The sequence below is a fragment of the Pinus tabuliformis genome, chromosome 8, assembly GCF_031772625.1.
Source record: "Pinus tabuliformis cultivar Carrire ecotype Pingquan chromosome 8, CPIR1, whole genome shotgun sequence".
NCBI classification, from domain to species: Eukaryota; Viridiplantae; Streptophyta; class Pinopsida; order Pinales; family Pinaceae; genus Pinus; species Pinus tabuliformis.
In genome coordinates this window covers 1,007,390,897-1,007,462,985 of record NC_142294.1, presented here as the reverse complement: position 1 = coordinate 1,007,462,985, position 72,089 = coordinate 1,007,390,897, and the positions used below count along the sequence as shown (strand labels likewise).

At 40.8% G+C, this 72,089-nt stretch overlaps 2 non-coding genes across 2 annotated transcripts; both read left to right on the top strand.

The window, feature by feature from the left end:
• Positions 1 to 45,784: 45,784 nt before the first annotated feature.
• Positions 45,785 to 45,938, top strand: LOC149238781 (5.8S ribosomal RNA). The gene has a single exon (XR_016246903.1). It is a non-coding gene; the product is annotated as a 5.8S ribosomal RNA (ribosomal RNA).
• Positions 45,939 to 46,149: 211 nt separating this feature from the next.
• LOC149238780 (25S ribosomal RNA) lies at positions 46,150 to 49,560 on the top strand. Its single transcript, XR_016246909.1, has one exon. It is a non-coding gene; the product is annotated as a 25S ribosomal RNA (ribosomal RNA).
• The last annotated feature ends 22,529 nt before the right edge of the window (positions 49,561 to 72,089 follow it).

Here is a 72,089-nt window from a genome sequence, read left to right as displayed (position 1 = left end):
AATGAACCGAATTTGGGGGGAATGTTCAGATTTGAATTCAAAATGCCTTATAAATCACAAGTGGTTGTCTAGCAAGAAACACTTGGCATTTTGAGAATTGAGTTGTTGAGCTGTCAAGCACATATGAATCACGAGAAATATGAGCTTCTAATAGCTACTAGGGTATTTGAGACTTTGCCGATGGAAACATAGGAATTCTTGCATAAAATCATGTCAGCACCCCAGAAATTATATATACCAAACAAGTAATAAAGGAGCCGACACAAGAAATGGAAAGGGAGGCAAAAGTAGCTGCTTCGGAAGTGGTTGAAGTATGGGCAGAGGTCCCTAAAATGCCAATAATGTTGAGACCAAAGCCAACCCCAACCAAGGAAACCATGAAGGACAAGAAGGGCAAGCATCCTACCATACTGGTGCACGCATCACCGAGGAGAAACCCACCAAAACCCAATGCACGGGAGAAATGGAAGGTTATAAACCTAGAACCAAAGGAGGAAGATATCGAAAACATCCTGATGGACAATGAGGATGTGGGAATAGAAGTAGAGGGGGTTGAATCCTAGGGTGTGGACCCTATTACTTGGTTGTCGAAGTATGTACCTCCACGCAAGCCTAAGTCCAAGGTACCAAAGGACATCAATGAGCATAAGACTCCCTTGAAAACCCGTCTACTGCCAGACGAAATTGTTTTTGACTGTCCGTGCTTGGCCCAAGTACCATTGTTGAAGCTAGAATACTGGGACTTGGAGGACCATGAGAAGTTCCCACACCTAGTGACCAAGCAGCTGATGTGCCACATCATATACACAAATATGGGAATGATCACATTGGAGCTGTGAAGGTGGCTCAAGGGAGTAGAAAAGGCAAGGTTGCTCAACTTGCTCTAGGTGTCGCACTACAACTGCACCCTGGTGATATTTTTGGTCATCAAGCAACTATCGTTCTTGGTGCATGATGGGTATCTATGGTTGGAGGAGTTGATATCCATCACAGATAGACTGATTCACAAAATAACGTGCTTGTTGTACACAGGTGAGAATCCATCCATGATCTTTGGTAGAAAGGGTGGCGAGTAGGCTCTTGCATAATCAATGAAGGAGAAATTTAAGCTGGTGAAGAAGTCACACAGGTACGCCATATCTAGCATCTACAACTGTTAGGTAGCAAAGGCCCCGTGTAGAAATTTCACCTATAGAACAAACCGATATATGCAATGTCATAAAGAATAATAATTGTTCTACTTATACAAAACATTAAGTAGAAGCATAATCAAATTCATGAGCAACATTAAGTAGAAAAATGCATAACTAATCAAGAGAAATAATCACACATGACACAAGATATAACTAGGGGAAAGCACCAGCATAAAACCCCAACCATGTATTATCAATCAAGTGGAAATCCCCTTCATAATACAAAAACAATTAGCTTTTAAGCTATTCAGTTCTCAATGAACTATGAAGAGATATGAAGATATGTCTTATGAACCAACCAAGCCCTATATATAAAGGCTTTACCTATGGTCCAATCCCTATTTCCTTGCACAGTTTGCTTAGGAAATAATGGCGAAAGCATATGCAATTAATTCCAAACATACCAAGTTAACCAATGGTCCAACTATGCAATCCTTGAGGACACTAGTTCCTCAACCATGCAAAAACTACTTACTAGAAATAGTCAAGCATTTGATAGTACACTGTCCCACATCTAATCTCAACTGGGTCTCTAACAGAACTAACATGAAACAATTATCCATGAGTGAATCCTCAGTTATCTAAAATAATAGTTGTCACATGCATGCAAGCATTAACAAACTATATTTTATTATTTTAACAACTTGTTAAAATAATCTAACTGGACTTGACTAGTTAGAACTAAGTCAACTAATTCTTTCATTATAGAACTCATACTTAATTCCTCAATCAGTGGAGAGAATAAAGGATAAATTCCTCAATCAGTGGGACAACTCATGTGCATGCTCACAAAGACTTCAAATTCGAATTTCCTTAACTAATTAACTCAACTGAATTAATTAATTAATATTTCCAACTGTTGTTAAGACCAAAATTAATTTTACTTCCTATAGATAGACTAGGTACTACTATAAATAGGAAGGGACCCAGAAATGCTATTTTTAGAACTTTCTATTTTTAGCAATTTCACCTCTCACCCAATGTGGCCAATGACCTCACTGGCCGAACTGCTATTTTTAGTAGGTCTATTTTTAGCACATTCTAAATTTAACATTTCTTGTTGCACATTTTTCAACAATCCCTCTCAACAAGAAATTCTTTCTCTCGAATCCGATCCTATAACTCTGGAATGTTCTACATGCAACACATCTACCTAGTCCACTTGCTGCAACAATACTTGGAACAAAAACACTCCCAACTGACCACTCTATTGGGCTAGGAACATACTCTGATGCTGAAGCTCTACCTGCTACTGACAAGTGCTCCCTCTCTAACATCTGCGCTACTGTAACATCTCCATGCACCTTGCACCATTTCACACCTCTTTGTGCCACCTAGCACTATGCAAAACACTTGTGCCTATGGCATTGCTGCAGCCTGCTAGCTATGTGCTATCTTGGGATTCCTTGAACTGTCGATCTCTTTGCTGCTCCATCTGCATCTGTCTCTACCCAATTAGTCAGTTCCTGCTACTCCACATCAGGGCTCCCATAGCAAGGTCTCATCGAAGAGGTTGGGTACCTCAATGATCCTGCCCCTCCTCCTTGGGATGATCACTCTATATCACCCCACCTCCTACCTAGAGGTATGGCTACATGTGATCCCTTAGCTCACCTGGCTCGAAGTTTTCCCCTACTAGAGGTCTCCAGATGAGTAGATGTCTCTACTCGATCTCCACTTAGCTTCCCCTATTGTGGCTGCTCCACAACCTCTTGAAGCTGCTGCACCATTCGTGGCTCCTTGTTATATACCTAGGGGGGATAATATGGGGTACCAAGGGAGGTACGCGAGGTAATAATGTAATAATGGGATGGGCCATAGTAATAAATAATGTGGTTAACCCATGTCATGTAAGGGACCACAAGTAGTTAATAATAATGTAATGGGCCCATGGTATTAGTTGATGGTATGAGGAAACCATGGTAATGATGCATGGTATTGTATGTATGAGGCCTATATAGAGGCTAGAGACTCCACATGGAGAAATATGAAGATGAAGAGAAGTATTATTGTATGAACAGGCATATGGCTTGTGGAGTGCTCTCCTTCCTTAAGGAGTGAATGTATGGTGTTGCCCTACCTTAAGGGTTTTGAGATTAATAAAGCATTTATCTATATTTGATCTGGTTATTCTTGGGTATATTTATATTTTGGTATTAGATCTACAAAAATTGGTATTAGAGCTATTTCATATCAGATCTATAATATTTTTGGGGTAGATCTACAACAAGTGGTATCAGAGCACTTTCTTGGGCAAACAGTGGAGATTTTTTTTTTATTTTTTGCAGGGTTTCGGGGGCGGCGAATTTGCAGGTCAGATCTGTACATTTAGGTGCAAGATCTATAAAATATAATTACATATCTAGATTCCTTGTGCAAAAATAGTCGAATTCAAAAAAAAAATCAGTTGAATCGGAGTCCGGATGAAGGAGATATCACTGATCTAAAAATCAGTGGGGTTGCAGATAATTTTCAGGGCAACGATTTTGCGGCACAGATCTAGACGTCTAGTACAAGATCTGAAAAATCTAATTGCAGATCTGGATTCTTTAGGAAAAAATACCCAACTTCAAAAAAAAAATTAGTCAAATCGGAGTTCGGATGAGGGAGATATCGCTGATTTAAAATCAGTTCTTTTTTCAAAAAATTTGGGTGACGGCGGGAGAGTAGCAGCGCAGATCTGAAATTCCAGTGTTTGAATCAGGATTTCTATCACATGGGAAGATGCAGAATGGTTGTTCCATTTCCAAAAACAAGTTATAATAGAGATTCTGAGCAATATTGACGGATTTGTGGCCATTTCAAATTTTCGCCAAGTTTTTTCAAAACCCTCTTCATGGCTTCTAGCAAGGTTCTATATTTTACAGGAACAGATGATGGTCCTACTATTGAAGAATTTATACGAAGATACAAGTCCTCACATGGGAAATATTGGAGGCTTCCAATAGTATGTAGTATGAGAGATGAGGCTAAAAAGTGGTGGTTATCACTTGACCACCAGCAGAAGATGGCCAACATTTCAGATGCAGAATTTGAAAAACTCTTTTTGGACAAATGGTCTCGGGCTAGAAAAAAGGAGAATGAGACACATAAGGGTTTAATCGCTACGGGTGTCTCCTTATTGCAGGTTCATGGATTGATTTAGAAGGTGAAAATCATTGTGTATATAAATCCGAGTTGCAATCAAAATCTCATAAATATCAACTTGACAAAGAAATTGTAAGTCCCAGCAAAACAAATTGAACATACACAGGTTGATGATAAGGATGTTCAAATCTATAAGGATTTGAAGATTTCTATGGATAAATATGTGTTGCATGGTGATTTTTATGCTTCAGAGATGGATAATATGGATGTTGTTTTGGGATATCCTTGGATGGAATCCGTGGGTACTATCAATATTAATGTGCAGAAGAAATTCCTGAAGCTATGGTATAAAAAGAAGAAAATTACATTACTGGATATTTCCATCCACAAACAGGTAGAGCACATGGAGGCTGAAGCAGAAGATGTTCAAGGGACTGACATATCAAATGATGAGCCTTTGATGATCGACAATCAAACACAAATAGAGGCTGCAGAAGAAAAGGTTACAGGTGATGATACATCAGAGGAGGGCTCAGTGGTTGAAGTCATATTGACAAAGAAGACACCACAACAGGCACCACAGCAGGGTGAAGTCAAGAAAAAGCCATCGTGGGTTAAAACTTCAACATATCATCACCCACATCACCCAGCGAGACAACCATCAAGATGGAAACCAAGTCGTCACATGACGGATCGCGAGGAGAGAAGATCCACCCACTGCACATCAACACAGAAGAGCTGCCACGGTCAACTTCCATCTCAAGCGAGCGAGGCACCAGCGAGATCGAGGGTTCACCTTTCTCTTGGATGGCTAGATGCACGTGCATAGTATCAGTGGACTACTCTTTTGAGTAGATCTTATTATTTGTGTTCTTCCCATGTTTCGGGGACGAAACATGCTTAGGGGGGTGGAATGTTATATACCTAGGGGGGATAATATGGGGTACCAAGGGAGGTACCTAAGGTAATAATGTAATAATGGGATGGGCCATAGTAATAAATAAGGTGGTTAACCCATGTCATGTAAGGGACCACAAGTAGTTAATAATAATGTGACGGGCCCATGGTATTAGTTGATGGTATGAGGAAACCATGGTAATGATGCATGGTATTGTATGTATGAAGCCTATATAGAGGCTAGAGACTCCACATGGAGAGATATGAAGATGAAGAGAAGTATTATTGTATGAACATGCATATGGCTTGTGGAGTGCTCTCCTTCCTTAAGGAGTGAATGTATGGTGTTGCCCTACCTTAAGGGTTTTGAGATTAATAAAGAATTTATCTATATTTGATCTGGTTATTCTTGGGTATATTTATATTTTGGTATTAGATCTACAACAATTGGTATCAGAGCTATTTCATATCAGATCTATAATATTTCTGGGGTAGATCTACAACACTCCTCCACAATTGTCTGATACTTCTTCTGGCTCTGCATGTTGAGAGGTAATATACCCTCCCTCTCAACCACAAAGTCTCCATCAGTTACCTTGCTGCTCAAGGCTTTACATGCATCTTGAACCTTAAGAGAATACAGGTTCTTGACCCATGAACCAATCTGCTTCACCTGTCTAGTGATGATGTGTCTAAGGAAAACCTTTCCCTTACTGAAGACTACATCATAGCCTCTGTCTTACAGCATCACGATCGACACCAAGTTTCTCTTCAGTCCTAGTACATGCTTGACATCTATCAAGGTAAGGCAAGATCCATGCTCCCTCTAAAAAATAATCGTTCCTACACTTGAGACACTATACTTTTCATCATTACCCATCACTATGAGTATCTAGAGATCTTTCTCCTCCAAAGTACTAAACAAACTCTTATTGTCGGTCATGTGGAAAGAAGCTCCACTGTCAAGAAACCAACCAATTCCCACCATGGATGAAACCATGCATGTGAAGAGTGTGAAATCCAACACAAAATGTGAAACAAGTGCCTCACCTTCAGATCCTTCCCCGGATCCCTTCTTGGATTTCATCCATGGACAATTTGTAGCATAATGGCCCACCTCATGACAACGGAAGCATCACACTTTTGATTTATCAACCTTCTTCCCATCATTGGAAGAACTAGATTCGGAAAGAGAAACCTTCTCCTTCCCCTTCATCACCTTACTCAGTAAGGCACAGTTCTCCTCACCATGCATGATGAAGAACTGTGTCTGGTGCTCCATATGATCTCCTCCTGCATCAAATTTGACCATAGTCGTACCCAATTCGGCAGTCCCTTCCATTCACTGAGTCCTAGTAGCTATGCCAGCTCTTAGGAAGGCCAAGCAGTGTTAGACTCACCATATCCTCATTTGATGTCATGACCCCTACACTTGCAAGCTCATCCCTGCATGTGATGAGCTTGGTCAGATACATAGATATCATCTCATCCCTTTCACACTTGATCTTTCGAAGTTTGTCCTTCAGTGCCAGCTTCCTTTGATCACTATTATTCTGATATAAATCTTTCAACGTTTTCCACATTGCATGCGGAGTCTCCTTCCCATAGAGGCTCGAGACAATGTGATCTCGCACTCTCTCCAAGAGAATTCTCCTAGCTCTAGCCACACACTTCCTCCATTCCACTAGCTCAGTCTTGTCAGTAGGCTTAGGGACTTCTTGATCATTGAAATCCTTAAGACCATTATCTTCCAAAATTGCCTACATGGGATCCTTCCAAGCTATATAGTTTGAGCTGCCATCAAGGGCATACTCAAGCCTCAAACCATAGAATGCCATCGATGAAATAGATGTGATAAGAACTTGAGATCTATATCCTGAATAATAAAATTCAAATTTCTCCTGCTAGTATACTATTCTTTCTTGATCACCTGTGCTCCGATACCATGTAGAAATTTCACTTTTAGAACAAATCGATATATGCAATGTCCTAAAGCATAATACTTGTTCTACTTCTACAAAACATTAAGCAGAGACATAATCAAATTCATGAGCAACATCAAGTAGAAACATCCATAACTGATCAAGATAAATAACAAAATATATATCTAGGGGAAAGTACCAGCATAAAACCCCAACCATGTATTATCAATCAAGTGGAAATCCTCTTCACAATAAAAAAGAATTAGCTCTCAAGCTATTCAGTTCTCAATGAACTATGAAGAGATATGAAGATATGTCTCATGAACCAACTAAGCCTTGTATATATAGGCTTTACCTATGGTCCAATCCCTATTTCCTTGCACAACTTGATTAGGAAATAATAGCAAAAGCATATGCAATTAATTCCAAACATACCAAGTTAACCAATGGTCCACCTAGGCAATCCTTGAGGACACTAGTTCCTCAACCATGCAAAAACTACTTACTAGAAATAGTCAAGCATCTGATAGTACACTATCCTACATCTGATCTCAACTGGGTCTCTGACAGAACTAACATGCAACAATTATCCATGACTGAATCCTCAGTTATCTAAAATAATAGTTGACACATGCATGCAAGCATTAACAAACTATATTTTATTATTTTAACAACTTGTTAAAATAATTTAACTGGACTTGACTAGTTAGAACTAAGTTAACTAATTCTCTCATTATAGAACTCATACTTAATTCTCAGTGGAGAGAATAAAGGATAAATTCCTCAATCAGTGGGACAACTCATGTGCATGCTCACAAAGACTTCGAATTCGAATTTCCTTAACTAATTAACTCAAATGAATTAATTAATTAATATTTCCAACTGCTGTTAAGACCAAAATTAATTTTAATTCCTATAGACAGACTAGGGACTTCTATAAATAGGAAGGGACCCAGAATTACTATTTTTAGAACTTTCTATTTTTGGCAGTTTCACCTCTCACCCAATGTGGCCAATGAACTTATTGGCCAAAATGTTATTTTTGCAGATGCTATTTTTAGTAGGTCTATTTTTAGCACATTCCAAATTTAACATTTCTTGTTGCACATTTTTTAACACCCCACGTAATGGTTTTGGGGCTTAAAGCCTGCAATTTTGGGTAAAGGTATGGTAAAAACTCGACGATATGTGTGGAGCACAAAGTGTAATGAGTCAATTCAAAGGGTTGTCTGCCCAAAAATAATGTAAAATGAGTCGGCCTGCCCATGGTCTGTGGACCATGAAAATGTATAAATAGAGTAAGGCTCTGTGGTTATGAGTCAATTTTTTTAGTAATTTTGGATTTGGAATGTAATGGGTTTATGAGGCAAGAAGTCTGGGAGCGTCTGTAAGTATGAGTCAAGGGTGTTGGTAGATAGAAAGAGGCTCTACAACTGTGTGCACAGAGGACTAGAAGAGTCCGTAGCTGTGTGCGGGGACCCCTGCAGTTGAGTGCACAGGGCAGACCTGGTTGTATTGAAGAGAACATTAATAAATATAATAACTTCTGAATCATTGTGTGTTTTCTTGCGGATCGGTTTATTGCTTATGCTCTAAATTTATGTACTTTCTGTTTATGATTGCACGCATCGGGTTCTATTATTAAATGTTTGCTTAAAGCCTGTAACAAAAAGCTTAGATCTATAATAATTTCATTAATAAGTAAGTACGCCTGCGTGGATCTACGCGGAAGCTTGATAATTATCCAGAGTGGTGTGAGGCCACAAAATGGTTCATGACCCCTCCAGACTACATAAAGACATCCCAAGGGTGTAGAAACCTGGTTCCAGTAGCCTCCCCTGCTACCTTGGGTGAGACCTCAGTCCACGCTCTGCGGGTTGTTGGCGAAAGGGCCGGTAGCTACAGGATTTGTTTGGCTAATAACTCTTCCAAACTTGGGTCAGGGCCTAATAAGCCAACAAATGGTTCCATTGTTGGGACTGGGATCTACCTAAGGGGTGTTTGATGTCAGGACACTGGAACCCTACGAATAAAGAACTTGAATATTTGTTGGATCAAAAGCTTCACGAGTTCGTGGTTCAAGAAAATAGAGATCCGTGGATATTAGAAGAAAGGTGGTTGATCGATACATATACATAGAGATCCACGAGATCTTCTTCGCGTCATTCTCAACAAAGGTGTATGAGTGGATCGCGAGGCTAGCTAATAGCATGGGAAGGTACAAACTAGACCAACCCATTATGTGGACTCCAAAATTGGTGCATAGGCTAGAAGAATCTGAAGATAAAATCTCATGTGCATGAGATAACTGGTTGGATCAGATAATAGGAAGGTTTATCAACAATTTCGCGATAGACACATCTGTGAGTTATAGTGAAGCCGAAAGGTGTTTTCTCCAAGGACCATGGAGTAAGTATATCAAATCATTGAATACTTGGATTAAAATGTTGTTATTTGAAAAAAGGATTATGCGCATTCATTAATATCCAGCATAATGGAGAGTGGAATAGGCTACCGAGGAACCGAAGGATTAGAGAACAGTCCTCTGATTTCTATTTCACGAGAAAGCAAGGAGGAGCTCACAGGGTTCTCTTTGAGAAGTGAAATATAGTTGATTAAGCAGCACATTCCACTGATAGAACCACCACCCACGCCATCACCTACTTCACCTACATCAAATCCATCTTCACCGACCCCACCTTTGCCACCACTGAAGGTTGGGATGGCGAATGTAGTCAAGTTTCCGGTTTTTAAAGGCGTAGGAAATGAGGAACCATGTTAGTTCTGGTTTGTGGTAAGGGCTGTATGGGAAGCCCAAGGCATAACGGATGATAACATCAAAAAGGATACTCTAGTTAGCATGCTACAGGATTGTGCATTGACATGGTATATAAAGTACTCAAATGATCATCTGAATGCAGGAATAGTGACGATCTAGGATGAATTGAATAGAGAATTTGGTCAGCCAAAATCAGAGGTGCAGTTGGTCATTGGGTTCAAAGAAATTGCGATGTTTCTTGGTGAAACCTCGTGGAATCTGGATCAGATATTGAAAATCACAATCCACGAGGCTAACATGACATTGACAGATGCGTAGCACTACGCGTTGTTTGTGGCGCCGTTGACTCTGCATTTGAGGACGGTGCTATCATAGCAAAAGATCTCAACCCAAGCTGAAGCATGAGAGAAAACAATGAGGTTGCATGAAACTCCAATATAGGATCTGGGGTTGGGAGTTCAACAAATCCATGCGCAACTACCAAAACTTAAGCTTAGAAATGCAAAGCTTGAATTAAGAAAGGGCATCTCAACTGGAGGTGCATACAGAGGTAGGATGCATTAAATGCAAAAGTCAAGGACATGACAAGGACCACTACCCCGTCTTTGAGAAGTATCTGGGGGGGTGATGCCATTAAAGTTGGAGGTGTAAGCAGGGCCAAGTGAAACACCCACGCTCTAGTGTGCAATTTTTCAAGTGGGTGGAAAGCACATAGCAGACAACTACCACCTGTTGTAGAAGTATACCCAGACCCTATAGTAGTTGTATTGAAACTTTTGTAGATCAGTGGGTCAAGACGAGTGAACATGTTGAAGTTATGATATAATGATGTAAAGGATCCCAACCTATTGAGTGTAGACTAAAGCATGAGGTTTCGACCCAACTGTAGGGCCACGTTGGGGATTTCAAGGATGCAGAAAAGGAAGAGGAATGGGGCCCGAGCGAGGATGCGGACAGTTGATCTATTATAACTACGGAGGGATGTGGCACTATGCTCATGACTGTACTAATCCAATGAGGATATATTGTCCATACTGTGAGTAGTTTGACCATGAAATGGTAGATTGTCCAACACTTATTGCCCAGATGCGTGAAAAGGGAGTATTACAGCCCGCTCTGACTCAAAATGTCCAAATGATGAGGTCAGAACCCTGCGAAGAAGAACCCAACGTAAACATGGTACTAAGGAGTAGCGCAACCACTAGAGGAGATGTGAGGAAATAGCCTGGAGAATATGGGCAAGGTCACGATGCTCCTATAAAGGGACCTAACTTGGTGACAAAATAGGCAAAAGGGATGCCTAAAGAAGCTCAGAAGAGCTTCACGGAAGTCTCTACTCTAGGTAATAGGGATCCAATGGAGCTGGGAATGGATCCCTCTATGCTTACCACCTTTTTAGAGACATGTATGAAGTTGCTATGCGACAATATAGTAGTTAAAGGACTGTAAGAGCCTATCACTAGGTGCACGGGGTCAGGGGAGTTGCGTATAGTCCAAAAACTAGGGAAACATGTCCTGCGCACTGGGCAGGAGATGCGAATGATGGAAAAAATTGGTGAATATGAGATGGAACAGGTCATTATGGATCTAGGGTTGGATGTGAATGTGTTACCTAAGCAAACGTGGGAACGTATGGGTAGGCCTACACTACAGTGGTCTCCTATTCAACTACAGATGGCCAATTAGCAAAATATCTTACCAATGGGATGACTGCAAAGGGTAACAATGGACATTGAAGGAGTAAGTATGCAAACTGACTTTGAGGTAATAGAAATTATTGATGATAGTAACCCATACCTTGCATTTCTAGGAATAGATTGGGCCACGGACATGAATGGGGTTATCAACTTAAAATGACAAAAAATGACATTGGAGAAAAAGTCACTCATTGTCATAGTTCCACTGGACCCAGCTGAAGGAGCGCACTACACTGAGCCAGTGTGCAATGAAGATAGTGACGATGAACTAGACTGCATCTACCAGATAATAGCGCAAGATCAGGATCGGGTGAATCCCTCAGTGGACAAACGACTCTCATGGGAGCATGATAGTTCCTACACATTAGATTCAGATGAGGAAATTGAACAATGGCAGAACTGCATGAAGTCACAACACTCAACTGTAATATGATGATTAGATCATTATGACACGTGATCACTGAAGTAAGACAACAACGAATAGATAATGATGCAACAAATGAGGAACAGTTAGGCAACCCTGGCACTTCAATCATAGAGCAGGAGTGACATAGTGTGATGAAAGAAATGTCGCATGCACATGTATGGCATGCACATAGGAAGATCAGGAGGAATGCGAGCGGAGGTAGAAGGTGGTTCCAAGTATGGATTAGCGGATGTGCGCGATGAATGCAACCAAGATAGAGCCAAGCGGCCCCCCATATATAATGAAGGACACAGTGTTATGCTGCACAACCATCGACCCAACTGAACCTGCACGTAACAAGGATTCGCTGGGCCGAGAAGACCGTGAACAGAGCAAGGTGTGCCAAGGAAACTCTATCCTTGGTCCGACAGGAAATATAATGAATGTGCCTGACCCCTGCCCCTGTCATTCAACCTAAAAGAACAAACGTAGACGAAGGAATCCAATGGTTGTAGGAAGCCATTCGATGGGGTAACCTGAGAATTCATGATTTGGAGGAAACAAGGGCAAGGATGAGAAGGAAAATTGCGTGGCTGGATGAAGAAATTGATAAAATAAAATATGAAGTCACACAAATGGGCTGCACGAATGAGCCATTAAGGGGACTGGACCTAGTTGGCCCTCCTACACTACTAGCACAAGCTGTTACCCTGCTATCATGGTTACGACTGCACCCTAGGGCACAAGGGAGCACAGACTGCAATACGCTACCAGACTCAGAGGAACGCGAAGGGTGCCTGTAGCCCGGGCTAGCAGGGAAGAGGAAGGCTCGCACGAAGGGTGTAACCACTTGACTATCTGTAGGAGGCCGTGCAGCTTTCCTTTAGCCTATTTTATAGTCTTGCGCCCTCTTTCAACTATGTGGAGCACGATTCGGTCATGGAGTAGAAGGCCAGTCGAACACATAAAACGCATCTTTGTACCAGTGGCTACGCTATCACGGGGAAGGGGTGGAAGGCGACTGTTGTAGTTACTGTTCATGATAAGATGTCCCATTTAAGACACCTAGCAGCAGGCGGTGGACAATTAAGGCATAGGGGTAACCGCCAAAATCTAATTAGTGAGCCACGAAGAAGGAGAAAAGCCGAGTTTAAATTTGAAATTGTATATAACAAAAAAGTGAGGGGGCACACAAAAAATCTTGCTCATTCAAAGAATCGGACACCCTGGGTTCAACCCGATAGGAGCAATATGAATGAAAAACTGCTAAAAGAATACTTGTGGTTTCAAGAAATGCCGAAGGAATTGTGAGAGTCATTGCTCAGGTCGATAGCCACCACCAAGGATGTTACATAGAATCCTATTTCATAGGCAGCCGAAGTCCCTAAATCTCCCAAGACACTGCGATCTAAGAAAAATCCCTAAGTAGCAGGACTAGTCCAGACATCTCTGCGAAATCCGTGAGTCGGTAAATTGATGATGGAGGAAAAAGTCAAAACTATTACCATTGAAAGCGATGAAGAGGTCGAGGATCCTTTGACCCATATCAAAGAAATGGAACCAGGTGAAGAAAGGGAAGAATACCCCTAGCCAATAAGACGCCTTAAGTATGTGCCTCCCAAGAAAGGGAAGGCCAAGGTACCTAACGATTTGGATGTCGTGGACAATATACTCCTCACCCCGTCTCTTCTGAAAGGGGTTCTGCTTGAAGGCACGGTGGTAGGCCGCATCTCGACGATGAAATTTGAGGATTGGGACCTTGCAGATACAGAGAAGTTTCCTCACTTGGCGACTAGCGAACTGATGGAGCACAATGCGAAAGGGACGGTTACAACACTTCAGCCAAAGGAATGGATATGAAAGGTGGAGAAAGTCAGGTTGCTCTGTCTCTTGTCCATTCCCCACTTTCTCCGACCCCATATTATAATATTAGTCATCAGACACCTGCTTTGTCTGGTACACGATGGATACTTATGGATAGGAAAACCCATCCACATCATGACAGAACTCATTCATAGGATCACGCAGCTTCCCTATGAAGGAAGAGACCCCATGGAAATTGTTGATAAGAGTGGCGATGTGACGAGGACATAAATGATGAAAAAGAAATACAAGCTGGAGAAGGGCAATGAGGGTATGCTATTGACAATCAAGGATAATTTTAGGGGCGAATGTTCGCCCTTTGGCGAAATTAAGGGGTTTTAAATTTTTAGTGGGCGAATATTTTGTATCATAGTACATTTTTACAAATCACCTCAAATAGCCCACCTTATTTTAAGGGAGAGGGTAAAAAAGGTAAATTTAGCCCTTGAAATTAGGACTTACAACCTTCCATTCGCCCATTTTCAAGAATAGGTTTTATTTAAGTGAATCCATTCGCCCATTTTCAAGAATAGGTTTTATTTAAGTGAATCCTATGGGCCAAATACCATATTTATAAAAGAGGTATGGTAAATTAATAAAAATATAAATAAATGAGAGGTATGGTAAATAAATAAAACATTTTTTATATTTACTCCATAAGTCACCTTATATACATGTAACGGTGTAAACAAATAAAAATATAAGTAAAGTGGAGGTATGGTAAATAAATAAAACGTCTTTTTATACTTACTCAAATGGTATGGTAAATAAATAAAAATATAAATAAACTAGACGATCGTAAATAAATAAAACCTCTTTTTATATTTAGTCCATAACCCTCGTTATATTTATGAAGGCTCAAGAAAGAGGTTTTATTTAAGTGAATCCTATGGGCCAAATACCATATTTGTAAAAGAGGTATGGTAAATTAATAAAAATATAAATAAATGAGAGGTATGGTAAACAAATAAAACATTTTTTTGTATTTACTCCATAAGTCACCTTATATTTACGAACACTCAAAAAATGGGTTATATTTAGGTGAAACCTATGGCCAAAATACTATGGGACAAATACCATGGACTAGATTGTTATTAATACCATGCAAAAAACCATTATTAACCCTAATATTAGAATTAATAAAAATAAAAATGGCACATGGTATTGACCCATGGTATTCACCAAAATGGCACATGGTATTGACCCATGGTATTCACCTGGAATGTAGCCTATTTAAATGGGGGAATTAAACCAGCATGTAGCCTATGCTAAGATTCACTAGGACTTTACAAAGTTTTAAGATCTTACAAGATTTTATAATTGAGTAAAATATTCGCCATGCCTGGTGAGAGATTCGCCAAAAAATTATATATACATATTATATTATTGATAAAATCGCCTTCCATTTTTCCTATATACCATGGAGATTCGCCCATTTATTATATTTATAAATTTAGGGGGGGTTCTTAAAATTTTCCCCGTTGACAATATTCCGGACAAAGAGGTCCGCATTTCTACCCAGCTGCTGGCAAGGAAAGTGATGCCGAAATGTCATGGAAACAAGGTTCCAACAATAGTCATTGCGCTAGCTAAGGAATGCACAGCTGGGGAACAGTTCAATCAGGCGCAGTTCCTTTGTGATGAGTTCTTGACAAACTTTAGGGAGATCCAAGAGGAGGGAAAGACCTTCCAATATGTGTGGCTATTGTTGTCCATTATGCTGGTTACCACTAAATTACCCGAAGACAACCAGTTTCCCTCCTTGGACTAGGATTGGGCAGAAGCCGCCAAATATGCGTCACTCTAGGTGACCAAGGACACTGCCAGAATTTGGGACATCAAGATTTTATAGATACTCATGGACGCAAACGTCCACCAATGGAGCAACCAGCAACCCCATTTGACCACCGAGGTATATGATAGTGTAAAGAACATAGCCAAATTTATGGCCGATCACCACTTTGTCTACATCCAGGTATGCAAAGACCCTGACTAGATGTGGACCACACTTCCTTTCATTGCCATTGACGAAGATATCAATGTGGTATTGGATACTTGGCCACCAGAATAGTGGGTACCAGATGTGGTGGGGCACAATGAGGCTGCTATTCAAAAATAGAAGGTTGAAGTGAAGTGCACAACACAACAAAAGAGGAATGAACAACACGTTGCAGAAGTACAGGCGGCCCGGGAGGCGGTGTAGACTTCACAAGGAAAGGCACCAATAGGAGGGGCTACGATGACAAAGGATGAAAGCAGCCCGAAGGTGCCCACAGAGATGGATGTGGATAGAGGGGCGGAAGGAATGCCGCCAACCACCATGGGTGCTCCCTTAAAATGGTCACAGTTGACAGAACGAACAAAGCCACGGAAGAAGGCAAAGGCATCTAAATGGGATGGAGACCTGACCACACTGACTGAGGGTGACCTAGGTGACATAGAGGACACAATTCATGAAGTCACCTAGTAAGCAATTGATGAGGCCATGTCGAAGCAATAGATTGTGTTGGGGGCACTCCGTGCACAAATACAAGAACTTGAGACATGGGCCTCGCAGTTGGGAGCCATCGCTACTCGTGGAGTTACAGGTATGTCAGCTACTGAGTAGCTTCTAAAGGCCCACATGGCTAATACTATCGTGATCCCAATAGGAGCATTGATAACAAAAAATGTGGTGGACAGAGCTATAGTAGGCCGGCTTACAAAGCTCATATTAAATTTAGTTGTCGTCTCGTGCGAAAGCTTGTACTAGCTCCAGGACAATGGAACGATGGAGCTCCGAGCTACGGAAGGATGTCTGAATAGGTACTCAATGAACAGAGAATTAATATAGAACAATTGAGCCTCCAACGAGATGAAGCAGTTGCACAGAGTCAGCAATTGGAGCAACTAGTAGGGGAACCATGTTCGCGTGCCCCTAAGCTAGAAATTGCAGCTGAGTTTCTTGTTCGCATATGAATCCACAAGCTGGCTAGTGGTTTCTGCGAAGCAAAGGAGGAGGCCGTGAGGATTCAGTTGGCTCTCAGCTTGCAAATTGTAGAGGTGAAACTACAAGTACAGCCTTCGACACCACCAGAGGTCACCGAGTAGCGCAAAGGCATCATTCAATCTGGGTGGGAAACGATCACACATGCCATGAAGGAGTGCGTCGACTTGTTGGATCAGTCGCTTATTACGCTCACCTCACTCCAACAAGATCCAACCTTACAGCGACTGGAAATGGAGGCAAGGGAGCTCCAACAAGCATATGATAATTTCCAAGGGACTGTGTAGACGATTGCTATTACCCAGCACTTGGCCAAGATGAGGGAGGCCCAGGCCCTGAAGATACAAGCTAATGCGGCTTGATAGAAGGAAGAAGTGATTAAAGAACGTCTCTAGCCATGGATTGAGGAGGAATTTGTGTTTTCCACCATCGTTGAGTGCAAGTTGGCACACATGTAGGAAGAATATGCACCCGGCGAAGCAACTGCAACAGAGACTGATGTGTCGGTGGCCCACGTCAAACAGGTACAACAGATGGCAAAAGAGCTTGTTGCGAGTACAAGTGAAGCACAGAAGTTGCTAACCGACCTCCACGTGAAGTTTGTCACACCAGCTGAGTGACTCAAGACGAGTCACGATGATTGTGTTGGGGGTCTGTTGGGTAGCAAAGGCCCCATTTAATGGTTTTGGATCTTAAAGCCTGTAACTTTGGGTAAAGGTATGGTAAAGACTATACGAGATGCGAAGAGTGCGAAGTGTAATGAGTCAAGTCAAAGGGTTGTCAACCCAAAAATAATGTTAAATGAGTCAGCTTGCCCATGGTCCACGGACCATGGAAATGTATAAATAGAGCAAGGCTCTATGGTTAGGAGTCAGTTTTTTTGGTATGTAATTTTGGATCTGGAATGTAATGGGTTTATGAGGCAAGAAGTCTGAGAGCATATGTAAGTCTGAGTCAAGGGTGTTGCTAGATAGAAAGAGGCTCTACAGCTGTGTGTGCAGAGGCCTGGAAGAGTCTGAAACTGTGTGTGGAGCCCTGCAGCTGAGTGTGCAAGGCGGATTTGGTTGTACTGAAGAGAAGATTATTAAGGATAAGAACTTCTAAATCATTGTGTGTTTTATTGTGGATCTTTTTATTGCTTATGCTCTGAATTTATGTATTATCTATTTATGATTTCATGCATAGGGTTATATTATTAAATGTTTTCTTAAATATTGTAATAAAAAGCTCAGATATATAATAATTTCATTAATAAGCAAGTACACCTGCATGGATCTACGCGGAAGCCCGATAATTATCCAGAGTGGCGTGAGGCCACAGAACGGTTCGCGACCCCTATAGACCACATCAAGACATCCCAAGGGTGCAGAAACCTAGTTCCAACACCCTCCCCTGCTACTTCGGGTGAGACCTCAGTCTGCGCTCCATGGGCTGTTGCCAAAAGAGCCGGTAGTTGTGGGATTTGTTTGGCTAATAACTCTTCCAAACTTGGGTCAAGGCCCAATAAGCCAACAACAACCCCATTGTGAAGGTAGGCACACAGATCGTCACAGGGAAGGTAATGAGGAAATGTCGTGCCAATGAGGTGTCGGCATCTGTCGTCGTGCGCACATAGCAGTGCGTTGAAGGAGTCTAGTTCTACCGGTCAGACTACCTTCGCAGAGAGTTCTTGGCGAACTTCTGTGAAGTACAATATCTCAGCAATACATTCCACTACATGTCACTCTTGTTGTCAATTGTGATGGTAGCATGGGAGCTACCAGAGGATAGCAGTTCCCTTCAATAACACCAAACCTCCCTGAAGAAGTGCTATGGGGTAAAATTCACGGTGTATGAAGAATGAAAACTACCCTTAAAGGTCTTCCTGGTACCTTTGCCAGACTGTAAGATTATTTGTAGATGCTACCAAATTATACACATGTTCGCAGACAAATATCAATTAACAAAGTATGGAAAGAGTATTACCTCAAGTCTCCTTCTAGATTTGTTTGGAGATCACAATGCAACCAAGAGGAACTCCATCAAAGCTGGCTCCAAATCAATTCCTACACAAAGGAAAGGCAAACAAAGTCATTAACCTTGAAAACCTATATATGAATACACAATGAACATATATTTGCATACAACTAAACTACTTATATAAACAAGTATCAAATGAACAACTTAATGAACAATGTTACCAACACCATGGAGTAGGGAACACAATTACAGTTCTGTATTAATAACAGAAGAGTGATTACAACCATTCGTTGTGTCAGTCTTCTTTTTCCCCTTCCACTTCTCTCTCTCTCCCTTCTAGCTCACTTCTTCAGATATGAGACAGATCTCAATAGCTTAGTAGGCTATCCTTTCAAATGCTCTGACCCCTTTCACAATGACCTTCCCATTGATTATGTAGCAATCAAGTTAGGGTTTCCAAGCTCCTCATAAAGTTCACTAGGGGAAAAGAAATGAACTTGCTCTTCTTTTCAGCTCTTTCCCATTTGCCTCGTTTCTTTAGATTATTTTAGATATTTTCTTTCTTTTCTTAAGTGTTTTTAGGAACAAATATCTAGATATTTGTGAGTCAATTTGTTCCTTTGACCCTTGGAACTGCTCCTAGTTTCACTAACGCTACCCCTAGACTAACAAATTGAGTTAGTAGGGTCACTAATGCACCCTTAGGCTTGGTAACAAGCTTTATAAAGCAGGTTTTCAGTGTACAACCAACGTTAGTGTGGAGTCAAGGCTTGTAATTGTGATCTTTGCTTCAGTCATCATGTCTTTCCCCTTTGAGTTGATGAGGAGGTCATTTTGTTGTATAATAGATGCCCCCTAAAGTATGAGATCAGAGGCTGTGATGATGGATGAAATACTTTACTTAAACTATAATTTTTCTGTCGAAATGAGAGAGGGAGAAGCTTCAGGTGGCAAGGGAAACCTGATACAACACATATATGTATAACTGCTAAAATCATGTCCTGAGTCGGGTATTCCCATGCTTAGTAGCTATGTCAGAGTTATTTTCTCTACAGAGATATGACAATACTATCTGCCGATAAGCATAATGCAGGTCCAGTGTCATAATAGGATCATTCTGAAACATATGTCTCCAAAAAAAAATATCTGCAGCTTGGGAGAGGAAACAAGGTTGAATGATGCAAGCCTCTACCCAAGGACTTGATCTCTGCTTCACCGAACAACATAGATTGATACATCTGAAAAATATGCGTTGATGTTGAACATGCACGAAATCATCTAAATACTAGTTAATAATGGAGACTGTTAATAGACGTGAGGAAGGCCACCGATAATGGTGATGGTCTCGAAGATGCACAGTGCAATCTAATGAATGTGAAAGATGTCTTTATCGTCGAACACCCATAGAATTGCTTAACCAGGGGCCAATAATGAGAACCCCTGATCAAACACAAGGTAACCTGCCACTAATGTCTACAAGAACCAAGGTACTGAATGTGTTTCTGGGTTATCTTCTTAGATAGAGTGTTGAAGTCGATAGGAAGAAACCTGTCCAAAGGTAGGCAATAAAGTGTCCTATATTAATCGACACGAAACACAACAAGAATTATTTTGTTTTTTGAGGAATATTTTGAGCATTTGGGTCTAAACAATGGAGTTTATAATGAAATGATATGTGTGATGGGTTGATGGAGGAAACAAATGGGTAACCCTTGAACAATAGAAGGCATGACAATGGTTTTAACCAGACAACACTAGACTCATGAACACTACAGAGTGTTAGGATATAGAGATGCAATTACATCAGGGTATATAGGCTAAACTCATAGGATGGTAGGGCTCATATTGAGAGGCTGTAAAAGGGAGGTTTATCTGAGGGAGTGCCATGTTCAAGGGAACAACTGCTGCCAAACCACGCTTTCTAATACAGAATACAGTTGTATTTTCCACTTTGCCGGTCTGATTAGTTTAATGAGTCTAGATGGGTAAACTCATCGATCTTTTCATATTTAAAGAGTCTGAAAAGGATTGCAAAAATAACGACTCTTTGCCCTATCTACTTAGTTTAATGTGTCCAAACAGGCAAACTTGTCGATTTTTTCATGTTTTAAGAGTTTAAAAAGTATCGTAAAAAGAGTAACTCTATATCTTGTATATGTAATTTAAAGAGTCTAGACTAGACAACTCAATGGTCTTTTCATATTTAGAGTCTGAAAAGATCGTAAAGTGCAACTCCATGGTGGTCCCTTTGTCATAGTTGTTAACCGTGTGTGACAAAAGGTTAATAGTATACCCGTATTAGTTTCTTTTCCGTTAGATAATCTATTGAATCCAGATAAAGAGAAACCTATTTTCAATAGATGTCGACCTCATTTTGTTACGAGTATGAGGCGATGGACTAAAATCGTTTTTTTTCGTGAATTTTTAATGAGTCATGCAACGACAAACTCAATACCTTCACCAAAAATTTTAATGAGTCAGATGAAGAAAACTCAAGGTATATTTTTCAATTTAGTGAGCGAGAAAAAGAGGGAAAATAGCGACTCATCCCTTCTTCATAGATTTAACAAGTTCGAAGGAGGGGAAAAACTCGGGGATTTTTCAATTTAAGAGCGAGAAACAATCCCAAAAAACAAAGTGCTCTTGCTACTGCCGTATATTTTTAGCGGGCCCGGTAACAAAAACTCGAGATTTTTCACTTTAACGAGCGATAAAAGTACCTGAGAGAATGCTCATGTCATATTTGTAAATTTTTAATGAGCCTAAAGACAAAGCTCAGGATTTTTTCAGTTTAAAGAGCGAGGAAAAAGAGCCTAAAAAGAATGCTCCCTTGGCCTTTTTCAGTTTAATGAGCTGGAAAAAGATAAAAAAAGATTTGCTCAGAGCATCGTCGTACGGATATAAGTGCAATGATGAAAACTCAGAGATGTTTCTATTTTGTAAAGGGCAATAAAATATCTCAAAAAGTTCTCTATTGAGAATTGCATGCAGCTTTTACTGCTTTTCATTCCTGAAAGTACTTTCATCAAAAGCTGTAAAAAGTATAAAAAAGGCAGCCACTCCTATCATATGGGTTCATGCATGATAAAATTCAGGGAGAATGGACTACTTCCTCTTTAATGATTTCAGAAAATCATATCTCCAAAATAAATATAAAGAAATTCTTTGAGCTTTCACATGCATCATTTTCACTATTTTGAAATTTGTGAGAGCATTCTGGAGCTAAAGAGGAGCAAATTTTCTGCAGACCATTGCAGGAGATCTGGGCGACCATTCGACGTGTCGTCAGTCCTAGGTGAAGGCTAAAACCTTTCTCTATGCATTTCTTAACCTTATTTGACAGTTTTATGGGTGGAATTTTGCATATATGAGGTGCAGGGAAAATTTTAAGAACCCCCCCTAGATTTATAAATATAATAAATGGGTGAATCTCCATGGTATATAGGAAAAATGGAAGGCGATTTTATCAATAATATAATATGTATATATAATTTTTTGGCGAATCTATCACCAGGCATAGCGAATATTTTACTCAATTATAAAATCTTGTAAAGGAAAAATGGAAGGCGATTTTATCAATAATATAATATGTATATATAATTTTTTGGCGAATCTCTCACCAGGCATGGCGAATATTTTACTCAATTATAAAATCTTGTAAGATCTTGGCAAGTCTTTCACTAAATAATAAAACTTTGTAAAGTCCTAGTGAATCTTAGCATAGGCTACATGCTGGTTTAATTCCCCCATTTAAATAGGCTACATTCCAAATGAATACCATGGGTCAATACCATGTGCCATTTTTATTTTTATTAATTCTAATATTAGGGTTAATAATGGTTTTTTGCATGGTATTAATAACAATCTAGTCCATGGTATTTGTCCCATAGTATTTTGGCCATAGGTTTCACCTAAATATAACCCATTTTTTGAGTGTTCGTAAATATAAGGTGACTTATGGAGTAAATATAAAAAAATGTTTTATTTGTTTACCATACCTCTCGTTTATTTATATTTTTATTAATTTACCATACCTCTTTTACAAATATGGTATTTGGCCCATAGGATTCACTTAAATAAAACCTCTTTCTTGAGCCTTCATAAATAGAACGAGGGTTATGGACTAAATATAAAAAGAGGTTTTATTTATTTACGATACGTCTAGTTTATTTATATTTTTATTTATTTACCATACCTTTTGAGTAAGTATAAAAAAACGTTTTATTTATTTATCATACCTCCACTTATATTTTTATTTGTTTACACCCTTACATGTATATAAGGTGACTTATGGAGTAAATATAAAAAATGTTTTATTTATTTACCATACCTCTCATTTATTTATATTTTTATTAATTTACCATACCTCTTTTATAAATATGGTATTTGGCCCATAGGATTCACTTAAATAAAACCTATTCTTGAAAATGGGCGAATGGAAGGTTGTAAGTCCTAATTTCAAGGGCTAAATTTACCTTTTTTACCCTCTCCCTTAAAATAAGGTGGGCTATTTGAGGTGATTTGTAAAAATGTACTATAATACAAAATATTCGCCCACTAAAAATTTAAAACCCCTTAATTTCGCCAAAGGGCGAACATTCGCCCCTAAAATTATCCTTAATGAGGTGCCCTAAAGCTCTGTTTGCACACTAACGCCCTCCAGATGGCTTGTAGGGAGCGTTCAACGCTTTGTACGACTAGTGGAGGGCATTAATCCTCCCTGTATAGCACTGAAGGTAGAATTAAAGCTAAAGGGAATAGTTAAAACCCTCATGCATTGATTCCTAAAGTGTTTTTGCCCCATTTTAACTATTTTTAGGGTTATTTTGTGTAGGTTTCAGGCCGAAATGACTCACCCACGGAGAGAACGGGCCCATGATAGCTAGGAATTGATCCAACATGCATACTTTCATTGTGCCACTACGGTTTACTAAAGTATGCAAATCTGGAGTTGATGAAAGGGTAGGAGGATTTATTGAGATGGATTATCCAGCCCTAGGATGAACACGAGAAAGTGTTCAGGATTGGATATCAGGAGCTAGATATCGACCGTGATGACATATATTTTTTGACTGGTTTTTCGTGCTGTGGGGCATAGGAAAAGCTCACCAGTGGTAGGCCAGATCCATGATATACCTCAGAGTTGGTGCAATCCTACTACATCCCTGAGAGTGGACTAGTCAGCAATGGAGTCCCAATAGAGAGAATAAGGTCCAAGTCTATGTGGGAAGTTTTATGGCTGATTGTGTGGCTGGCAGGGTCAAAGAGTCCCTACATTGTGACAAAGGCCCAACTGCTTGTAGTTGACTGTGTCCACCCACAAATGTTCAACTGGTGTGAAGCAGTGCTTCACTAGTTGAAGGAAAAATTAACAGCATGCAAGACTCGTACCCAACACAGTTTTGGGTACGGTACTATCATAGTCTCATTTTTCCTTGAGAGGGTACCTATCATGCACCCAAGGAGGAGCTTAGGTCCCCTTGATCTGAGGGAGCCAAGGCAGGGTCACTGGTCATCACTCGATCCTCGCACAGGAGGAGGACCGATCCGGCATTTCTTTGACGAAGATTTCTTCTAGTGGCTTCATAGCTAGATTGTGATTATTGATGACTATGCTTATGAGGGCATGGACTTTATCGGCGACCCAAACTTGATTTTATCACCTGGGACTAACTGGGGTCCTCAAGGTGAGAATAATTTTTTATAGCACTTTAAGTATTTTTTAGCTTTTGAATGTTTATGTAATGTTTTTATAGGTGAAATAAGTATTGACATGAAACTTTTATGCTTAACACAGATGTGGCGCCATTACAACCTGCAAGCAAACCTCACCATATGCGACAGGGAGGCCAACTACCTACTGGAGGGGGCAATGTCGACAGTCTCCATGAGGTTCTGAGGAACCTAGAGAGTTTGACCATGGGTGTCCCCCCTTCCTATGAGGGAGATTTCCAATCATATGCAGTAGCAAACAGTTAGTGTACCTGAGCAGTTTCTTGTTCCTCTTCAGAGGGTAGCTAGAACAGTTTTAGCTTTTCAGGAGCAATAGGCTCTTTTTAGTAGGTGTTCTAGTGTAGCCAAATGGGTGTTTATAGCTGGGCGTTTTAGCCATTTTATACTTAAAACATCCAAGTTTTGGAATATTTTGATGTAAACACTGGATTTCTATATATATATATAGATAGAAAGTTTTGTAAAAAAATTTTAACTCAGTAATTTTTACTTTTCATGCATGCTTCTATATAGAATGAGACAAATGCCAATCTAATACATAGTTAGCTAATGAATCAGCAACCATATTTAATTCTTGAGGAACATGTTCATATGTGATTATTTCGAATCGATGTTCTAGGAGTCGTACCCTTAGATAGTGAAGTAACAAGGTTGGATTACGAATGTGATAATGGTTTGTCAATTGCATGATGACTAGCTGGGAGTCTAACCTAACCACTAGATTGGAGATGTTCCTTGATGACGCTTCTATGAGAAGTGAAACAACAGACATGTGCTCAGCAATATTGTTGGTGACAGTACCAAGAAAGACCCCCCTGGATCAAAATAGTTCCGATTCGGGTGTGTAAATGACCCAAGAAGCTGATGCAATGTGCCGTGTGTGACAACTAGCACCATCCGCGTATCCTATGTATGCTAAAGGTAATGACAACATCTGCATTGCAAGAAGAATGCATGAGACAAGTACTCCACTAAATAACAAAACAATCCAATCACACCAAAAATGGAAGCAAAACTTATGAATACATAAAATTACAAAGCACATGCCTAGTGCAATACTAGGCATAATACTTTTTCAGATAGAGCCCATATCTGGGCTCTTTGAGTGGGATTCCTTCCCGATCTTGTAGTTCATATGCCCCTATGGGGAGGACTTTCTTTATGACATAGGGACCTAGCCAGATGGGTTGAAGTGTGCATGCCTTCAAGAGGTCATCTTTTGGATGAAAGAGAAACACAAGTTCACCCTCTTGGAAAGAAAAAAACTTAACTTGTTTCGCAAATTGGGATCATACCCGCTGCTTGTGAGCCTTGAGTACCAAATTAGCATCTTGACAGGTTTTATCCAGATTTTTAAGGTATAGTAAGCATTCTTATTTGGCAATAGTGTCGGGTATATGTTCAACGACTATTTCTAGGGAAAATATCTGACACTTAATTAGTTTTTCATTGTCGTAAAGCTGGATCTCATGTGTGACAATGGATAGATTAATGTCGGGCATTTCCTCATGATACCCACTAAATACATTGTGGAGTTCCATATATAGGTAGGTGGAGCTCGCAATTTCCTCAGGATTGCAATCTACTCTCATATGGATATTTTCCACGATGCCTATCTTGACAGAAATGTCAATGGGCAATGATTTGGAAGTGTCGCCCATGTTTCCTTATGCATCCATAGTTTTGATGATCATACAGGGTGAGGAAACAATTTCTAGTATGTGAGGGGACAAGATTTGAATAGGAATCATGTCCAAATCAAATATCAGAACATGATGGTGCCACTCCTCCCAATGTCACTCTCTAAAAGTCATGATTTCTCTAACAACTTTGTTCATAGGTAGGAGTTTATTGAGTGGATCTAAAGGAGGAGTGATGATGGGAAGTGCGGTGGTACCGTCGGCAATAACCAACATGACCGAAGATGTGGATGCAGATTGAATGGATTGGTAGGCCAATTCAGCTGGTGACAACAACATCTGTTCTTTGAATGTGTCAAGGTTTGAAGGAGCCAGTAGGATATAAGAATCAGTCAGTTCATGAGGAATAGAAGAAAGCATGTTGAACAAGTGTGAAACCTTGGGTGGCTGAAGAGGAAAGAAACCAATGAGGGAAGAAGCCTTCAGTAGACCGATACCTAAACTGACATAACAGTTAGTTCCACCTCCTACTAGGGGTACGGAGCCACTTGGTAATGGTGAACAATCAGGGGTGCAAAAATACAACTAATCTACCGTAATTATCTATCCATCCAATGGAAATAGGATGGTGAAATAAACAGTAGATACGATGGCCGTCATGGAATATGTACAACTGCAACCCAGCAAGAGATTATAGTTGAGTTTTTTGTCTACTACTTCTATGTCCACCATTACGGTTTTCCCTGACAAAGTGATGGGGAAACTGGCTAGGTATGCCTTTGGGATAAAGATGTGGCCATCAAAAGCTTTCAGGGAGTTCGATGGTGGGGATAAGGTTGGAGAACCCAGGGCGAGCCAACATGAAGCTGACATGATGCAGGTTGAAGCTCCTTCGTCCATGACAGTTCTGTGTATACCTTTACCTTTCAAAGTTATATGCACTTGGAATGCAAGCTGGTGAGAAAGGGGAGGTTTACACTTGTCCATGTTGAAAATAGGAAGCATGGAATCTTTTGGGTCAATACCACCAATAGCTAAAAGAAAATATTTCCATTGTGTTGGGCATGTTTGTAATACTTCGAGCGCCAACATAGTCAATGGCGCTTGCGCCAAATCCTTTACAATGTTGTAGTGTTGGGAGAAATGTGTAGATGTATTGTGTGTTGTGCATCGAAGTGCCCCTTTTTAGGGTCGAATTACAAGGTCCTCAACCAGCCTTTCGATATGCAAATCGTTGGGCGGTTGTTGGTTTTGACCTGAGGATGGTTCTACTGCATGAGCGACAAGAGCTCCATAAGGTTTGGCTCTTGTGTCAAGTTCTACCATTTCAAATGTGTAAACGGTGTTAGTCTCAATATTTGAAGCCTTCCACCAGTGACCAAACATGCTCTTACAAAGTGGTCTTAGGGTGTCAAGGTCAAATTTTGTCATTTTAGTGAGTCTTCAAGTAAAATTTGGTCATTAGGTATTAGGTTTAGGATTTGTTTTCAATTCTTTCAAAATTGTCCAAATGTCGGTCCATGTCACCATTCTGCTAAGTGTACCATCATGTAGAGAGTTGTCATCATCATTTCAGGTTCCAATGGGTCATTTTTACACCTTGTTTTTGCTTGAGTTGTACTTGGGTAAGGCCCATTTCCCTCTCCTAGGGTTTTGAAGGTAATTTTTCTTTGATGGCTAAATAATCAAAAAAACTTGTGTCTTGATGTACATACACCTTCCCCTATCCTTAATATATGTTCTTAAACGCTTCCCATCACTCATATCCCTCAAATTCATCATTTACCTTTGGACAATTAGCTTTAAACAATAAATATTAAATTAATACACATTTTTAAAAAACGTATACTTTAATTATGTATTTACCTAATATAACTAAATATTAAATATTTAACAAGAATACTAAATTAAAAAACATTGGGATTATATATTATATAGATCTTTTAATAAACATAGATTATTTTTGGGCCAAATTGATATAATTAATTAAAATAGTATGATAAGGGTTACCTTTGGACCTTAGCTTTAAACAATTAATATTGAATTAATACACAATTTAACTATATTCTATTATTAATAAACTTATTCTTTAATTATGTATTTACCTAGTGTAACTAAATATTAAAGATTTAACAAGAATACTAATTTAATAATACTGGAATTATCAATTATATAGATGATTTTATACAAAATAACATTATTATATTATTCATACTCAAATATAACAAAGGAACTCCCTTAATATATAAACTATTATAAATAAATTATATGTTTTAGCGGTTCTAAGAATATTAATAATATAATTGTGGTTTGACTAAGACCTTTGGTCAAAATTAGCCGTTGGCATTATAACCGTTGGAATCTCTGCATACTATATTTAAACCAGCTTAACCAGATTAGTCTTCAACTTGTCCTGACGATGAACCACACTGGTTGGTTCGAAACGCGTCGACAAAAGATTGATTATGTGATTTTGCCGAAGATTATCTAACAAACCCTAGTTTATTGCTACAATTTGACAATCTTCTAGGCTAGGCCTATGTTTTTCCCTTTTGGACCTCGCCCCTCACTCAATATTTTAAATTCCACTCTCCCCTGCTTCCTAACATCCCTACCTACTTCCCAAATTTTTCTCAAGAATTTAGAAGCCCCTCATCCCCTTCATTTCCTTCATTTCTACAAATCCCTTGTTCCACATATCAGGATAGGTTTACTTCAAACTATGTTTTTGAACAAGAAAATATGAATTTGACAAAAGTGAGAGAGGTTTCTTTCCAAAATTTACCCAAGAAGAAAAACCTCTTTCATTTTTTACACAGGTTTCATGGTTTTGGAGAAATGTCGAACCCATCATTGGCCTCAGGAAGATTGATGCACTTCTAGGGTGACCTTGGGAAAATCAAGATTTCACCTAGCTGGGATGTTCAAATGAATTTCTTGATGATTTAAATGATATCCAAATAGAGAGAGATTTTCAATGAGCTATCATGAGCTAAATTTGGAGTTGAGGAAGACCTTCAAAAGTTGACTGCAACAACACTCTGCATTTAGACAGCCTCATTTTGTACATTTTGACTAGTCTTGGGAGATTTGACTTTTGATAGGGAAAATGAACTCCAAATTGAGAAATTAAATATGTTTTGGAAAGTAGACTTAGTAAGCTTTCCAACAAGCTATCCTGAATCCAATTTGGACACCATGAAGGCCTTAAAATGACATCTTCAAAAAGGCATTGCGCATTATGGAGGCACTGCGCATTAGAGGGTCAGCGTTGTGCATCAGAGAGGCACTGTGCATCAGGCAGTTTTCTCCAGTGTAAATTTATACTGGCACTGCACATTAGAGAGGCACTGTGCATTGGGCTCAGTGCACTACACATTGGCTAGTAACGCCTCAAAACTCTCAAACTTCACCTCGAATCACTCTCGTTGCTGCATTTCTCCTCCAAGCAAGAAAACTCTCTTTTGATTTCACATAGGGTTTTTTATGCTTTGATGGTGGTTTTAGCATCCTAAAATTCGAAACCCTAGTTTCTTATACTTGATTTCTCACCATTGCAAGATATTGTCACTTTTCGCCATTTTCCCATTATTATTTCCCCTAAATTTACCTTTAAATCCCATCTCACTTAACCCATATCATCTTCCCCTACTTCCCTATAAAAATTAATCCCTTCACCAAACCCTAAACCCCTTCCCATCAAACCCTAGCTCCTTGTACACCCACCTACCCTCTCATTTCATCTCACCACTATTTTCCTTCTTATAAAATCTCTTCATACTCATCTTTTACATAACTGTCCATCATTCACTAAATCATCCCAAAAGACAAAAATGGAGCGAGATAGTGAGTTTGAATATGAAGAAGACACCCTAGGTGACAGTTTTAGAGAGAGGAATTTGCAGCCAAGGAAACCTCATAAAGGTGGCAGAATCATCGGGGAAGAACCTATCAGCATGAGTGAACTTCTTTCTTGCCCTCTAGCCACCACATGTTTCAGATATCAGTCCTGTTTTGAGTTTTGTGAAATGGTTGAGAGGGTAAAATTTCACCATGAGTTATCAAGGCAGTTTGTGATAAACATGGATAACAATATGGTACATCTTGTTGGGATGAAATTCACTCCTTCACCCACTATCATTGTAGAGGCCACAGGAATTCCGGATATAGGGGAAAAATGGAACAAAAGGAAAAAAGAAGGATGAAAAGCTCAACATTTTGGCTGATGTTATTTTAGCCTAAAAAAGTAACCCATGATGCAGATTTGAGCCAAAATTGGGCAAATTTTGAAACAATTTTTGTCATTTTCCAATTTTTGAATTAGGCAACATAGGAAATTCTGGCTGATGCGCAACGCCACCGACGCTGCACATTGAATTGGCTCACTCTCTTGTCAAATGGCTTGTAGTTTTGGATTCAAAATGGAAAAAAATGAAACCTAGAAGGTTTCATAAATTTTGGAGGAGATCTGGGTCACCTAAAGGGCAAAAAACACCTAAAAAATGCCCTCTCTACCACTTTTTGGACCCACTGGAACCATTCTTGGGAGAATCCACTTTTGAGGGGGAAAATGACCTCCAACTCAGAAAATTAAAAATGTTCTAGAAACTAGACAGGTAGGGCTTTCCAACAAGCTATCTTGGGCATGATTTTGATGAGTGGAAGGCTTCTAAAATTAGCCTTGATGTGGCGCTACGCATCAGGCTCAGGGTGCTGCGCATCAGGCAAAGTTTTGCCAATTTTTCCTAAAAACTCATAATTTTGCCCAGTTTGACTGTAAGTTGGTGTTTTTTTCCTCCTTGGTAAATTAATGATGTAATATGATGTAATATGATGTAAATATGATGAAAAATGACTTGAGGAGGTAGATACATCAGTTAGAGGTGGTTTGAGTTTAAATGAATCAGTTTCCATAGTTTTAGAGGCAAGCTGTTCCACTGCTTATTTTCTAGTTCCTAGTTTAGATGTTGTTGAAACAGCTCCTTGACTCATGGATTCAACCCTTGATGGCTAGCATAGGTGGTTTTATGCCTATATTATGTACTTTCTTAGTCATTTGTAAAGGTTGGACTCTTGTGGATGCATTGAATTACTTTGTAAATCACTTCTGCAGTTTGGCAAGGAAATGAACCAGGGTTTTGCAGCATTTTGTGGGATTCTTGTGGTAAGGTGAATTAGCATTGTTTTATCCTATATTATTTAGTGTTTCTCTTATGTGTGTGTGTGCCATCATCTATATTTTTCTGCATAACTAAATGACTCAAGATTAAAGGGTGGAATCCATTGGTGTTCAGTGCTCTACCTTGGGGTTTATTTAGTTTTTAATGTTTTATGCTATTTGAAGAGGAGTCATGAAACTTGCATGCCCCCTCCAACTCCTCACCAGTCTTTAGACTCACCATCACATTCATTTCAAAGTGCTAAAACACTTGCCTACCTCGCCCCATAGAAAAATCTGCAAATCTGAGTTGATTTCCCGGAGCCAAAGCTGCCTTCCTCATCTGATCCAGCAAACGACCATTAAAATCAATCAAAATCCTCTAAGCATATACCTAGCCTAAAATTAGTATTAATTTTAGTCATATCAAGCCTTACTTGCCATATTTTCTTTGAGATTGACAAGGAGAGAGCCCTCTCCCGACTTGGTAGGGCTAGCTATCAGGTTAAGCATGGTTTGATGTTACTCTAGACCGGCCTTTCTTCAGCTTAAGGTAGATTTAAGAACTAACATAGTGGCAACCATACTGGGGAACGTAGTTTTATGTTCCTCAACAAAATGTAATCAAGTTCATATCTAATTGTTGATGGTGAACAACGATCAGACATAGCAAGGCTGAAATCATTCACCTGGCGACTCTAAATCAGTATCGAGATCAGATCCAAGGACTCCACTGGAGGATGAACCTGACCAGAAGAAACATGAAAGGACTGTATCTAAAGATTAGGTATTCATGTTGGAATTTCATCCAAGACATTATGTTCTCTATTATAAATTATTTTTTCTCTTTTCCCGAGAATGTTAAGAAGGTTTTACAAAGTATAGTTTGTTCGAGAAAAGATCCAAGACTTGCATTTGATTCCTTCCCTTTGAAGATTGTAAATCCAAATATGTGCATGCCTTTGATCTTGATCAATACCCTTCTTCTGAAGCTTGTGATGACCATCTTCAAATTGATGAGCCTCAAGAGACCAAGATTGATTCTACACGTTCTATACATACCCTTATACCTTGTAAAATTCTAGATCGATATAAGCCTCTGATTTTACCTCTTATATCACATGCTTTCCCAAAAAATCATTACCTATATCTACCAAGATTTGATGGTGAACGCGACAACATCACTGCTGAGAGACATGTATTGAATTTTGAGTCTTTTCTCGACCTTTTTGAAGTTGATGAAGAAGATGTTAGTATTAGGCTTTTTGCTCTTTCTTTGCAAGGCAAATTCAAGAGTTGGTTCAAAACCCTGATGGATGCGAGCATTTCAGATTTCTAGCAGTTCGTCAAAGTTTTCCTCGACAAGTGGGTGGTCAGACAAAACCCTTTCTTTATTATAGAAGAGTATAACCAGCTGAAAAGACAGCAAAGGGAGATAGTACAACAATTTTCTTCCAGATTTAACCAAGTCTATTTTTTGATGCCAGTTAATATAATACCTCCTCCTAGATCTTCTCTCTTGCACTACTCGAAAGCCTTTGATCCAGAAATGGAGTTTCAGCTAATAGAAAGGAATCTTGCAACACTTGAAGAGATGCAAAACAGTGCAGTAGATGTAGAGGCTAATTTGCTTATTAGAAGGGCAAATTTGAAGGAAGAAGAGATGAAAAACATAGATCCAGAGGAATCGACATCTTTAGAGTAAAGCTCAACATTTTGGTAAGTGCAGTGGAAGAGATTATGCAAAGGATCACCACAAGGAATGAGTATAATGTTCAAGCCCATGGCTTGCTGATTGAAGAAGAACAAGTTGCTGATCCAAAACATTTTGTTTCTTATCCCAGTTGTCATAGACCTGATAATGATTGTTTTATAGATCATCTTGGAGAAGAGAGATTTGTTGATATGACATGCATGCTTGATGATGTATTTTTTTACTGATAATTTGCCTTAGTTTGATCAGTATGATGATGATGATGTTCTCCAAACAGAAGCTAATCTTGTAGACAAATCAGCAGCTAATTTGTGGGAGGAGGAAGTTCACTTTCAGCAGCTCGAATACAGTGATCAACCAATGCATATCAGCTATGGAAGTGAGGAGGAAAATGCAAAAAATTTTGAAGTAAGTGAAGGATCTTTGCCTTTTTGTTTTGCTTCATTTTAGTTCATCAGAGACAACTTGCATGCAATCAAAAATCAACTTTTGACAACTCTTGATCTGGACCATCTTCAGGGTAATGAAATCCTTGTGCAAGATTTCTCATATCTAGATTTGCAGCCCTCGAATGCCATTGATTGTCAAGCTGCAAATGAAGATTTGGAAGATAGACCATATGATCAAATGATGCAACATGATTCCGTACCATTTTGTTTTGAATCATTTCAGTTTTTGAAGGGAAAATTGCATAGTATATCTTCAAATGAGCAGCCTATAAAAAATCATGCAATCTCATTAGAACCAATAGAAAATGGGTTGCAACAGTGTTTTCAAGTTTTTCGTGATCCAATAGCTGATGTGTTGGATGATGTCTGCGGTAAAATTCCTTCTCCACTAGCTAACTGTGAGATTGAAACAAGTATTGATACAAACTTGATTCGGCAACTAGTTTCTCTATCATTTTTAGTAGGAGTCTCATCACAGTGCTTAGATGAAAGTTTGCATTCATGGTACGAGGAGAAGAAAAGTAATCCATTGGATGAGATAAGTCCCAGTGTGCATGAATTTCAAGATCCTTATGCAATGTTTTTGGAGGTGGATAGAGAATCTATATTATTCAATTTGGGAAAATTTTGATCTATTTACAAGTTTTCATGGGAGTTTCCTTTCAATAGTTCTCTCTTGTTGTTCATAAACAAGCACTTGCAAAGAATGCAAATAGCAGCCAAAATGCTTACTTGGTTGCATTGGTTGTTTCATTTCACTTGATCAGGTGATGAATGGAAAAGCTAGAGTAGTTTTTATTGAATAAGCTCCATTTTGAGCATATTTTCCTGTTTGTCAGTTGTGATTTAGTATTGAGTCAGTTTCAAGTTAGTTTGTGTCGTCAAGTTGCAGTTTTTAGTCATGCATTTTAGTTTGAGTTTTTGACTTCAAGCGACCTAGATAAGGCATTGGTCTGCTTTCCCAAATATCTATGGTTCTTTTCACCTCCAACGAGCTACCATCCCCATTGGAGCCAATGTTAGTGTCAATCTTTGAAGCCTTCCACCAGTGATCAAACATGCTCTTACAAAGTGGTCTTAGGGCGTCAAGGTCAAATTTTGTCATTTCAGTGAGTCTTCTAGTAAAAATTGGTCATTAGGTATTAGGTTTAGGATTTGTTTTCACTTCTTTCAAAATTGTCCAAATGTCGGTCCATGTCACCATTCAGCTGAGTGTACCATCATGCGGAGAGTTGTCATCATCATTTCAGGTTCCAATGGGTCATTTTTACACCTTGTTTGTGCTTGAGTTGTACTTGGATGAGGCCCATTTCCCTCTCCTAGGGTTTTGAAGGTAATTTTTCTTGGATGGATAGATGATCAAAAAGACTTGTGTCTTGATGTTCATACACCTTCCCATATCCTTAATATACCTTCTTAAATGCTTCCCATCACTCATATCCCTCAAACTCATCATTTCCCCACAAACCCTAGTTTATTGCTACAATTTGACATTTTTCTAGGCTAGGCCTGTGTTTTCCCTTTTGGACCCCTTCCCCTCACTCAATATTTGAAATTCCACTTTTCCCTACTTTCTAGCATCCCTCCCTACTTCCCAAAATTTTCTCAATAATTTAGAAGCCCCTCATCCCCTTCATTTCCCTTCATTTCTACAAATCCCATGTTCCACATATCGGGATAGGTTTTCTTCAAACTATGTTTCTGAGCAAGAAAAGATGAATTTGACAGAAGCGAGAGATTTTTTTGTCCATCATTGATCCAAGAAGAAAAACCTCTTTCAGTTTTTACATAGTTTCATGGTTTGGGAGAAATGTTGAAACCATCATTGGCCTTAGAAGGATTGATGCACTTTTGGAGTGACCCTAGGAAAAATCAAGATTTCACTTAGCTGGGATGTTCAAATGACTTGCTTGATGATTTAAATGATATCTAGATAGAGAGAGATTTTCAATGAGATATCATGAGTTCAATTTGGAGTTGAGGAAGACCTTCAAAAGTTGACTGCAACAACACTCTGCATTTAGGCAGCCTCATTTTGCACATTTTGACCAATCTTGGGAGATTTGACTTTTGACAGGCAAATGAACTCCAAATTATGAAATTCAAGATGTTTTGGAAAGTAGAATCAGTAAGATTTCCAAGGAGATATCCTGCACCCAATTTGGACATTAGTAAGGCCTTCAAAGGTTGTCTACAAAAAGGCACTGTGCATCAAGGACGCACTACGCATCAGAGGGTCGGTGCTGTGCATCAGGCGGTTTTCTCCAGTGTAAATTTACACTGGCGTTGTGCATCAGAAAGGCACTATGCATTGGGATCAGTGCACTGTGTATTGGCCAATAACACCTCAAAACCCTCAAACTTCACCTCTAATCAGTCTCATTTCTGCATTTCTCCTCCAGGCAAGTAAACTCTCTTTTGATCTCACATAGGGTTTTTTATGCTTTGATGGTGGTTTTAGCATCCTAAAATTCAAAACCCTAGTTGCTTCTACTTGATTTCTCACCATTTCAAGCTCTTGTCACTTGTCTCCATTTTCCCATTATTATTTCCCCTAAATTTACCTTTAAATCCCATCTCACTTAACCCATATCATCTTCCCCTACTTCCCTATAAAAATTAATCCCTTCACCAAACCCTAAACCCCTTCCCATCAAACCCTAGCTCCTTGTACACCCACCTACCCTCTCATTTCATCTCACCACTATTTTCCTTCTTATAAAATCTCTTCATACTCATCTTTTACATTACTATCCATCATTCACTAAATCATCCCAAAAGACAAAAATGGAGCGAGACAATGAATTTGAATATGAAGAAGACACCCTAAGTGATAGTTTTAGAGAGAGGAATTTGTAGCCAAGGAAACCTCATAAAGGTGGCAGAATCATCAGGGAGGAACCTATCAGCATGAGTGAACTTCTTGCCTACCCTCTAGCCAGAACATGTTTCAGATATCAGTCATGTTTTGAGTTTTGTGAAATGGTTGAGAGGGTAAAATTTCACCATGATTTAGCAAGGCAGTTTGTGATAAACATGGATAACAATATGGTATATCTTGCTGGGATAAACTTCACTCTTTCACCCACTATCATTATAGAGGCCACAGGAATTCCGGATGTAGGGGAAAAATGGAACAAAAGGCAAAAAGAAGGATGAAAAGCTCAACATTTTGGTTGATGTTACTTTAGCCCAACAAAGTAACCCATGATGCAGCTTTGAGCCAAAATTGGGAAAATTTTGAAACAATTTTTGTAATTTTCCAATTTTTGAATTAGGCAACATAGAAAATTCTGGCTAATGCGCAGCACCACCAGCCCTGCGCTTTGAATTGGCTCACTCTTTTGCCAATTGGATTGAAGTTTTAGATTCATCATGAAAAAACAATGAAACCTAGAAAGTTTCATAAATGTTTGAGGAGATTTGGGTAACCTAAAGGGAAAAAAACACCTAAAAAACGCCCTCTCATCCACTTTTGGACCCACAGGAACCAGTCTTGGGAGAATCCACTTTGGAGGGGGAAAATGACCTCCAAATTAGAAAATTCAAAGTGTTCCAAAAACTAGACAGGTAGGGATTTCCAACAAGCTATCTTGGGCCTAATTTGGATGAGTGGAAGGCCTCCAAAATCAGCCTTAAATTGGCACTGCGCATCAGGCTTAGGGCATTGCACATCAGACAAATTTTTGCCAATTTTTCCTAAAGATTCAGAATTTCGCCCAGTTTGACTGTCAGTTGACTCTTTTTTTTCTCCTTGTTAAATTAATGATGTAATATGATGTAAATATGATGAAAATGAATTGAGGAGGTAGATACATTAGTTAGAGGTGGTTTGAGTTTGAATGAATTAGTTTCCATAGTTTTAGAGGCAAGTTGTTCCACTGCTTATTTTCTAGTTCCTAGTTTAGATGTTGTTGAAACAACTCCTTGACTCATGGATTCGACCCCTTATGGCTAGAATAGGTGGTTTGATGCCTATATTATGTACTTTCTTAGTCATTTGTAAAGGTTTGACTCTTGTGGATGCATTGAGCTACTTTGTAAATCACTTCTGCAGTTTGGCAAGGAAATGAACTAGGGTTTGGCAACATTTTGTGGGATTCTTGTGGTAAGGTGAATTAGCATTGTTTTCTCATCTATTATTTAGTGTTTCTCTTATGTGTGTGTGTTCCATCATCTATCTTTTTCTACATAACTAAATGAATCAAGATTAAAGGGTGGAATCCATTGGTGTTCAGTGCTCTGCCTTGGGGTTTATTTAGTTTTTAATGTTTTCTATTGTTTGAAGAGGACCAATGAAACATGCATGCCCTCTCCAACTCCTCACCATTCTTTAGACTCACCGTCACATTCATTTCAAAGTGCTAAAACACTTGCCTACCTCGCCCCACAGAAAACTCTGCAAATCTGAGTTGATTTCCTAGACCCAAAGCTGGCTTCCTCATCTGATCCAGCAAATGACCATTAAAATCAATCAAATTCCTCTGAACATATACCTAGCCTAAAATTAGTATTCATTTCAGTCATCTCAAACCTTACTTGCCATATTTTCTTTGAGATTGACAAGGAGAGAGCCCTCTTCCGATCTGGTAGGGCTAGCTACCAGGTTAAGCATGGATTGATGTTACCTTAGACCTACCTTTCTTCAGCCTGAGGTAGATTTAGGAACTAACAAATGGTAGAAGATCCTTCACCATCGGAAGGATGTTGTGAACTATTGTTGCACCCTTGCAGGGGTTGTGGTTGGTTTGCAATAAGATTTTGCTGCTATTGAGTGGGAAAAGGATTTCTAAGGACAGCGGGGGCCTTACGAGAATCCCTTTTGGCAAGGTAGTCTATGCATTCCTGAAGCTGCGAACAACGCTAGGTCATGTCATATTCAGCACAGAGTTTGCGTGGATATCTAGTGGGTTTATCCTTTTCCACGTCAGTAGGTCCAACGACCTTCTGTTTTGGGTTTGGCTACTTGGTTGACTGCTCTTCAGAAGGAGCGAACTTTTTCTTAATCTTCTTGTTCTTGCCACCGGGTTTTTCCATAGACTACACAAAGTTTATCGCAGTGGAAAGAAGAGTAGTTGTATTGGTAGAAGGGTCCACTGCCATCTTGGCAATGTGACCACCGAGTTGTTTTACAGTGGCCCTGGAGGTTGCGTCGACAATCTCATCAGCGTGCACTTCGGGGTGATGAGTGGTGGAAGCATTGGGGTTACCAGGGGCATGGGGGATTATGTTGTAAAGAGTGCCAGACTGTGAATATATCAAATCTAAGTGATGGGCATGATGTATGGATTTTTCTTCTATGACCGCACCACATAGAGCGACATCTCTAGAGATTTGCAGCAATAAGGACCTACAGAATTAGTCTGTTATGAGAAAGTCTGGGAGGGGAGCTTTGACTAACCTCTACCTACGTCTTTATTCATGAATATGATCAGAGATGTGGGTGGTGATATCCTGGCGAAATGAAGTGAGGAGCTCTATCCTAGTCTCATAGCAGATAGGGAGATGGAAGTTCTTTAGGAATTCCATTGCTAAAGTGTCAAAGGTGTTTACTGATGTGTGTGGTAACTCAATATACCATTTCACTACATTGCCAGTGAGGGTGCAGGGGAAAAGATGTAACCAGACACTATCATCCACCATAGAGTTTGAAACACACCAGAGATGGTAAGTGGTGATATGGATGCCCAGATGCTCCCCTTGTTTTCCATCGAACATTAGGATGTCCGTTGGTATTTTATGTGGGATCAGCAACCATTGTAAGTTGTGATAGATGGGGTCGTTCGTTAGCTTGTATAAGTCAGGTATATCCAATGTTGCCAAGAAAGGTAGAGAGTTAGGTACCCCCAACTCAGACCATGGTGATGACGGATGACTTGAGGAGTTTTGCACTCCTCCCATCATTTGGTTCCCCATATTATACATGGGTTGCATGGTGTAGCAGGTGCTTTGAGGTATGGTGTTGTAGAGTGGATTTCCATGAGGATTTTGATATTGGGGTATATAATTGCCTTCAGTATAAGTGGTGCCCCTTTGACTCATTTGAATATGTGAGTAGGGTGCCCCCATGGATTGGTCGGGAATCCCTTGAGGATTCCTGCCTGACACAGAACTAACCATTTGTCCTTGATTGATAGAGGGAATGCTCATGTCAATTAGCGACTGACCATGCATGCCTGAGAATGGAGGGGGAACTGTTACATTCCCTATCGGCAGGTGCATATTGGGAAAACCCCCAGGTATATGAATCTAGGGGTTTGAACTATACATTGGCGGCCGACCATATTGTTGGTAAATGGGAACCATGTCCATGGTGCCACATTGAGTGTTATAAGAAGCATTGTATGTGGAACTTGTTGAAGATATGCAGTTCGACACCATAGGGGTGGAACCCGACATCTACTTGGTTCCACTCGTAGAGGGTATCATGTGAGTGGTTGTACCTGGGACAAACGAGATAACGGGATTTGCCATTACCGGTGTTGTGGTGACTGTCAACTAGGGAAGTGGTGAAGGACCAAAAGTGTCCCTAAAGTCCCACAACCTGTAAGTCGGCGGTGGGATAGATGGAAATGTTCCACCTACTGAAGCAAGAAGTACAGGTACCACAGGAGCCAAGACAGGTTCCAACGGATTCATGAGTGGAGGGTTAAAGGGAGGAAGAAATCCTTCGGTAAAGAAATCCTTCGTCAAACTTGAATCGTCGACTGTCTACATAGATCCCGTGTGAGATCTAGGAGACTAATCCCCTGAAGATGGGGAATCCGGTTCAGTGGAACTTAGCAGATCTTCCACAATGAGTGGAGGAAGTCTTAACAATCGTCTAGAGTGATGACGAGGGTCGGATGTAGCCACAGTGACCGTTAATTTTTATCAAATAAATTTTATCATGATATTCGTTTAAAGTCTAAAAAGTATAGCATTCAGGTACCTAAAAATATAAAAAATACACTAAATATATCAATCAACAAACAGAGGGAAATTTCCTTGTCTGATAAGCACCAATCACTGGAGATGAAACCCAATATCTTAATGAATAATAGAGAAGTTTGGCCAAATGTACGGTTACTGTTACTCTAGAGCTTTGCCCGAACCTCAAATTAAGGGGCCAAGTACTCTCGTGAAGATGAGCACCCTACAAAAAACTAAAGACAGAGTAGATCTGTCCATGTTAGGTACCAGGACAACCCGTCCCAGTTACCTTGTGTAAGTCCCTATAAGTTTGGCCACTACAGATACCTTAGATCACAGACACCACCCGGGGGGACATAGTCGTAGACAGTATGCTGTGTGGGTAGGATACTTGAGTCCCCTGTCTCAGTTCCAAAATCCCTGAAGGGACCCTCAATACACAGAATACCCAAATGATTTGTAAGAGAAGGTGGGCTACCTTCACTTACAGTCCGATGTTGTCTCGTATTTCGCTCTGCTTTTACTAGAGTGGTTCCAATAGTATGAGTGCAGAAGGAATTTTTCATTCATTTAATGGCACTAGTTTGGTTTTCGACCTTGGGCAGTTCACTCACATGATTATCCCAAGCTCCTAGCCTAACTAATGTTGGTTTTCTAAAAAAGGTTACTGATTGTTTTTAGGTAAATTTTATGTGTACTTGATTATTGTCTTCGGTAGGGGTGTTGATGTATGAAACATGGTGAGACTCTTGACTCAATAAATCATGCAAAAACAATGCTTTGAAAAGAAATTTCAATTTGATGCAAACAAGTTGTATTCTACATATTCATATTTTTCACATATTCATAGTTTCTTCCATGCATCTTCAGTCTTTCAACACATACATAACCAAGGGATTCTTTTCCAATGTTTTGTAACAACTACTTGAAACCAAAATGAAGCAACTTATAACTATTTAAATAGAAGGATGAATGAAAATGATGAGTCTTTCTTTCAGAAAAAAAGTTTTTGAGAGGGAAAAACCAAAACTTTTCCCTAAAAATAAATTTCTAGGACACCAATTTTGCTGACAAAATACAGTTATAGATCTTTTTTCAGCCCATGAGAAGATTTTCCATCCCTTTTGGTCCACAAACACTGTTGAAAATCAAGGCATTGGGAGACTAACGCTATGTAACAGTGGCTACAAAGAGTTAGTTGGTCCACTAACACTCCCTGTGAATAGGTACAATGCTTTATAAAGCTCTGTGTAGCCTGCTAACCTTTGTTAGTGTGGGAAATCAGTCAAAAAGAGGGCTTTCAATATCAGTTTCTGAGATGAATGTATACAAGTAAGATGCAACAAGATTCTTGGTGGATCAAAAAAGGATTTGAAGAAGTATAGGGAGCTCTTAGAAGGAGGAGAGAACTGAGAAGAGTCTGGGTAAACCAGGAACTAGATGTATATTCCCCAGCAGAGTCACCAATTCTACTATGGGGTAAAATGCATGGTGTATGGAGAATGAAAACTACCCTCAAAGGCCTTCCCAGGACCTTTGACAGACTATAAGATTATCTACAAATGCTACCAAGTTATACACATGTTCATAGACAAATATCAATTAACAAAGTATGGAAAGAGTATTACCTAAACTCTCCTTCTAGATTTGTTTGGAGATCACAATGCAACCAAGAGGAACTCCCTCAAAGCCGACTCCAAATCAATTCCCGCACAAAGGAAAGGAAAACAAAATCACTGCATACAACCTTGAAAACCAATATATTAATACACAATGAATATATATTTGCATACAACTAAACTACTCATATAAACAAGTATCGAATGAACAACTTAATGAACAATGTTACCGACACCATGGAGTAGGGAACACAACTGTAGTTCTGTATTAATAACGAAAGAGTGATTACAGCCATCCGTTGTATCAGTCTTCCTTTTCCCCTTCCACTTCTCTCTCTCTCTCCCTTTTAACTCACTTCTTCATATATGAGACAAATCTCAACAGCTTAGTAGGCTATCCTTTCAAATGCTTTGACCCCTTTCACATTGACCCTCCCATTGCTCATGTAGCAATCGAGTTAGGGCTTCCAAGCTCCTCATAGAGTTCACTAGGGAGAAAGTAATGAACTTTATCTACTTTTCAGCTCTTTCCCATTTGCCTCCTTTCTTCAGATTAGAATTTCTCAAAATAGGTTGATTTTAGGTATTTTCTTTCTTTTCTTGAGTGTTTTTAGGAACATATATCTAGATATTTGTGAGTCAATTTGTTCCTTTGACCCTTGGAACTGCTCCTAGTTTCACTAACATTGTAGTAGGGTCACAAATGCACCCTTAGGCTTGGTAACAAGCTTTATAAAGTAGGTTTTTAGTGTGGAGTCAAGGCCTATAATTGTGGTCTTTGCTTCAATCTTCATGACTTTCCCCTCTGAGTTGAGGAGGAGGTCATTTTTTTTATAACAAGTAGTGAAGTATTCTTTGCTGTAGGTGACCAAGGATGCGCAATGAGTCTAGGATAATAATATCTTCTGGATCTTGATGGAGATGAACATTATAATGGCCATCAATTGTAAGCCGCGATTGTCACCCGCGGTGTACGCCAACCTGCAGGAGTACGTTGAGTTCAAAGTCAATTTCAATCGATTATCCATCAGGAAGTGGAAGGACCTTGCACAAAAGTGGTATGACTTGCCGTATCTGGCCACAGATGATGCCATTGATGCAGTGCTTTCTTAATCGCCAGTGGAGTGTCTCACTACCACGGACTTGGTGGCCGGTGGAAGAAAGTCTGTTGCGCAGAAGAAGGAGGAGGCCAATCTAAATATGGCATTGCTGGTCGAGAAGAGGGAAAAGGAGGCCATTAATAAGGCCTAGGTGGGGCTGGCAGGAAAGAAGGTAGGAAAGTAGCTAAGTGTAATAGAGTGTGGCTCTCACAAAGGTGTGAGGTTGCCTTAACCTGAGACAGAAGAGCAAGAAACATAACAACATGGTCCGAACCCACAGGAGACGTCCGCCCACATCAAGCACCTAAGAGAGTTGGAGAAGGGAGGGTCCAGAAAGAAATCAAAGGTGACCAAGACTTCGTTGGACCCTATCATTTTGACAGTGGGAGACTTACATGATATCAGTGACACAGTTTGGGATGTCACTGTAGAGGCCCTGCATCAATTTGAACAACAACAACAGATCATCCTAGGGGCCATCGAGACCGAGTTTCACGAGTTGTAGACCCGTGCATCGCAAGCTGGCACATTGTCTACCATCTTGGCTATTGACACTTCAGAGGCTACCAATATGATGCGTATGAAGGCTTCCAGTGTGATACTACTATCAAATGGAGCACTATCATAGAAAATGAGGCTGACAGGCCCACTGTTAGCCCCATGAAGGAAGTCAGGCTAAACCTGGTAGTGCTTCTGCGTGAAGAATTCCATCTCTTGTAGGATGGAGTAAATGCAGAACTGAGGGCTAGAGAGCATCGCACCCTCCAGGTGATCAGCGAATAATGGATCAAAAATGAAAAGATGGCCCTACAGAAAAATTCCACCATCACCGTTGAAACTAAGGTGACCAATCAGAGCAAGAAGATTATGAAGGTCATTGAGGAGGCATGCTGAATGGTCCCAGAGTTGGCCATTCCGAAGGAGGAGCCGTTGAAGTATGCATCTGGAAGTTGGCCACAAGGGTGCATGACACTCAGATTGAGATGGCACGGGTTTAGTTGGAGTTGAACTTGCAAATTATTGAGGTATAGTTGAGGGCCTAGCCTTCAACACCACCAGAAGTAAAGGAATAGTTGGCGGCCATTATCACAGAGGTAATAGCAATGGTGGAGAGTGCAGTAGAAAATTGCACATAGTTGTTTTAGAAATCATTTGAAGTCCTGACAAGCTTGTAGGAGGACCCCAATATACAGAGGCTAGAGACGGAAGCGCATAAGCTACAACAACGCTACGATGAGGTTAAGGGCACAGTGAAAATCGTCGTGCTGACACAAAGAATAGCCAAGCTGTAAAAGGCCAAGCAACCGAAGGAATAGGTGGACACAGCGCTACACAAGGAAGCAGTGCTAAAGGTGAGACTAAAACACTGGTTGGAGGAAGCTTACACAATCATAGGAGATATTGAAGGCAAGCTTGCGACTTTGCAAGCGATGCAAAAAAAACTTCAAGCTAACAACGTAGGAGAAGTGACCGAGAAGAAATTGGAAGACACAAAGCAGGTGAAAGCTAAGTGCACAACCGAGGTTGCAGTTATTTGGGTCGATCTTGATGGGTTTCATGCAAAGATCTTCATGCCTACTGAGTGACTGAAGGACAAGTCACGTTGTTTGTGTTGGGGGCCTGTTGGGAGCAGGATCCCCCAAGGGTAGTTTTGGGGCTAAAAGCTCATGTTTTAGTCAAATTTTGTAATAAAATTGTAAAGACTCCACATTTTGTGGTCATGGAGCACGAAGGTGTCAGGTATCATAAAGGGTAATTCACCCTTAATTTTGTAAAGTCAAGTCAGCTATAAGAGATCTACCCATGGTCTGCAGACCATGGGATTGTATAAAAAGTGCTAAGCTCTAACTATTTTTAAAGAGACCCAATGATGAATAATGTAAGAGAGTCATAGCTCTGAAGTAAGAAGTCTATGTCTTGGGTCTTAGCCTAGGTAGAGGCTCTGCAGCTAAGTGCGCAGATGCCTAGGGTAGAAGTCTACAGCTAAGAGCGTGGACCCTTGCATCTGTGTGCACATGGTGGATAGAGTTTGTAAACACTTGGAAGACATTAATAAAGAGAAATATTCTGCATTTTTTGTGTCTTTGTTCTATTGATGCATCTTGGTATGTTATGTATGAGTTTCCTTTATTATGCTTACATGATGCGCGAATGAATGAAATTACATTGAATAACTGAACGCATTTACAAATATTTGTTTATGTAGTGTTAAATATAATTGTTTGATAAGATAAGCAAGTCACTTAGATTAATTGGGGAATCTGCACATCACGCTTCCATAGCAGCACAAAAGTACATAAGCAGCAGGCTAGGGCTACGTGAAGGTCTATTACACCTGTTTGTGGAGGTACTGAAGGCTGGAATAGAGGGCCCATCTTACAAGCCCCAGAGTGAACCAACCTACATGAAGGCAGGGATAGAGGAAATCAAACAACATCACAACCATTTCAGGATGAGGGAACTAGGTTCCAGCATACCCCCATACTACTTCGGGTGAGACTTCAGTCTGCGGTACATGGACTAATGCCATTAGGGCCATTAGTGTATGGATTTGTTTAGCTAACTAACGTTGAACTTGGGTCAGGCCCCCTTAACCCAGCTACTTTACATTTGTTGTGGGGGGTGCCCCAATTAAGTGTTTTCGCAAATTTTTTGGTAATACATGGAAACAACTCTTAAAAATGGATATCTCGGCTCTTGTTACGATGAAGAACGTAAAAAACTATGATACTTAGTGTGAATTGAAGAATCCCGTGAATCATCAATTTTTTGAATGAAATTTTTGCCCGAGGTCTCAGTTGAGGACACATTTATCTGGGCGTCACATCCCATTCAAATGAACTCCCTATAATATGTTAGCTAAAATTCCTCAAATTCCTCAAGTAATGTTTCATGGCATGTGTCCGTGAGCGGTGATCTTGTCCCCTTGGATAGGCAGTCAGCGTTAGCTGATGCGGGCTTTTTGTGGCATCGCTCAAACTTGCTTTACTCTCCCTTGTCCTCCCATTGGGTAGAGTAGATTTAGCTCCAACTTGCGACCTTAGCTCAGGAGAGAAAACTTGATGAGTTTAACCATATAATTAAGCGGAGGAAAAGAAAATTACAAGGATTCCCCTAGTAGTGGCGAATGATCCAGGAAGAGCCCAACATGAAAATTGGGTGGCAGTGTTGCCTGAATTTTAGTTTGTAGAAGTGTCCTCAGCAGCATACATAGGCCAATTCCCTTGGAAGGGGTCACCTGAGAGGGTGACAACCCCATCATGCCAGGACCCTACCGCATCATGAGGTGTTGTCGGTGAGTCGAGTTGTCTAGGAATGTAGCCCTAATTGGGTGGTAAATTCTGTCCAAGGCTAAATACGAGCCAGAGAATGATAGAAAACAAGTACCGCGACAGAAAGATGAAAAGGAATTTGAAGAGAGAGTTAAAGAGTGCTTGAATTTGTCGGGAGGGACACAGATGGAGGTTGTCGATGCGACTCAATTGGATGTGGAACGAATCAGCCTGGTCTGCCACTCGACTTGAGGTGCAAACCAACACTGGCTTCTGAATCATCACAAGTGCGAGTGAATTACTACCTATTAGTTTTTCATTTTGGGTGGTTGAGGAACAAAGCGTGCACATTTGTGGTGGGTCGTGTGTACCTATGCACTCATGGTGTTGGTTGGCAGGCTTTCCATTCAACCCATCTTTGAACACGAACCAAGGAATCTAACATGTGTGTGAGTTGGTAGGTTTGAAAACCTGCAAGGCACAAGGAAGTTGACGGGTGAGATCCCCTCTCTGTGGGGATGTATCGTCGACTAACCTTGAGCTTATGTGAAGGGTTCGAGTGTGAGCACATCGGCTGGGAATAAAAATATGGTGAACTATGTTTGAGAAGTACGAAGCCATAGGAAACTCTGGTGGAGGATTGTAGTGATACTGACATGCAACTCATTCATCTGACTTTGGTATAGGGTCGAAAGACTAATCCAAACATCTAGTAGTTAGTTTCCTCCAAGGTTTCCCTCAGGATAGATGGAGCTCACGCATGATTTTTATCAAGTAAAGAAAATTATCAGAGGCATCTGGGGCATAACACCCTCGACCTATTCTCAAAATTTAAATAGGTAAGAGGGTGTGGCTGCTCCATTGAGCCGTGCCATGGAATCAAGAGCTCCAAGTGAGCCATTTTTGGTAAGAAGAACTGGCATGCGAGATGAACCAAAAGTTGAGTTATGGTGCCTAATTGTGAGCTAAACTAGATCCCACAAAGGGTGTTGGCTGATTAAGATAGTAGGATGATGGTCATGTAAGTCTAAATCCACTAAGGAGTGTGTAACAACTCACATGCTGAATCAAATAGCCCCAAAAATGGATGGCACTAAATCGTGCAACCTATACTTGACCGTCGGAGAAATTTCCTGGCTTTGATGGGTAGGAGGATGCGGGGGTCGTTGAGAAACCTTAGGTGTGAGCTTGGGTGGATCAGTCCCTAGTGCAGATCTTGGTGGTAGTAGCAAATATTCAAATGAGAACTTTGAAGACTAAAGTGGGGAAAGGTTCCATGTGAACAACACTTGGACATGGGTTAGCCGATCCTAAGAGATGGGGAAGCATTGTATCAAGGGGGCACTCTACACGAGAATCGAAAGGGAATCATGTTAATATTCCCGAACGGGGACATGGCGGTGGATGGAAATGTTAGGAAATCTGGAGACGTTGTCGGGGACCCCTAGAAGAGTTATAATTTCTTTTTAACTTCTTTCCCACCCTAGAATTGGTTCACCTAGAGATGGGGTCCAGTAGCTCGAAGTGCACCGCATGTCTTGCAATGTATGGTGCGCCCTTGGTAGCCCTTGAAAATCTAGAGGATCGAGTATTGTTCATGCCCGGTCGTACTCATAACCACATCAGGTCTCCAAGGTGAACAACCTTTGGTAAATATAATAATGTAGGTAAGTGAAGTCGAAAAAAAAGATTCATAACTTGAGGAAAAAGGATTGGCTCTGAAGGCTGGGCCTAGGGGTCTACTCCCTCAACTTGTGGGATGTCAGCAATTTGCTCAAGCTGCTCTTGTGACGAGGGCAGGCAATGGCGTGCCGATTGGGCTACAGGTGTAGAATGCCCCCTACCAGGGGGCTTTCCCCTTGGAGGCAAACAATCGACTCGGAAATGGTACAGACAAGGGGAACTCAACTATTTAATTAAAACAAACATTGTGATGGTCCTTGCGGATGATGAAGCAATGTTATTTTTGCCCAATGCTTTGAATGTCAAAGTGAAGAATTCAACCAAGAGTGGGTAAATGGTTGGAGTAACTATGACTCTCTTAGTGTAGCCAAATGCCTCGTCATCTAATTAGTGACACGCAATGAATGGATTAACGTGATTCTCACTATCCCTATCTACTATTTAGTGAAACCATAGCCAAGGAAATGGGCTTAGTAGAATCAGTAGGGAAAGAAGATAATGTTGAGCTTGAATGTAGTCCGACGTTGCGGAATGACTTGAGAGGTGTAGAATAAGTGGGAGTTGTTTTCAGCGCAAGTGAAATACCACTACTATTAACGTTATTTTACTTATTTCGTGGGGTGGAGACGGGGCACTGCCCCTATTTTTGGCCTTAAGGCATGTTTCAGTGGGTTGATCCAGGCGAAAGACATGGTTAGGTGGGGAGTTTGGATGGGGTGGCACATTTTTTAAAAGATAACACAGGTGTCCTAAGATGAGATCAACGAGAACAAAATATCATGTGGAACAAAAGGGTAAAAGCTCATTTGATTTTGATTTTCAATACGAATACAAACCATGAAAGCATGGCCTATCGATCCTTTAGATTTTCAAACTTTGAAGCTAGACATGTCATAAAAGTTACCACAGGGATAATTGGCTTGTGGTAGCCAAGCGTTCGTAGCGACGATTCTTTTTTATCCTTCGATGTCGGCTCTTCCTATCATTGTGAAGTAGAACTCACCAAGTGTTGGATTTTTGACCCACCAATAGGGAATGTGAGATGAGTTTAGACCATCGTGAGATAGGTTAGTTTTACCCTACTGATGAACCAAACCACAATAGTAATTCAACTTAATACGAGAGGAGCTGTTGATTCATACAATTGGTCCTTGCGCTTGGTTGAAAATCCAATGGCACAAAGCTACCATGTGTCGGATTATGACTGAACACCTCTAAGTAGAAATCCATGCTAGAAGTGATCCATGTCACTCTTTGACTGTATCTAGACCCCTAGTAGGGGCATCGCTTTGTCTCCCCCAGGGGCCTGTGTCATATGAAAACCACGATCGTGAAGCATCTCGGTCAGTGCAGCTTTGAATTTCAAGTACAAATGGTCATTGAGAAGAATCCTTTGCAGATGACTTAAATACGCTATGGGGTATTGTAAGTGGTAGAGTGGCCTTCCTACCATGATCCACTAAGATTCAGCCCTTGGTCACCTCAATTCAGAGCTTCTCTCTTGTCACACATTATTCAAACAAATCCAAACAACTCTCCTGCTCTTGCACCTTTGCCTCTTCCTCCAAATGACAATTGCTTATTACTCACATCTCAGAAATTATTTGCTTGGGGGCAGGAAATTTGGGGTTTCCACGTCATGACGGAAAAGGCACCAAATCCCGGAAAAATTGGGGTTTCAATGTAGTACCCCAGCACCCAAAATTTGAGGTTTCCATGTAGCACCTCGACACCGAAAATTTGGGGTTTCCATGTAGTGCCCCGACACCCAAAATTTGGGTTTTCTACGTTGCGACAGAAAAGGCACCAAAGAATGGGAAAAAATGGATTTCCATGTTGTGCCCTGTTATACAGCAAAATGACCCCCTCATTAGCTCAGAGGGGAAAGACATGATAGCTGAAGAAAAGACCAAGATCACAAGCCTTGTTTCCACACTAACACTGGCTAAACACTGACAACATGCTTTATAAAGCTTCTTTATAAGCCTAAGGGAGCGTTTGTGACCCTACTAACTCTACTTGTTGGTTCAAGGACAACGTTAGTGGATCCTAATGAGAATATAGAGGTCAAAGGAGCGAATTGACTCATAAATATCTCTATATTCCCTCCTAAATTTACTAAAAAAATCAAGGAAACATCTAAAGTTTGACCTATTTGTGGGATTTATAGATCCTAATGAAGGAGGAAAATGGGACAACGCTGAAAAGCATGGCAACATCATTGCCTTTACCTTAAGAGACTCATGGAGGAACTTGGAAACCCTAACTCAATTACTACATAAGAAAAGCTAGGGCTATGGTGATGGAGGTCAGATCATTTGAAAGGATAGCTTACTTGATTGTCGAGCATAGTCTCAAATCTAAGTATAAGAAGTTGATAAGAAGGGAGAGAGAGAGAAGCTAGAGAGGTAAGGGAAGGATGATGCGACATATGGTTGTAATCACTCTTTTGACATTAATATATAACTACAGTTGTTCTATCTACTCCATGGTGTTTGCTCTATGATTCATTTACTTTTTTGTCTAATACCTTTTAGCATGAGTAGCTTAGTTATGTGTAACTAGATGTCTTTTATGTACTCATGTATTAGTTATCAAGGTTGTATGTTGTGATTATGCTTGTCTCTTCTATGATCAAGACTTGATCAGGAGCCAGCTCAGGGAACTTCCACCTAGCCATATTGCGCTCTCCAACAAATATACACGAAGTCTTGAGGTAATCAATCAGTCTTGCTTTGATAGTTACTTATTGTTTATGGACATGCATGTAACTTTGTGACAACTACAGATACTATTACACTCTACCAAAGGTACCAGGAAGAACTTTGAGGGTATCTCCATTCTCCATACTGGTGAGCACCAATATTACAACAATAATAATGCAAATCCTGGGTTTCCTACTTTACTCTTATCAACCCGATAGTTTGTAACAAACTTGGACGTGACAGTGCTGTATGCACAAGTACTAGTTCTTACTGCAGGTTGTCACTTGGTTAGCCAACACAAGATCACTAGGAGCTCAAGCAAACTTGTATGGATTCTAGAATAATCTCTATATATGATGAAAGAAAAGAAAGACTACTCTACAAATGCTACTCTAGCTACAGAAAGGAGAAAGACTGGAATGTAAAGCAAAACTAGTAAATCCTACTTAACCAACTAATCCTAATTTTGCATAAAGCACTATGAAAACCATGAAAAGAATGCCATTATCTACTCAAGGAAGTAAGCAACATCTAACTAGGCTATTTTTGGAAGTAAATAAGCAAAACACATCATTTTGGATTTTTATGTGTTTTTATGTGAATTTGACATGTATGTAATTTATTGTTTGTGAATGTGGCAGCGAATAGGTGGCATTGGAGGGTGTTTTTGGGACTTGAGAGGTTGTAGGATGGTGTGGATTGGTCCTAGGAGGTCTCAGGTGGCCTTCCGAAGGCTTTTCCCATACTCGGCCTCCAAAAGAAATCCTACAGGAAAATCTATAGGAGGACACATGAAATCTATAGGAGGAAAAACAATGTTCTACAGGATGCCTACAGGAGGAGGCCAAGATTAGTTTTAACTGTTTTGAGGGTGTGAGAGTGGGTGGAAGAGATATATGAAGGTTGGAATGAGGTGTTAGGGCACCTAGAGTCTACCAAGAATCATCAGGAGAGAGAAATATGATTGGATTTTCTCAAGGAGAGAGGAAGAAATTCTATGGAAAATGCAGGAAACTAAGACAGAATTGGGGGGAGACTTGGGTGACTTGTAGGGCATGAATCAGATGCAGGATGGGATGGTTGATAGGCTGGAATACTGCTAGAAGAGATATGGTGCATAAACAACTGACATTCAACAAATAAGATCAAGCAAGAAATGGAATAAGTGCATCTAGGAAAAACAGAGTTTTGCATCAAACTATTCTAAACTATGATCTATGAAAGTAAATGTTGATAAATGCTGCAAGGAAGGAAAAAATGAAAGAATAATATTGTAAATAAATAATTTAGCATGATTAGGACATTATGAATCAAAGAAAAACTATACTATTAGCCACTAAAAAGTTGCAAACACTAGAAGTCCTATGAATGAGGAAAATTTGTGTTTTTGGGGTAGCAAGAGGATCTTTGCCTCAAATCATGGTCCCAAAGGGAGGAAGAGAGGCCAAGGCACTATTTCTAGCCTTTTGAATCTTATCTTTACCACTACTTAACCTGCTATGGAAAGCACAAATGGAACAAAACTACTGAATCATCAAAAGTAACCTATTCTTAGCCATAAAAGAAATACATCTAACAACAACCTAATATACAAACTGAAATGAAATAAAAAAATACAAGTAAAGAGGAGCTTGGCTTCTTGGATTGGGCCCTAACCCAAGAGCTTCAGCCCTATGACATAACTCAGTGCTAACTCAAAAATGATTCCATCTTTATTTCCAACAACTTCCCTAAAATTAGGGAGGCTTGGCCCCCAAAACATGAGATAATCATCAATCATCTTCCACTTGCTCGATTTCCTTCTAGTGCATGACTTGGCTGCTTGTACTCTGAGATGAATGAAGGGGAATTTGAAGAGGGGAGTAATAAATGAGAGGGATTTCCTCCTATAAGTCCTCTCATGTGTCCACTTCGAGTTATTGTTGCCATTTGTCCATTGGATCCTTGACTTTGACCTCAAAATTCATCAATAATCTGCATTAACACATGTTAGACCACATGGCATCATAACTAACTCAACTCACTCTATAAGCATAAATATAATAAGAAAATCATATAATAAGCTAAGAGAATAGTTGATTTGACATTGATAGGAGGTAAAATGAGCCCATATAATTACCCATTTATGAGGCTTATCATCACCCCCTACTAAAAGTGTTGTTCATCCTATGAGAAACTTAGTTCATCTCCTCATATTTTATGGCCCTAGTGGCCTCCCTAGAATCCCATGCTTTTGATGTGGTCTCCTCTTCCTTTTCATAGAATCCTACCTTCCTGTCTATCTCTTCTCACTGTTCCTGCTCTTCTTCTTCTCTTCTGCCTTCCAGCATGCCTAATAGCAGTGGGGGACTCAGCTTGAGGCCAATCCAGTTGACCTTTAGCCTCTACATGGAGTGATTGTACATTGGTACTCTCCTTAATGCCTACTTCATCCTCATGGGGGAATGATATTCCTTGATCTACAGACTGTGTGGTAAGGTGTTCCATCTCCTCATACACGCATGCACATAGTCATCCCCAGGTAGCCTTTCCATATCCTCAAAGTGTGGAATGGCTCATGCCTGATCACTTATATATCTAGGGATAATATGAGGATTATTAGAAAGTAGGTTATGGGTGTTGATGAGTTCCATGGGATCTGATGGCTTGGCTCTGATCATTAATGGCTCATTCCGCTCTTTTATCATCATCCTTCTTATTTCTGCTACCCTTAACTCTTCATGGTTCATCCATGAGGCCATGGCCATTAGTTGCAGGTCCCCTAGCCTGGAATTGGGGTCCCACAAATTCATGTAAGTGACAAATTCATGTAAGTGTGGGCCATGTTATGTAGGTAGAATTCTGCCATCTTTGCCTTATCTTTTGATGTGCTTTGGTCACACAGGTCCATAAACTGCCTGTAATATTGGAAAGGCATTGTGCCTCTTTGTGCCAAAGTATTTATCAGAAATTGTAACCATTGGTCCTTGAGATATAGGCCATAGGATTTTGCTAGTGTTCTACATTGCAATGCCTCCATGGATAAGCTGGAAATGCATGCCAGCTGGGTCTCTTTCTCTTGCAGCTACCTCCTTAGCAATTCATTTTTAGTTACAAGGTGGCTTCTTGTAATTTCTTCCCTATGTCTGACAACACTCAACTCTCTGCCCATTTATCTAAGATTATACTCCATATGGCCAATATCCTCAACTCCTTTGGATTTGGCGATTTGCATCCACCTATGTGTTCTTATCCTCTCTTTCTCTAATTCAAAGAATAGGGGAACTGCAATTTTTTGTGGAATTATTCTTCTTCCCTCAAGAAGATTGTAGTAGGAGGCAAGAATAGGCTAGGGATCAGGTTCTTGTATCTCTGTCTCTTCCTTCTTTACCTGTGGCTGACCTTCCATTTATTTCTCAAGCTTTTGGGTCTCCTGTAGTTTTGACAATGTCTCCTTTAGAACTGTTTGAGCCTCTTGTAGGACTGTTTTTTGGTCCTGTATTTCTACCTTTTCTTTCCATATGGGAGATCTAGGAGGCCCTCTTTCATATGTGATAGGTTCCTTTGAAGGGGATTATTTTCCTTGGGCAGAGGGTGAATCTTCAATTGTAATTTCCTCTTTTGAAGAGAGGGCTAAGGTTTCCCTGTTTTAATTTTTGTGCTCTTCCTAGCTTTGAAATACATGGAGGTCTGCCTTTTCCTCTTTTATTTTGGTTTGATTAGTGTACTTAGGGCAGTGAGAGCAGCTACTGCCTCTCTTTCTAGAGTCTCAGGGGACACTTCTCCCTGTTCTATCTTTTTTGCCTCTTTCTCTCCTCCTTCTGTCTCTATTTTCTCTATTTCTTCCTGCTCTGATTCTTCAGCCTTCTCCTCCTCTATCTTAGTTTCTTCCTCCTTCCCTTCTTGTTTTGCTAAGTCACTAGTTGCCTCACCTTCTCCCCCTTGCTGTTCTTCCTCCTCACTGCTAGTGGGACTGATATCATAGGTTAGGGTCTTTATGTCATCATCATCTATCATGTTTCAGAAGATTTCCCATGCTATATGGAGTGTAAATTTATGGAGGGCTTCTTCCACTAAAATTTTGATTAACCCATGGCGAGCTAGCTGCTCTGGATTTCCTATTTTTGCTTTAGTGCTGGAGTCAATGAGAGACTAGAGGAGGAAGTAGGGGATGATGAGCTTCTGAGGTGCTGGAGTGTACATCCCATACCTTAATTCATGCAGGATTCTAAAGTGATAACCATAGACAATGTTGTGCATCCCCTCGCAAGAAATATACTTGATTATTTGGTAGCTAACCTCATCCAAAGGATATGGTATGCTAGCCCTTCTGATGCCATTTTTATCTTTTACATGGGTTTCATTGTTTTGGAAGAAGTTTTTCTTGGTAGCCTAGCCAATTGGTTTCTCATCCTTACTCCAAGTCAGCCCAAGAGGAAGGGTAGTGACCCTACTGATAAATTTAGGGATTATCTCCATAGAAATACCTCTAAAGGTGATAGTGGCATGTGTTCTAGTGTGAGAGACCAACGAGTGGGAAAATTCTTGTGCAATTTCCTCATCAAACCCTTGGAATTTCTCAAAAACGTTCATCCAATTTTCTCTTGTGAATATGTCCACTACTTGGGGATGTGCATGGAGCCTTGAGGAGTTGGTGGGCTCCTTCCTCGTAAATCCTCTTGTCATTTTGTTTATACTTTTTTTTTGGAACCAAATGTGGAGATGGAGACAACAATTTTTTGAGAAAAATAGAGAAACATAGGAGACTGTGTTTTTTTTTTTTAAAATAGATTTTTTTATTTTTATTTTTTTTTATTTTTATATGTATTTCCTCCTTCTAAAGGCTTTATTTTCTCCTCAAATTTAAACCAATGCTTGCATATTTTGATATTCAATGGGGGAATGCATGGAACCTACCTCCTTAGACTGTAAATCGTGCTAAAACCTATGTTTTCTCCTTCCAAAACAACTCACTGCCCCTCCTGTACAAGCCTATTGTCCCTCGTATATAATTCTTGTAGGTTCTCCTATAGAACCTATAAGTGCTCCTCTAGAAAACATCGAGAGTAGGAACATGGAAGAGATCAATGGATAGTGATGGTTATGAGGTTGTGGGGGCACAAGGAGACTGTTGTAGCTGAGTTTCGAGGAGAGAATAAAGGAAAAGGTGGTGAGAGTGCTTAGGGAGGAGTACTGATTGCCCTTTATGGATATTTCTGGTGATGGAGGGTGAGATGGCCAAGTTTACGCTGGCCATATTTGGATTGTTGGTCCTCACCTACCTTGTCATCATGGCTCCTCCTCATAATAATCGCTCATGATTGCATCGGAGTTCATACTTCCGCCACTACCTGTCCTTGACATCTTTCTTGAGTTGACTATGCGCACGTGTGGGTGACATCTTCGGATGAGTGGAATCAACTAGATGAAGGTGGCCAAGTTAACTGGCCACCTTTCCCTCATTCAACCTCAACCATCTCATTTCTTTTGCATGCCTTCTAATTACAAAAATTTAAAGAGAGGAGTGGGTTAGTTACTTACCTGAGATCCGAATGTATTTGTTGTGAGGTCTTGGCTCTCTCTCTCTGTTGCATTCCTTTGTTTCTTTTGATGCATTCTATGTGCTTGTTGATGTGTGGCTGTGCCTTGTGTAGGTTCTTTTCTGGTTGGATATTAGCTTCATTTGTTTTCTTCAACCTTCATGCTTGCACTCTCTTGATGCTGAGGTTGGATTTTAATGGGACTAGCTGCTACAAGAATTCCTACAGGAGCTCTTGTAACTGCTTCTCCCCTTGAAACTTCAGCTTCTTTCTATGCTTGGAGCTATGAGAATGATGCGAGAGATGTATATAGAGGTGGAGAGGTAATATGTAGGCTTCAGGTGAGGTGGATGGTGTTTTTTCCTCTCTTATTTTTTTGTTCTTTTCTTTTGCTGAAAAACTATTTTTTCTGTGTTTTTCTTGGACAGAAAGAAGAATGATGCTTGGGGTGTGATGCGGGCTTTGAAATGATGGCAAGGAGATTTGAAGATTGTAGGAGGATTTATGGATTCCTCATGAAGCTTCCCTATACCTTAAACTAGCTTTTATACCCATTTCTAGCTCTCTGTGATTCCTACAGGAGCCTACTGTAGAAAACACAAAGCCTCTTGTAGAAAACACAGTTTTTGAGAAAGAAGCATAGTGAGGTGAAAGAAATGCCAATAATGATGGAGAAAGGTATGGGAAAGTAGGATAGGTGCTAGTGTTGTATTCAAGGCTCCCTTGGCACCTTCTGCTGCTTCCTTTAGTCCTCTTGCAAACCTGCAATGCAACTGAAAATTCATTTTTCTCTCTCTCTTTTTTTTTAAATTTTGAAAACAACTAGGGCACCTCAAGGAGGTTTTCACCCTAATTGCCTACCCTAGGTGCCTCTAAGGGAGTTTTTCACCCAGGGATCTTATATTTCTCTCTCTTTTTCTTTTTTCTTTTTCTAACATCACTTGGCCGCCTCAGAAGAGGTTTTCAACCCAATGATGGGACTCAAGCGCCTCATGGAGGTTTTCACTTGAGTCCTTATTTTTATTTTTTCTTTTTCTCCAGTGAGTGGGTGAAGTGGAGGCTAAGACATGCTCCACTACCATCACTGTCTTATTCAAATCTTCAATGAACTCTTGCTTGGAGAGGGGTTTCTTGTTGACTTTCAATCGGTGTCCATTTACAAGCATGGGGATGGCTTCATCACCAATGGTTCTAATCAGAATTGAACCATTGTCATTGCATTTATCCACAGTATAGGGTCCCAGCCATCTTGTCCTTAGCTTGCCCTTGAAATATTTGTATCTTGAATCATAGAGTAATGCCCAATATCCCTCTTGGAATTGCTTCTCCTTGATGTTTTTGTCATGTCATATCTTTCTTTGAAGCTGAAGTACCTCTGTATGGAGAAGGTCCTGAACTCTGTGTTCATCCAATCCATTGAGCTGAAGTAACCTTTCTTTCCATGCATGGTTGAGGTCTAGGTCCAGCTGATCTACCATCCTTAGGGTATTGAATTCAAATTCTATTGACAACAAAGCCTTCTTCCCATAGACCAACTCATAGGGTGTGAACCATGTGGTTGTCTTCCATGTTGTGTTTTAGGCCCAAGTGGCCTCAACTAATATGTAAGCCCAGTATTTTCTGCTGCTACTCACTACCTTTGTAAGGATCCCTTCCAATGCTCTTTTAGTGACCTCCACTTGCCCATTGGCTTGTGGATGGTAAGGGGTTCAAGTCCTGTGCTTGATTCTATGATGTGTGAGCAGGTCTTCAATCAAATTGGAAGTAAACTGACTACCTTGATATTTGACCAACTCTCTTGGATACCCAAACTTGTAGAATATGTTCTCTCTCAAAAATTAAGCTACTTTTTCCTCTGTCGTTGCTTTGATTACTTTTGTCTCTGCCCACTTTGTTAGGTAATCAGTGCACACAATGATGTATTGCTTTTGCTTTGAAGGAGGGCTGATAGGACCCACAAAGACCATGCCCCACTTATCAAATGGCTCAAAGGTCACTTAAGGTTGCATGGGCATCTCATCATTTGGAGTAGGTTCCCCATCCTCTGACACTGATCACACTGGCTAGTATATCTCCTCACATCTTGATGAAGAGTGGGCCAGTAGTGGCCTGCTTGCAGTATCCTGAGGTAGTTCTTTTTGCTGCAAAATGACCTCCACAAGGCCCATCATGACAGGTTAGGAGGATGTCAAAGGCTTCCTCCTCCCTCACACATCTTCTCAAGATCTGATCTGGGCCAAGTTTGAAGAGATTGCCCCCAATCCGGGTGAAAGGGGTGCTTTTCCTTACTATATTACTCTTCTCTTTTGAGGACAGGTGTGGTGGGAACTGTGCTGAAACCAAGTAGTTTGCTATATAAACAAACCATGGAGAGAGTACTGAGATAGCAAATAGATGTTCATCTGGCATTTGGTCTTTCACCATTCCTTCTTCACCCGCAGGAAAATTTACTCTAGAAAAAAAGTCAGCAACAACATTTTCTTTACTAGGCTTATCAATAATGGTAAAATCAAACTGCTGAAGTAAAAAAAACCATCTAATAATGCAAGAATTTACATCCATTTTGTTCATTAAATATCTCATTGCAGCATGATCAATGTGCACAAAGTTTTTATAGTCTGTGATATAATTTCTGAATTTGTTTAAGGAATGCACGACAGCTAGGAGTTCCATCTCGGTAACTGTATATTTCAACTCCATCTTTGACAAGTTTTTTCTTATAAAGTATATGGCATAAGGTAACTTTTCATCAATTTGTCCTAAGGTTGCTCCTATTCCTTTGTTTGAGGAATCTATGTGAATGTGGAAAGGTAGGGCCTAGTTTGGGCCTCTCAAAATTGGGGTAGTCACGAGCTTGCTCTTCAAGGTATCTAGGGCTTCTTGACATTTTTTACACCATACAAACTCGACATATTTACCTAAGAGGCCAAACAAAGGAGAGGCTAGCTTGTTGATACCCTTTGGATGATGGAAATTTTTTTGGGGTCCACCTGCATTCCTTGTTGAGATATTACATGACCTAGCAAAGTCCCTTCAGTCACCAAAAATTCACATTTTTCTAGACTGAGGGACAGGTTCATTTCAATAAACTTGTTTAGAACTTTTCCTAGGTTAGATAAAGTTTCTTGAAAGTCATCCATGTATATCACTACTGCATCATGAACTAATTCAGAAAATATACTCAGTACCACTCTTTGGAAAGTGGCTAGAGAGTTACACAAACCAAAAGGAAGGACCTAGTATGCAAAGGTACCCCAAGAACAAGTGAAAGTGGTCTTTTCTTGGTCTTCCGGGCTGATTTGAATCTGATTGTACCCTCTAAACCCATCTAGGAAAGAGAAAAACTTTTTCCCTGCCAGACCGTCTAACACTTGATCTATGAAAGGTAAAGGGAAATGGTCCTTTTTAGTGGCTTTGTTCAATTTCCGATAGTTGACACAGATTCTCCACTTTCCATTTTTCTTTGGCACTAACACCAAAGGAGAGACCCATTCACTGTCAGAGATGGGATAGATAAATCCTGCATCAAGAAATTTCTGTAGTTCTTCCTTAACAATATCTTTAAGTGCTAGATTCATCCTCCTTTGAGTCTGCTTGATTGGCTTGTAACCCTCCTTGATGTGTATATGATGAGTATGTACTGAAGGGTGGACTCACTTCATCTACTTATAACTCCAGGAAAAAGCATCTAGGTGTTTTCTCAACAGGCTACACAGTTCCTTCTCCTGGGAAGTGGATAGGGATGGATTGATTTTCAAGGTTCTTACTGGGCTGAACTCTATATTCTTAACACGGAGAGAAATGGATTCGGCTACACAGAGATCAGTTGAGGGGTTTTTCTCGGTTTCTCTTACTATGTCCTCTAAGGGTGAGACACTGGGAGGTGGATTTTGAATCATATTTTCAATCATATCATCCTCATCTTGTGGTTTCCCCCCATGGTGATTTCTAATGTACAAAGTGCTACAAAATAGACTCATCCTCATCTTCCTCATCCAACCAGAGAGGTAGATCATGTTCTACCAAGGGTTGGGTAGGAGGATAAAGGATTAACTTCTTGGACATATGCCCGTTCTTTATGGTCATGTTCCCAGCTCAACAGTTGATGTAGGAATCGACAGTGGCCAACCAGGGCCTTCCCAGAATGAGAGGATACCCAATGAGATTTTCCTTTTGGCTGGAGAACTAAGAAATCAATAGGGTACTCCCAGGAATCAATGGAGACCATCACATCTTCCACAATCCCCTTAGGGGTCACGGTGGAGTGGTCTGCTGGATATATCACATTCGTGGTCTTCCTCAAGGAGCCCTAGAGGTTGAGTTTGAGCATTGTGTCCTTTGTCATCACATTAATGGCAACCCCTAGATCAATCAAGGTGTGTGGGATCATAGTACCATTGATGTGGACATCAACTATTGGGCTTCCAGGGTCCAGATATGTTGGATAGATTACCTACCCCAACATCAGGTCAGACCACTGCCCTATGACATTGATGGTTGGGGCATCTCTCTTGTGCCTTCCTGGATGCCTAAAGCACTTCTCTTTGATCAACCTATTGTAGATAGGCACATCTTTTATGGCTTTGAGAAGTGGTATCTTCACACATAAATGTTTCAATTCTTCCAGGAGTTTAGTTTCTGCTGGGGTAGGCTAGACTGTCATGGATAGTCTCTCAGGAAAGGGTGGAATTGCTTTAGGTTAACTTTCCTCTTTATCTTCCTCAACCTCTGTTGGGTAGTAGAGCACCCATGTAATAGTTTTGGGGATTAAAAGCCTGCAATTTTGGGAAAAGATATGGTAAAGGACTCCACAAAGCGCATGAAGCGCGAATTCTAATGAGTCCAGCCTAAGGGTTTTCCACCCAAACATAATGTAGAATAATAGGAAGTGAGTTGACCTGACCATGGTCCACGGACCATGGAAATTTATAAATAGAGTGAGGCTCTAAGGGTAGAAGGTAGTTTTTGGGTTTTGAATGAATCATAATGCTATGGGTCTATGAAGATTGTATGTGCGTCTATAAGTCCGAGTCGAGGGTATTGCTGGATAGATAAAGGCTCTGTAGCTATGTGCACAGAGGCCTAGTAGAGTCCAAAGCTATGTGCACTGACCCCTGGAGTTGAGTGCGCAAGGAAAATCTGGTTGTATTGACGAAAGAAGTTGAATAAAGATAAGTTGGTTCCGAAATACTGTGTTAAATTTGAACTATTGTGGATCTGATTAGTTTATGGTTGCTACTTCTATTGGATCTGTATGCTTATGCTTATGTTATGGGTTTATGAAAATCTGTATCTCTTTTGAATGTGCGCACTGGTTATCCTGATTAAATGTTTACTTAAATACTATAAAAAGTAGATTTGATCTGTAATAACTCATTAAGTAATAAGTATTAAGGAATAGCGTTGTTTCAGATCTGCACAGAAGTAGAGTGGCGAGTGGCCACAGAGCAGCGCGTGAACCCTCCAGACCACATCAAGACATCCCAAGGGTGCAAAAACCTAGTTCTAACACCCTCCCCTACTACCTCAGGTGAGACCTTAACCCGCGCTCCGCGGGCTGTTGCCGAAAGGGCCGGTAGCTGCGGGATTTGTTTAGCTAAATAACTCATTCGAACTTGGGTCAGGCCCATGTAAGCCAACAAACAGTTCCATTGTTGGGACTAGGATTTGCCTAAGGGATTTTGGATGTCAGAACATTAGAATCCTACAAAGAAAGAGCTTGAAGAGTCGTTGGATCTGAAGCGCCATGAGTTTGTGGTTAAGGAAAACAGAAACCCACAGATATCAGAGGAAGATTGGTTGGACCGCTACATATACACAGATATACACAAGATCTTCTTCGCGACATTTCTGATAGATTTGTACAAATGGATCACAAGGTTAGCTAACAGCATGGGAAGAGGAAGACTAGATTAGCCAAGACTAGATTAGCCTATTGTGTGGACTCCAGAACTAGTGCGTAGGCTGGAAGCCAATTAAGATAAAATCACACGCGTAGTAGATCACTAGTTGGATTGGGTAATAGGTTGATTTATCACTTAGTTCATGATAGATATAACCATGAGTTATAGTGAAGCGGAAAGGCGATTTCTCCAAGGACCACAATGTAAGTATATCAAATTGTTGAATACTTGGGCTGTTGTGTGAAAAAGAGATTATCCACATTTATTGGTGTCTGGCATAATGCGGAGTGGAAAAGATTACCAAGGAACAGGAGGGGTAGAAAATAGTCCTTTGGTTTCTATCTCACAGGATAGCAAGGTTCTCACCAAGAAGTGTAGTCTAGTTGATTAAGGAGCATTTTCCACTGATACCACCTCCGCCAATGCCACTACCTACTTCACCTACATCAAATCCATCTACACTGACACCGATCCCACCCCCACCACCACCAAAAGTTGGGATGGCAAGTGCAATCAAGCTGCCGATATTTAAGGGTGTAGGAAATGAGGAGCCAGGTTGGTTCTTGTTTGTGGTAAGGTCTGTATGGGAAGCTCAGGGAATAATAGATGATAACATCAAAAAAGCTACCCTAGTTAGCACATTGTAGGACAGCGTGTTGACGTGGTACATAAAATAATCAAGCGATCATCCGAATGCGAGAATAGCAGCAATCCAGGATGCATTAAATAAAGAATTTGGTAGACCAAAATCAAAAGCACAGTCAGTTATTGGGTTCAAGGAGATCGGAATGCTGCCTGGTGAAACCCTGTGGGATCTGGATCAGAGGCTGAAAAGCACCATCTGCGAGGCTAACATGACATTGACTGATGCACAACACTGCATGTGGTTTGTGGCATCATTGACACCACATCTGAGCACGGCTCTATCACAACAAAATATCTCAACTCAAACTGAAGCATTAGAGACCACAATGAGGTTTCATGAAACTCTAATACAGGATCCAGGATTTGGCAACTACAAAACCTGAGCTTGGAAATGCAAAGCTTGAAGCAAGAAAGGGTGCTCTGACCGGAGGCATATAACAAAGGTAGGATGCATTAAATGCAAGAGTCAAGGACACAATAAGGACCACTACCCCATCTTAATGAACTATATGGTGAGGGGGGCTCGATGCCATTAAAGTTGGAGGTACAAGCAGGGCCAAGTGCGGCACCTGCGCTCTAGTGCATGATTTGTCAAGTGGGTGGAAAACATGCAACGGATAACTACCACTTGTTGCAGAAGTATACCCAGACCCCGCAGCAGTTGTATTGCAACTTTTGTAGATCAGTGGGTCACGATGAGTGAACGTGTCAAAGTTATGACTTAGTGATGGAAAGGGCCATAGCCTACCGAGTGCAAACTGAAGCACGAGGTTTTGACCGAGACACAGGGCCACGCGGGGGATTTCAAGGATGTGGACGAGGAAGAGGAATGGGCCTGGGTGAGGGCATAGATAGTTGATTTGTTATAACTGTGGAGGGCCAGGACACTACGCTCACAACTGCACTAACCCAACTAGAATCGCTTTTCCATATTGTGAGCAGTTTGACCATGAAATGGTAGATTGTCTGACGTTAATTACCTAGATGCGTGAGAAGGGAGTGTTACAACCCACCCCAACTCAAAATGTCCAAATGATGAGATCGGAACCATGCGAAGAGGACCCAAGCATAAGCATGGTATTAAGGAGCGACGCCACCACAGGAGGAGATGTGTGGAAAGAGTTTGCAACAAACATGAAGGGGCATGATGCCCCTATAGGGGACCCTAAATTTGAGGTGGAAAAAGGAAGGAGGACGCTTAAGGAAGCTTTGAAGAGCTTCACGGAAGTCTCTACTCTAGGTTGGAGGGACCCACTTGACCCTAGAATGGATCCCTCCATGATTACTACCTTTTTAGAGACATGCATGAAGCTTTTATGCGAAAATAAAGCCGTTAAAGGACTACAGGAGTTGATCACTAAGTGTGCAGGGTCAGGCGAGCCACGTGTAGTCCGGAAACTGGGAATACATGCTCTGCATACTAGACGGGAGATGAGAATAACAACACAAATCTGCGAGTATGAGATGGACCGGGTAATTCTATATTTAGGCTCAGAAGCAAATGTATTACCTAAGAAAATGTTGGAATGCATGGGTAGGCCTGCCTACAATGGTCTCTGATTCAACTAAGGATGGCCAACTAGCAAAAGATCTTACCGTTGGGTCGACTGCAAATGGTAACAGTAGACATTGAAGGTGTACGTACGTAGACCAACTTCGAGGTAATATAAATTGTTGATGATAGTAATCCCTACCCTGCATTTCTTGGAATTGATTGGGCCACGAACATGAATGGGGTCATCAACATAAAAAGACGAAAAATGACATTCAAAAAGAAGTCACTACGGGTAATAGTTCCATTGGACCCATCTCAAGGAGAGTGTTATACCGAACCAAGGCGCGACGAGGATAGTGATAATGAACTGGACTGCATCTACCAGATAACAGTGCGAGATCAAGACTGGGTGAATCCCACAGAGGATGGAATAATCTCATGGGAGCGCGATAGTTCCTACACCTTATATTCGGATGAGGAGACGGAACGATAACAGAAATGATTGCACGAAGTCACAACACTCAGTTGTAATATGATGGTTAGGTCATTGTGATGCGTTACCACTGAAATGATACAATAACCAATAGATAACAACGCTATAGATGAAGGGCAGTTCGTCAACCTTGGCACTCCAATCATATCCTGGAAGCAACATGGTGCATCGAAAGGAGCTTCGTGCACACCAAGGTGGTGTGCCCAGACAAGGCTGATAAATAAAAGGAAGTTCTAGGTACAGAGTGAAGGATGGGCATGGTAGCCATGGTGGAGCAGGGTGGCCATCCATCTACAACAAAGGGTATAGTTGTCTGTTGTGTAACCACCAACCCATTGAAATCTACATAGAACAAGGCTTTTTTGGCCCGATAAGACTGTACGCAGAGCAGGGTATGCTAGGGGAAATCTATCCACGATTGGACAGGTTAGTACCCCTATAGTCTGACTTGGACATAAAGACCTGTGCAAAGGGATTTGGTAGTTATGGGAAGTCATTCGGTGTGATAGAATGAAACTTCGTGAGTTAGAGGGAACAGGGGCCAAACTACGAGCGAAAAGTGCGAGGCTAGATGAAGAAATTGATAAGCTCAACTTAGAAGTCACCCACCTAGGCCATGCGGAAGAGCTATTGAAGGGATCAGACATGAACAACTCTCCTACACTACTAGGAAAAGCTGTGACCCTTCTAGCATGGTTACGACTGCACCCTAGGGCACAAGGAAGCAAAAACCAGAATATGATGATAGACCCAATGAAACGCGAATGGTGCCTACAGCCCGAGCTAGTAGGGCTACACAAGGCTTGCTCGATGGGTGCGACCACCTAACTATCCATAGGACCCCCAGTCTTAGCACCCCACGTAGTTGGAAGAGGGAGCGGGACTCGAAAATAGGCTGCTAGAAAACTACGCGCTGTGGTCACAGTGTGCAAGATGGGTCACATACAGAGGACGCATCTGCGTACTAGGGGCTGTGCTGCCATAGGAAAGGGATGGAAGGTGACTATTGTAGGTACGGTTCATGATAAGATGTCCCATTTAAGACATGTAGGAGCGAGCAGTGGACAATTAAGGCGTAAGGGTAATCGCCAACATCACATTAATGAGCCACGAGGAGGGTGAATGACCGACTTTGAATTTGAAATCGTATATAACACGCAAGAAAAGGGGCATAAAACGAAGTTTTCTCATTTGAAGAATAGAAGGCCCTGGGTTCCAGCTGAGAAGAGCCAGATGAATGAAAAAGTAATGGAGGAAAGCCCATGGTTTTAGGCACTACCAAAGGAATACCAAGAGTCATTCCTTAGGTCGATAAACCCTACCAAGGAGAGTCCACAAAATCCCCCACTGTAGATAGCCAAACTCCCTAAATCACCTAGGGTGTCGCTGACCAAGAAGGACCCCCAGATACCAGAACTAGTAAGAATTTCTCCATCAAATCGGCACTTTAGCAAGCTCACGATGGAAGAAAAGGGAAAAACTATTACAATTGAAAGCGACGAGGAGGAAGAGGGCTCTCCAACATATGTTGAAGAAATAAATCCCAACGAGGATACTATCCAGCTAGTGCGATGACCTAAGTATGTGCCCTTGAGTAAAGGAAAGGCTAAGGTCCCTACCAATCTGTATGAAGTCGATAATATACTCATCACCCCGTCCCTTCCAAAAGGGGTTCCAATTGGAAGCTCAGTGACTGGCTGCATTTAGACAATGAAATTTGAAGACTGGGACCTTGCAGATACAACAAAATTTCCCCAATTGGTGACTAGCAAGCTGATGGAGCAGAGTGCAGAAGGGACGGTTATGACACTTCAGCCAAAGGAGTGGCTGTGAAAGGTGGAAAAGTCTGGGTTGCTTTGTCTCTTGTGCATTCCCCACTTTCTCTGGCCACCTATCACAATGTTGGTCATCAGACAGTTGTTCTGTTTGGTACATGATGGAATATTATGGATCGACAAACCCATTTGCATCACAGCCGAACTCGTTTATAGGATCTCGCAGCTTCTCTTGCGAAGGAAGAGACCCGAGGGAAATTGTCAATAAGATTGGTGATGTAATGATGATAGAAACCCTAAAAAAGAAATATAAGCTCGAGAAGGGGAAGCGAGGGTATGTTATTGATAGTATTTTAGATAAGGTAGTCCATGTTGCTACCCAGTTACTGGTAGGGAAAGTGATGTGGAAATGTCATGGCACTGAGGCTCCTGCAATAGTCATTGTGCTCACTGAGGAATGTGTAGTTGGAGAACAGTTCAATTGGGCACAGTTCCTTTGTGAAGAGTTCCTGACCAACTGTTTGGAGGTCCAAGAGGAGGGAAAGACCTTCCATTATGCGTGGCTACAAAAGTTGGTTACCACTGACTTACTCGAAGACAACTAGTTTCCTGCCTTGGACCAGGATTGGCCAAAAGCTGCCAAATATGCATCCCTTTGGGCAAAAAGGGACGCTGTCTAAATCCAAGGCATCAAGATATTATGGATAAGATGGACACAAATGTGCAACAATGGATTAATGAGCAACCCTACCTATCCACTGAAATCTATGAAAGTGTGAAGTACATTGCCGAGTTTAAAGCGGACATGAACTTTGTCTACATATAGGCACGCAAGGACCCTGACCAGACATGGACCACACTCCCTTTCATTTCCATTGATGAAGCTATTGATGTGGTATTGGATACCTGGCCACTGGAATGGCATGGACCAGATGTAGTGGGGTGTAATGAGGCTGCTATCTAGAAGAAGAAGGATGGAGCTAAGCATGCAACACAACAAAAGCGAAACAAACAACATGCTACGGAGGTTCGAGCAGCCCAGGAAATGGTGCAGACTTCAATCGAAAAGGAAATAGTAGGAGGGGCTGCACCGACAAAGGACAAAATAGTCAGAAGGTACCCACAGAAATGGCCATGGAAGAAACACCGTTAACCACCACAGGTGCACCTTTAAAACGATTGCCAATGACAAAATGGAAGAAGCCGCGAAAGAAGGCCAAGGCGTCTAAATGGGACGGGTAAATAATGACCTTGACCGAGGGGGACCTAGGTGACATAGGGGACATAGTTCGTGAAGTCACTCAGGATGCCATCGATGAGGCCATGTCAGAGCATCAATTGTGTTGGGGGAGCTGCACACGTAGCAACAGGAACTTGGGATATAGGCAGTGCTAATGGGCACCAACGTTACTCATGGGGTTCCCAGTATGTCACCTATTAAGCCACTGCTGAAGGCCCAAATGGATCATACCATTGCAATTCTAGTAGGAGCACTGATAACAAAAAATGTGGAGGACAAAGTTATGCTAGGATGGCTTACGGGGCTGGGACTAAACTTGGCTACCCTCCCGCACGAAATCTTGTACAAGCTCTAAGACAGCGCAACGATGGAGCTCCGCGCCTGAGAAGGGCATGGAGAATAGGTACTCAGCGTATAGAGAATTAATATGGAGTAGTTGAGCCTCCAAAGGGACGAAGCCATCGCACAGAGTCAGCAATTGGAGCAACTTGTAGGGGAAACATTCTCAAGTGCCCTTGAGCTGGAGATTGGGGCTGAGTTGCCTGTTGGTGTTCGACTCCATAAGCTAGCTAGTGGGTTCCGTGCAGCAAAGGAGGAAGCCACGAGGATTTGGTTGGAGCTCAGCCTACAGATCGCAGAACTGAAATTACAAGTACCACCTTTGATGCCACCAGAGGTCACTGAACAACACAAAAGCATCATTCACTCAGGGTGGGAAATGATCGCACGTTCTATGAAGGAATGCACGGACTTGTTGACACAGTTGCTTATTATGCTCACTTCACTTCAGGAATATCCAACCCTACAACGAATAGAAACAGAGGCAAGGGAGCTTCAGCAAGCCTATGATAATGCCAGAGGGACTGCACAGACAGTTGTTATTATGCAGTGCTTGGCCAAGGTGAGGGAGGCCCAGGCCCTAAAACTACAAGCTGATGCTGCCCGACAGAAGCAAACAATGATTAAAGAATGACTCCATCCATGGATTGATGAGGCATTTGTGGCTTCCACCACCATCGAGCACAAGGTGGCACACATGCAAGTAGAATTTGCACCTGAGGAAGTAGTTGAGACAAAGACAGATGTGTCAACGACACACGTGGAACATGTACAATGGATGGCAGAAGAGTTTGCTGCAAGTACAAGTGAAGTGCAAAAGTTGCTAACTGACCTCTGTGAAAAGATTGTCACACCAGCCGAGTGATTCAACACGAGTCACAATGATTGTGTTGGGGGATTTTTGGGTAGCAGAGGGCCCGCATAATAGTTTTGGGGCTCACAAGCCTGCAATTTTGGGAAAATATATGGTAAAGGACTCTGCGAAGTGCACGGAGCGCGAATTGTAATGAGTCCAGTTAAAGGGTTGTTGCCCCAAAGATAATGTAGCATAATAGGAAGTGAGACGGCCTAACCATGGTCCATGGACCATGGAAATGTATAAATAGAGTGAGGCTCTAAGGGTAAAAGGTAGGTTTTTGGTTTTGAATGAATCATAGTGCTATGGGTGAAGATTGTATGTGCATCTGTAAGTCCGAGTCAATGGTATTGGTGGATAGATAGAGGCTCTGCAGCTGTGTGCGCAAAGGCCTGGTAGAGTCCGCAACTGTGTGCGCAGACCCCTGCAGTTGAGTGTGCAGGGTAGATCTGGTTGTATTGACGAAAGAATTTGAATAAAGATAAGTTGGTTCCGAAATACTGTGTTAAATCTGAACTATTGTGGATCTGATTAATTTCTGGTTGCTACTTCTATTAGATATGTATGCTTATGCTTATGTTATGGGTTTATGCAAATCTGTATCTCTTTTGAATGCGCGCACTGGTTATCCTGATTAAATGGTTGCTTAAAGACCGTAAAAAGTAGATTTTATCTGTAATAACTCATTAAGTAACAAGTATTAAGGAATAGCCCTTTTTCAGATTTTCGCGGAAGCAAAGTGGCGTGTGGCCACAGAGTGGTGTGCGAACACTCCAAACCACATCAAGACATCCCAAGGGTGTGGAAACCTGGTTCCAACACCCTGCCCTACTACCTTGGGTGAGACCTCAGTTCATGCTCCGCGGATGTTACCGAAAGGGAAGGTATTTATAGGATTTGTTTGGCTAAATAACTCTTCCAGACCTGGGTTAGGCCCATATAAGCCAAAAACCTCCCTGTGTGGAGGCTGGCTCTCTGGGAGAACTTTCCCAGATCGCAAGTTAATTTCCTAAATCTCGGCAACATAAGCTGGGTATGATGGCTCCCCACTATACACTGGCTGAGCCTATCTGTTGTTCGGGTTCAGATTTGGTTGGGCAAGTGGTGGAGGCAAAAGAGTGGGAAGAGAGTTGTATTGCGGCCTCCACCCTAGATGAGGTGCATTTCACTGAGGTTGTGGATGAGCATAGGATTGAAATGAATGGGTGGCTGGTTGGGCATGATATTGAGATGTGAAGGACCAAGGAGGAGGTGTGGACTGAGAAGGATGAGCAGGAGGACCCCGAGAAGGTATGGAAGTGACTTGGTTGGGGTTGTAGTATGCCTGAGATGTCCCTTGCATCCCCTGTTGGATGGTCTAGGTCCATGCGGCCTCCTTTGGTTTATGTAATAGAGCTATTCAGTGACTCCCTCAGCCCCTTGATATACAACTTTAAGTCCGGGTAAGGAAGGGCACTTATCTATAGAATGAATTTCTTCAAAGACTAAACAAATCTCTATAGAGTTCAATGGGCATTCGTTCCTAGGATGCCTCCTGGTGCATCTAAGGAAAAAAATGGCCAAAGCCCTCTCCAATTCCTCTTGTTTCATTTTGATATGTAAGGTATCCATTTACATGGCAAGAGTTTGCAACATCTCACTCTTGAAGTCTTCCAACATGGTTCCAATTTCTCCTTTAGTGGATGAGTTAGAGGAAGAGGTACTGGCTATGGGTTGACTCCCCCTACCTTTCTTTCTAGTTGCTCTAGAATGGTTTCTAAAAATAGTCTTTATGTCCTCATAGGACAGTTCGTAGATGTCTCCCCTGACCAATAGATGGGGGGTATCTAAAAAATCTTCCCGAATTCCCCTTAGAATGACCAGCTTCAGCGACTCAGGGTCAAGTGTACACCCTGCCCTTTTATAACTGAGCTAGAACCTCTCATCACAGTCTTCCAAGGATTCATCGCTTCCTATATTCATTCGAAAAATTTCTTCTTTAGTATATTTTGACCTACAATAGTCTCGATACTTGTTGTTAAAGGTTTGTTGCATCTGAGCCCAAGTTGTGATGTTATTTCTAGGTCACCCCATAAACCAGTGAAATGCAACATCCTTGAGAGTAGAAGGGAACAATTTCAACTTTTTCTCATATTCTGCATAGTCATAGGTTCGACAAATAACAACAAACTCAAACAAAAAGGTGTTAGGATCTTTTGTAGTCATACCATGGAAATGAGGTAGGGCAGAAGGGCTTATATTCTTCATTTTGGTGTCCCCATTGGTCTCCCAAATGGGAAAGGTCCCCTCTATTCTTTCTCCATTCCTCCTAGAATTTCTGTTTTTAGCAATTCGCTCCAAAGGAATGTTTTCTTCCTCTTCTTCTTCCCCTATAGGTTTTTCAAATATGTTTGGTTGTTTACCTAAGGGTTAATCCTGATTGCAGCCACCGAAGAAGAGAGAAGGTTGGTTGTGTGAAGTAGAGGGGGTGTTGGGAATTTTTTTTCCTGATTTATCTCTATTTCTATAAGGCATGAAAGGAAATCTTTTTGGTTGGTTTTTGTTTATTTTTCCCCACACTGATAGTACCTTCCAAACTGAAATTGATTGAACAAACAAATTGCAACTAGTTGAAATGAAATTTGCAAAATTGAAGAGGAAAGAAAGGAAATGTAGAACTTGAAAGAAGATAAATGACTAGTCTACTTTTTCTGAAATGAAATTTACAGAATTGAAGAGGAAAGCAAGGAAATGTGGAACTTGAGAAGGGAAATGACCAGTCTACTTTTGCTGAAATAAACTACTAGAAGAATGTTGTAATAGAAAATAGAAGAAAGCAGTAATCACAGAATACTCTGACCCTTCCTCGGAAATGGTGCCAAAAAGTGGAGAGCACTAGTATTGCAGTAATAATGCTGCAACTTCTAGGCTGCCTAATTTACTCTTATCAACCCGGTAGTTCGTAACAAACTTGGAAGTGACGGTGTTGTATGCACAAGTACTAGTTCTTACTGCAGGTTGTCACTTGGTCAGCCGGTGCAAGATCACTAGGAGATCAAGCTAAATTCTAT